Genomic DNA, 72,089 nt, shown 5'->3' on the forward strand with positions numbered 1-72,089 from the left:
TCCAATAAACAGTGAAAAGAACTTTCTGAAACCAAACTAACAATTCTTTTACCAACTTTGTTTTTAACTGGATCATAAATTAATGTAACATGGACATTTTTCTTTCCCTGGAGCGTCGGAGGCTGAGGAGTGACCTTACAAAAGTGTGACCTTATAAAATCATGAGAGGCATAGATAAGGCGAATAGCCAAGGTCTTTTCCCAAGAGTAGGGGAATCCAAAATTAGACGGCATTGGTTAAGGTGGGAGGGGAAAGATTTAAAAGGGACCCGTGGGGCAACTTTTTCCACAAACAGGGCGGTACATATATGGAACAAACTGTGAAAGGAAATGGTAGAGGCGAATGCAATTACAACATTTAAGAGGCATTTGGACAGGTACATGAATAGGAAAGGTTTAGAGGGATATGGGTCCAAATGCAGGCAAATGGGATTAGTCATCATGGTCAAGTTGGACTGAAGGGTCTTTTTCTGTGCTGTGTGACTCTATGACTCTATGAGTCCCATGTCAATTCGGCAGTACCTACAGTGTTTAGACAAGATGCTTTTCATTTTACAATTGGAATGAGTACAGATCTTCATTCCCTATTCCATATTATGTGTCTCACTGCTGTACTTGTTCATGCAATTAAGGGCATCATTGGCTGGGCTGGCATTTATTGAGGAGCTCTAACTGCTTAGACGGCTGTTACAAGGAGAGGCTGGCTAAGGATGGTAGATTTCCTTCTCTAAAAGACATTAATGAACCAGATCTTTTGCAACAATCAACCATGGTTAACATTTGGCTAGGTTTTTATTCCAAATATTATATTGAATTCAGTTTCACCACTTGCTGCAGTGGGGTTCAGCCCGTGACCCCAGAACATTAGCTTGAGCTTCTGGATTACTGTTCTCGTGAAATTATTATCACCACTACCTCCCTGTACTGCAAGTGTGATCTACAAAAGTCAACATCAGTACATTGAGAATATAACACGTAAAAAATATTCTAAGGTTCCTTTGCTGGTGACCTCTATGACTTATGCTCACTGCCATCTAAAATGATAAGGACAGGAGGTGCATTCGAACATGTTACCTCGAAATTTCCCTCCCAGTCATCCACCATCTTGACTCAGATGCCCATCACCATTCCTTCATTTTCACTGAGTTCAAATCTTGAAGCTGCCAAGCAGAAAGTACTGTGGAAGCACCTTCAGAAGACAAACTGATTCAGAAATGCAGCACACCTTCAGGGAAATTGGGCTTGAACAATAAATACTGTTGAGGTTGGTTGGCTTGCCAAGCTGTTCCGCAGACGTTTCGTTACCGTACTTGGTAACATCATCAGTGCAGCCTCTGATGAAGCGTCAGTGTGTTTTCCCGCCTGGTTTTTAAACTCTGGGGTCCGTTGCGATGGATTGCCTCACTTCCGGCTTTCCTCCGTAGTGGAATGTATATGGGGTTGAGTTCAATGTGTTTATTAATAGCCTGCTTCGTGGCGTGCCATGCTTCCAGGAATTCTCGTGCTTGTCTCTGCCTAGCCTGTCCCAGGATCTTGGTGTTGTCCCAGTCAAAATCGTGGTTCTCTTTGTCCATGTGGATTGAGATGAGTGAGTATTGGTCGTGTCTTTTTGTAGCCAGTTGGTGTTCATGTACTCTTGTTGTTAGTTTCCTACCTGTTTGTCCGATGTAGTGTTTCTCGCAGTCTCTGCAGGGGATCTTGTAGATGACATTGGTCCTGTCCATGGCGGGGAGTGGGTCTTTAGTTTGGGTGAGCACTTGTCATAGGGTTGATGTGGGTTTGTGTGCCACTCTGATTCCCAGCGGTTTTAGAAGTCTTGTGGTGAGTTCTGACGTGTTCCTGATGTAGGGTAGTGTGATGAGTGTGTCGGGGCGTGTAGAATCTTTCTGATGCTGTTCCTGTAGGCATCTCCTGACCCAGTTCTTTGGATATCCATTATCCTTGAACACTTGGAACAGGTATTCCTCCTCCTCTTGGCATAGTTCCGTGTTGCTGCAGTGTATTGTTGCCCTTTTAAATAATGTTCGCACGCAGCTTCATTTGTGTGTGCTAGGGTGGTTACTATTGAAGTTCAATACCTGGTCTGTGTATGTGGCTTTTCGGTGTACTTTCATTTGCAGTTCCCCATTTGTCTTGCGCTCTACCATGACGTCCGGGAATGGGAGATGTTTGTTCTTCTCCTCCTGTCTGGTGAATTTTATTCCGGTGAGGGTGTTGTTTATGAGTTTGTGTGTCTCTTCTAATTTGGTCCGTTTAATGATGACAAAGGTGTTGTCTACATAGCGTATCCATAGTTTAAGTTGGATTTGCGGAAGGGCAGTCCTTTCTAGTCTTTGCATCACTGCTTCTGCTATGAGTCCAGAGATAGGCGATCCCATGGGTGTCCCGTTGATTTGCTCGTATGTTTGGCCGTTGAAGGTGAAGTGGGTGGTCAGGCATAGGTCCAATAGTTTAAGCATGTTGTCCTTGGAGATGGTTTCACTGGGGTCTTGTTCTTGTTCCAGTAGTGTTGTCATTGTTTCCCTTGCTAGTGGTATGTCTATTGACGTGAATAGGGCGGTGACATCAAACGATACCATGGTCTCTTTGTCCTCTATCTTTATGTCTTTGACGGAGTTGAGGAATTCTTGGGTTGAGTGGATGGAGTTGGGTGATTTGTTGACTAGGTGCTTGAGTCTTCTTTGTAGTTCTCTGGCTAATCTGTGCGATGGAGTGCCTGGTAGGGAGACTAACACTTTATGGAGGCCATAGAATCGGGGTGTGTTGTTTCCTTCGGGTTTCATTCTTAAGAAGTCTGCTTTGTTGATCTGTCCTGTTTGTTTAAGTCTTTGTAGCGTGTAGAGGATTTTGTTGCCTAGTTGCGGTGTCGGGTCAGTTTGTACTGTCCGGTATGTGTTCTCGTTGGTGAGCAGTCCCTGTGCCTTGGAGATGTAGTCCTTTTTATTCATTATCACTGTCATGCGCCCTTTGTCTGCAGGTATTATAGTGATGTCCTTGTCCTTCTTTAATCTGTCCAGGGCTTGTCTTTCCCGTGTGTTGAGGGTGTTGAGTTCCCTCTTTGTGGTTAGTGTCGGGACTACCGTCTGTCTTATAGTTTGTTGTGTTTCTTCGTTGATATTGTTAGTCTTGAGTGTGGTTTCCAGTGTAGCTAGCAATTCCATTTTGTTGGCGTCCCTGTAGTTGTAGTTCAGTCCCCGGGTGAGAACGACTTTTTCCGCGTCTGCCAGTTTCCTGTCGGAGAGGTTCCTTATCCATGTCTCAGTTCTGTTGTTGTCGTTTTTGTGGGTAAGTGTGGTTAGCTTGTCTTGCAGGGTCTGTCTTTTCTTGGCGCTTGTGGTCTGTCAGCTGATGTTAATGGCTCGTTCCATGTCGGTTGTCCAGTCTTGATTGGTAGCTTCCTGGAATAACGTTTTTTGGCGCGTAATTTCTCTGTTGTATTTGTGGAGCCGGTTGTGTGCGTTGTTTATCATTACCCTTACCGTCTTGTGGCCGTTTTGTTCTGCTGTTTTCCGAGCCTGTGGGTTGTTGATGGGTGGTTTGTACTTCACACTGCGTAGTAATACCTGGTTCCTGAGGCATCCATGTAGGAAGTAGAGTTGTTCGCGGGTTGCGCTCTCTCGTTTGGCGTAGTTTTCCCATTTCCTTGCCAGTTTGAGTGTGTTGTGCCCGTAGGTCTCTAAGATTTTGGAGTAGATTTGTAGCTCGGGTTGTGGGTGTTGAGGTTGATTGGCACACCGAGCTGGTTTGTTGTTCCGCAGACATTTCGTTACCATGCTTGGTAACATCCTCAGTGCAGCCTCTGATGAAGCGTCGGTGTGTTTTCCCACCTGGTTTTTAAACTCTGGGGTCCGTTGTGATGGATTGCCTTACTTCCGGATTTCCTCTGTAGTGGAATGTATATGGGGTCGAGTTCAATGTGTTTATTAATAGCATGCTTCGTGGAGTGTCATGCTTCCAGGAATTCTCGTGCTTGTCTCTGCCTAGCCTGTCCCAGGATCTTGGTTTTGTCCCAGTCGAAGTCGTGGTTCTCCTTGTCCATGTGGATTGAGATGAGATTCTACGGCCTCCCTAAAGTGCACAAACCGGAAGTCCCCCTCAGACCCAAAGTCTCTCTACCAGGCACTCCATCACACAGATTAGCCAGAGAACTACAAAGAAGACTCAAGCACGTAGTCAACAAATCACCCCACTCCATCCACTCAGCCCAAGAGTTCCTCAATTCCATCAAAGACATAAAGATAGAGGACGAAGAGACCATGATATCGTTTGATGTCACTGCCCTATTCACGTCAATAGACATATCACTAGCAAGGGAAACAATGACAACACTACTTGAATAAGAACACGACCCCAGTGAAACCATCTCCAAGGACAACATGCTTAAACTACTGGACCTATGCCTGACCACCCACTTCACCTTCAACGGCCAAACATACGAGCAAATCAACGGGACACCCACGGGATCGCCTATCTCCGGACTCATAGCAGAAGCAGTGATGCAAAGACTGGAAAGACCCGAAACGTTAACTTTGTGTCCTCCTTCACAGATGCTGCCAGACCTGCTGAGCTTTTCCAGCAACTTTGTTTTTGTTCCTGATTTACATTATCCACAGTTCTTTTGTTTTTTTTTTAAAAATGTAGGTTGTTTGGCTGTATTCAACAGGATTACGGCTAATCTGACACTCAACTTGCCCACTGTCTTGTACCTTCACCATAGCCCTTGATTCCTCGACTGATCAGGAATCTATCTCAGCCTTAAATATACACAAGGACTCTGCCCCTTGTATGGCAAGGAGTTCCAAAGGCTGACAACCGTCTGAGAGAAGAAATTCCTCCTCATCTCAGTCTTAAATTGACACCAATTTATACTAAGACTATGCCCCCGGTCCTAGACTTTCCCTTGAGGGGAAACATCCTCTCAGCATTCTTCCTATCAAGCCCCTTAAAAATCCTAAATGTTGCAAACATTTTCAAACAATTCTTACTGTAATAAACAAATTAAATTTAATTTTCTGCCTCTAAATTAATATAATGCCCTTTAAAGTTCCACTCCCTGGAGTGAATTACAATACACTGACTTTTTTAAATAAAATATTTCACAGTTCTTTTAAACATCCACAAGATGGCACTTGTTCCTGGTCTAGGATGCTGACTGCAAGTACATTTTATTTGTTCAGAATTTATTTTGAATGAGTAACACTGCACTCAGGAATGCACAAACTCAAATTTCATTCAAAATATTTGGCCTTGTCAGCCAAAGTAATCAGATCTGTATTTTACACTGCAGAACTAAAATTGATCCAAAAATCCAAAACACATTCTTGTATCAATGTACGGGTAGGTGCAATTTCTGACTTCGAACACATTAATACACTTTACAGAAGCATGGAATAATAAAATTAATGTTGGACTGTTTTCTGCCATGATCGTAAAAACAAAATACTGCAGATGCAAGATTTCTGAGCTACAAGCAGAGTAGAAACTCAGCAGGCCTCAAGAATCTGTCGAGAGAGACAGAAATGGAGTTAAAGTTTTGAGTCCAATGATTCTTCTTTGGTATTTTCTGCTTGTTGGTTAGCACACTTGGCTGGACCACTAGGTAATGATGCTAACAGCATGGGTTGTTCCTCTGAGGGAGGGTTGCTCGACCCGAAACATTAACTCTGATTTCTCTCTACAGATGCTGCCAGACCCGCTGAGCTTTTCCAGCAATTTCTGTTTTTGTTTCTGATTTACAGCACCCGCAGTTCTTTCAGTTTTTATTTACCATGAAGGACTCTCCTTTTCAACCCTTCCCCTTGCCTGAGGTGTGGTGATCCTCAAGCATCTCTCTCTGTCTCTCTCTCTCTCTCTAAAACGTGAGTAGAAGTATGGAAACTTCCTTTATGCCCATTACTTTGCATTCTATTTCTTAACATTTGTAATTTTTGATTGTCACAAACTTCAAAAATAAATAAACATCAAAAATTTTGTGGGGTAGTATAGGGCAGGGTCGCCAGTATGGACACTCTGTGTACAGTGGGTGCAGCTTTCCTGAAAGGTGAGTACAATGGGGAGTAAGTGTTGTACCAATAAAACAGGTTGAAAATTTGAGCGCTGCCACGTGGACACCCTAAATGGTATAAATCTTGTTGAGAAGGTTTGCCTGGGTTTCAAGATCCCTACCTGAATTGTTGATGTTGACCTGCCTTCAGAAGCCCACAGAAGCTGTGGGCTGGCAGGTATCTGATAGTGCAAGGTCATAGGTCATAGATCATAGAATCCCTACAGTGTGGAAACAGGCCATTTGGCCCAACAAGTCCATATCGCCCCTCCGAAGAGCATCCCACCCAGGCCTAATCCCCTACCCCTGCATTTCTCATGTCTAACCCAAACATCCTTGGACGCTATGGGTAATTTAGCATGGCCAATCCACCTAACCTGCATGTCTTTGGACTGTGGGAGGAAACCGGAGCACCCGGAGGAAACCCACACAGACACGGGGGGAATGTGCAAACTCCACACAGAAAGTCACCCAAGGCTAGAATTGCACCCGGGTCCCTGGCGCTGTGAGGCAGCAGTGCTAACCACTGAGCCACCGTGCCGCCCCCAAGGTATTTGTGGACATCTCAGATTTGGCACATCCTTCTGGTGAATTTCTATCAAAAGATTCAGGAGAGGCTGTTTATTCTTGTTTGAACTGTTCTGGTAAGTGAGGCTTCCCAAGGCACCTCAGGAGCAAACAACTGGGGGAGGGGAAGCATTGTTGTGTCCACTGCCAATCGTATCTTCTAAGTGTGTGGGCTCTTCAAGTGCTGACATAGTCTAATGGATGTGAGGGTAGCAACTTCTGGTGTAATGGGAACAGTCTTGTGGAGTCAATAAGATGTGGGGCTAAACATCCCCAGTTTCTGAACAATGTGGGCAATGGTGAGTCAGTGGGGAAAACATGGCAAGTTTGGAAAAATGGGATTCTCGACAATGAGGACGAAAAGTCAGAATCTCCAACCAGGCTTTGAACGACAAGACAAAGATCTCAGTAGTAAATGGTAATGGGCTTATTTGCATGTGTTTATGTCACAAGCTCATTAACTTGCAGACTCCTATTCCCCATATGCTGAAGCGAAACAAGATAAAAGCAATTCCTGATGTGAAAGACTGAGCACCTCTGAGCCTGTACCATGGACTGTAGTCTCCAATATCTCAGGGTACACTCCATGGCCGCACTGCCAATCAATGTCGGTTGGCATAGGACATGCACCAGTCTCTCCACAATCATTATTGTACATCCATGACCCACATAAAACACTGTCCTCTGCTTCAATGCTGCACTTTGGAAAGCGCCAGCATCTTTCTTTGTAATGCTACTGCCAGGGCACTTTACACATAGGGACGGGAACGCACAACAGGAATTGGACAACAATCATGTCAGGGCTTATTGTTTGCTCTCTTAGCAGGCACTTCCTTGTATGCTCACAGTGTCCCTGCCTTGCTTTGCCTTGTCTTTTGGCACTTTCTCACCTCATTTCAGATTGTAAAGGATGTCTTAAAAAATCTTAAATACACCTGCTTTGTCTTCCCTTTCAGCGCAAATGCAGAGCCAAGCAGCATGTGATCAGTCAAGAGGTGGAACTACAGATGTATGGCATCATACTATATCTGTAACATGTGCCAGCAGCTCCTTTATTCTTTATTCATTGGATGACGGTATCACCGTCCAAGCAGTATTTATTGCCCATCCCTAATTGCCCAGAGGGCAGTTCAGAGTCAACCACATTGCTGTGGGTCTGGAGTCACATGTAGGCCAGACCAGGTAAGGATAGCAGGTTCCTTCCCTAGAGGACATTAGTGAACCAGATGGGTTTTTCCGACAATCAACAATGGATTCATGGTCATCATTGGATTCTTAATTCTAGATATTTTATTGAATCCAAATTCCACCATCTGCCATGGCGGGATTTGAACCCAGATCCACAGAACATTATCTGGGCCTCTGGGCAAAAAGTGCTGCCTGATCAGTGATGCCCTCAACCCGTGAATGAATAAAGGAAAAGAAGTTTTGACCTAGTCAGTGGCAAGGAAGGAATAATCACAGAGGTTCAGGAGAGACCCTAGATAATCAAGCTGAACCTGTGACTTACATTTCCAACGTAACTTTCCAACATGCCTTCCATACTCATGTGAACTGTGATGTGCAATGGAAATTTTAAAAGTGACTATGACTGGACTCACAGTGGAAGAGGTAAGCTTTTCTTTCTAAACACGTGAGCTCTACCTGTTTGCTATGTGAGGCAGTTAACAAGGGGCAATTGCATTAATCAGGCACTTACACAGTACCGGCATCTGTAATCCTAGTATCCTGCATTGGAAATACATGCAGTGTCTGACTGAACAGGGTATAAATCCTGGCCACAAGCAATCTTTACCATATCATCACAGATTTATCATCGTCATCTCTGTGAAGCAGAACTAATCACAGGCCATCTTAAAAGTGTCACCTCGGGATCACAATCCACAGGCAATCCCTAGTCTCACAGACAACAGAAGGACATTGAGATGATTTCCTCTCACCTTGAACGGTAGGTATTCACCAAAATGCTCTTGTATGCAAAGATACTCTGCTTGAGTGTTGGGTAGTGTTGGATGGGGTGGGGGGAGTCAAGTTTCAGTGATTATACAACATTTACAAAGGTCTACTATATTTATACAGCATGGCTTGCACTGTGCAGTATAAGGTCCACTCTGTCCAAGGTCCAGCTCAAGGTATTCTATGATAGAAAAGGACTCCATTCCATCAATGTACAAATCACCTGTGATCATCAGTATCACAGTTTAGGAGGCTACACCAAGGTACCTTGATGCTTAGATCTTTGATAACTCATGTTCTTGTTCCAGTTCAAGGGCTGGTGTTTTAAAACTGCAGGCACAAACCTTCTCAAGCACAAACTCTCTGTTTGAATATAAGTGTAAGTTAAGGCCTACCTCAATGAAAATACAAAATAACCAGTTTATTTTTAATGCTATGTAAATCTAGAACAAAATATATATGATTATTCATTTTGTTCATTACGCACCATGTCTCAGTGTGATACTAAGACTGCTTGTTATCTGCCAGTATCTTGAAGTCTGGGTTATAGTTTGAGCCTGTTCCTTGTAAGTAGTCCATCAAGTGGCTGTTTGTGAGAAGGGTGTGATACTAGGACTTGATTATCTTCAAATGGGAGAATACTATCTCACAGAGGTATGTGGAGTCAAAGTAAATTTGCACAGGATGCAAGCACACAGTGTGATAGCTAACACGGGGCACCAGAATTAACTGTCCCTAGATCTGACTTTCTATTCAATATCATTTTACATAATAATTATTTATTAACTCCTCTGCTTCATATAACAAATGGAATTTGGTAGCCAACCCACCAACGTATACTTGATGGAATGGATTTGAGATAAATATGATGATTTATTCCATCATATCTAATTCCTGAAAGTTCCTGTTGAATTGCTGTGCTAACTTCTGCAGGTGTACACAGACGTTTTCTGGGTGGAACCCTTTCTGTTTGTCTTCGATTTTGTTTTGAGTTTTTTCTTCAAACTGTCTAAGTTTTGCAGTATTTTATTTTGTAACTGAGAGGACAACAGCTCCAGGTTCAGTTTGAATGTATTCACAGCATTGATTTTACATTGCTAAGTCTCTGTCCTCTTGCGCTCATTCTGTTTTGGCATTCTGTCTGTAAGGAACACAGAACCAAGTAACCGCATGTTGACTGCCAGCTCACTGCACATTTCATTCCTTCATTCAAGAAAAGTGGCAAGTTCAGGTGTCAGATTGAAAAATCTTTGCATAGCCTTCCCTTATATTAAACACCTCATATCAACATGGAGCATAAATTCACCACAGTCTGCATCAAAATGGTGAAGCAGGGATTGATCGAATCGAGTTTAGAATCTTAACAACAATTTTTGTTGCATAAGACTTGTTCATGCTTACCAGGGAATTATCGAGTGGTAATTGACAAAAAGAGGGGAAATCAGGATCATTTCTGCAAATGGAACAAAGGCTGTACTTATTGCTGATGCACTATCAGTCGTGATGGAAACCAATTTCTTGATTAGGTACCTTCTGAATTTGTTCTGATATCCTCACTCCTTGTTGTGCACTGGAACAGCCTGGCTATTGGTACATCTTGTTCAGGAGCACCAGTCTTCAGTTCTATTGCCTGAATATCATCAGGGCTCATTAACCTTCGTGCTCAGTGCCTTCAGCCATTTCTTGATATCATGTTGAGTGAATCTAAGTGGCTGAAAATTGACATTTGTGATACTGAGTACCCTCAGGAGAAGGTCAAGATGGAACATCCTCTTGCCAATTCTGGCCGAAGATGCTTGCAAAAGTTTAAGTCTTTTCTTTTTCACTGATGTGTGCCTGCTTCTACATATAAAAATTAACTTTTCAATATGTTTTAATTTTCTTGTGATAGTGTTGGCTGGAAATGTTCAATGCATTTCACTTTCAACCTCCACTTTAAAAACATAAGATGGCAGGAGTGTGTATTTTTCTTTGGTCACAAGTGCCCAAGAATTACTATCCTTTGTTTTGATTTACAGCTCAATATCATTTTTAATAGAAATTAGACCCGATCAAATCCATTGCTTTGTAAATCAAATACCTAATGTAATTTGGTAGCCAGCCCAGCAATGTATATTTGAAGGAAAAGATTTGAGACAAACATGACAATTTGTTCCATCACATTGAATTTCTGAAATACATGATCCATACAATTATTTTAATGCATAATAAATTCATGAGGTTAACATCAACTTTTCCATTTAACCTATTATCGCGGTCCTCAGGAAATAAGGATTTTCTTCATATATTGTTGTCCTTTATGTTATGAAGGAGAAAGAGGAGAATAATCAGAACATTTACTATAAACAAGGTAATCTGAAGAGGCACTGTTCAGCCTGTGGCCCCTTTCCACTAGGACCTGTGTTTGGGATTTTTTATCGTCCCCAAATGTGTGGAGTTTGCACTTTCTCCCCTGCATGTCTGTATGGATTTCCTCCAGGTGCTCTGGTTTTCTCTCACAGTCCAAAGATGTGCAGGTTAGGGTGGATTGGTCGTGCTAAACTGCCCATAGTGTCCAGGGATGTGCAGGCTAGGTGGGTTAGCCATGGGAAATGCAGAGGATAGGTTGAAGGGAGGGTAGTGAGCATGGGTGGGATGCTCTTTGGTGGGTCAGTGAAAACTCAACAGGCCAAATGTCCTCTATCTGTACTGTAATGTTTCTGTGATTCTTAGATTCAAATGTTGGGCTAAGAGGTTAGGTGGGGCACTGAGAATAAGCCAGTTCATACTTCCTCAGTCGCGGATCCCAGTGGAAAATTTTACATTGACCACTCAGCAATGTGCAAGAACTTTGCACTTCCCATGCAAAGCAATAATTGACTCATTCCAGCTGTCAGCATCCTGCAGGCACCGTTCATAAAAGAGGATCTTAATCTGCCTCAAACTCACTGCTCAAGTAAGCCCACACCTCTAAACTCAATTTAGTTCCCAGCAGGAAATGAGTTCTTCACCATCATTTCCGTTGGAAGGGGTTCACAAATCTCCTTCCTGCAGGTGTTCTCTTAAGTTTCTGTGAATTATTCTGCATAAATTCCATCAGCAATAAATTGTTGCAGTGGCAAGCCTTCCATAGTTCAAATTAACCATGGTTCTCCCAGGTTTCTACTCTGGAGCACTTTCAATCTTAGCATCTTGTTTCTGTTATAGTGGCTGATTTGCTATCGAATCCCTAGAGAATTGAGATGATATATCCTTGGCTTTAGGTCCGGGCTCTTTCCTTTTGGAGTAAAGACCCTGAAGGCATTCTGTGCATTAATGTGTGGAACGGAATTCTGTCATCATTGCTTCAGTTTGAAATGGTATTCACTGCGAAGGTCATCTGATTCCAGAGCCTGAGTCACCTTCCTCCGGGATCATGAAACTGGGTTCAAGGTTTCCAAACCCCTACTAAAGAGTCCTCAAATTTGTAGGTTTAGTTTGTTAAGAAGTAGTTTAAGACATAAGTTGTAAAGCATATTGTTACAGACATAAAATGGTTACCTTGATCATTTCAGGTGGGGTCAGAAGATGCTATTGCATCATGTCGACTAATTATCCAAACATCTAAACTGAGGTTTTTGCAACTTGAGTTCAAATCCCACCACAGCAGATGGTGTAATATGAATGCAATAAAATTTAGTTCAAAACTAGTCTAATGATGACCGTGGGGCTATTTTTGATTGTTACGAAAGAGAAACATGTTTTTCACCCCTGTCCCTTGGAACAGAAAATATGTCATCCTGACCTGGTCTTCTGTACATGTAACTCCAGACCCGCTGCAAAGTAATTGATTCTTAACTGCCTCATGAAGCGTCAAGTTCAATTGCAATTAATGATGGACAGAAAATGCTAATCCTTGCCCACAAATCCCACACCTCACGTACGAATTAGAAAAACAATTAGAGTTAACTGCCCTCCTGAAGGAAGCAGGCAGCCCAAGGAGGACACAATTAGTGCCAGGACCTCACTATGTGTCTGTAAGAAAATAGAGTGAGCAAAATTGGTGCATTTTCAGTGTTTCATACTGCCAGGTTTAGGAACAGTTCTAGAACACTTATAATGATATATTTATGGGGAAACAGTGTTGTAATGGTAATTCTACTAGCCTAGCGGCTCAGTTCTAATCTCTGGGGAAATGGTTTCAAATCACATTGTCGTAAAATTTAAATTCAATTTCCAATATGTGGAACAGAACATAAGGGTGCAGTAATGGTGAGCATGAAAATTATCATCAGTTGATCTGGCAACATCTGTGAGAGAGAAAAAAAAAGTGAAACATTTTGTCTCTCAACAGATGCTGCTAAATCTGCTGAGTTTCTCCAACATTTTCTGTTTGTTGCAGATTTTCAGCATCCACAGTACTTTGATTTTACTGTCATTAATTAAAGCTTTCACATTCTTGCGAGACCACAGGCTCTTCTCTTATTAGAAGGAGATGACTGACAGTGAGTTCAATCTGAGGTCATCACACCTCAGGTGCGGGGAAAGGTTGAAAAGGGAGAGCTTTTTATGCTAACTTTAGCCAGTGCAGGAACTGAACCCACACTGTTGGCATTGTTCTGCGTCACAAACAACCAATTTCAATGATCCCATCTGGTTCACTAATTTCCATTTAGGGAAAGCAATCTGCCATTCTTACCCGGTCTGGACTACATGTGAATCCAGAGCCGTAACAATATGATTGAATCATTATTGCCCTCTGATATGGGCCAGCAGGGCAATTAGGAGGTGGGTGGCAAATGCTGCCCTTGGCAATGACTCCCATGTCCCTTGAAAGAAAAATAAATAAATAAAAGACAATATCTTACAGTATTTTTCCCTTCAAATGTTCTGTTTTGTAATGCTCTATGTGTGGTTGACACAGATGGCCTGGCTAAAGCCGTTGAAGATTGTTCCCATATGAAAAAATATCAGATCCATTTCTTTCTTCAGTTACAATGCTTAGCTTCCAGTCCCTGTTGATTGAAATAATCTGATTGGAATTTCCATGGGGTCTTCCCTCCCCTTCTGCCATCACTGCAATGAAATCCCCAGAGGAATAATATGTTTACACTTTCTCTGTGAATTCTACCACTGTCCTGCTGAAATTACTGTGGGAGATCATAACATCCTTTTGAAAATTCCATCCCATGACCTTTTCTACAATAAATCTAATTCCGCAACGTGGCCAGGGTGAACAATAAACTTTTACATTGCTTATACATTCACTGGAAATAATAACTTTCAGTCTCTTTGACTGATAATCCTATAAAATTCAGACAGGCTATTTGTCCCAGGCTGCAAATTATGAAGACATTAAGTTTACAGAAGATTGGATAATAATGTGCAGTGGATAAATCACAATGGTTTATTTAACTTACAAACTCTGAAATAACTTGGGACCGCAACAAATTTCATATGGGAGAAATGCCCAAGTGAAAATCCAATGTATGGAATTAAACGTTCTGGAGCTCAACTTTAAGCCGTGTCGACATTAGGATTGGAGGTGAGCGGGCAGTAAGAAATTGCACCATGTGCCAGTTTCCGGACTCTCTCCCCACCTTATACTGTTTTCCTGAAGTTGGGAGGATCATGCAGGAAATGGAGTCCAGTTTGACAGCCTGGGTGAAACCTCTCGGCTACAGACACAGTGCTTTAGTCTCTATCTCTGTGCTCTAGGTCCCATCTCTCTCTGTGCTCCAGTCTGCATCCTGCTCCAGGTTTGAGATGTGTGCGCGCAGGCGAATGCTGGAAGTGGGGCTGTGTGAATGTCAAAGTCAGGTTTTTAATTGAATTGACTTGAAAACATTTGAAAATAAATTACTCCTGTTCTTTGACACAAGGAGTGATGCCATAGGGTCTATATGTGGCAGGTGAGTGCACCTCCTGCAGTTGTATTAACAGGAAACACAGCCTAAATTAAATCATAAAACGCGAAAGAACTGCAGATGCTGGAAAAGCTCAGCAGGTCTGGCAGCATCTGTGAAGAGAAATCAGAGTTAACGTTTTGGGTGTGGGGCAGGGGATTAGGACATGTCCACACAATAGGCCTTGTTATCACATAGCCTGTCATTACACAGTCACTAACAGTCTTCATTAACAGCTATTCACCCTTGGAGCCAGATCGTTAAATACTCCTTTGTCCATTCAACTAATCTTCTCTCTCTTTGGGCTTTATCCCCATCTATTGTTTACTGCTTCCCACACACAGCGCCCCCTACCCCCAACCTCCCACCCCCATCTTCTGCATACATACTGACATTTTCCTAGCACCATCGGTTCTGAGGAAGGGTCACCAGATTTGAAACGTTAACTCTGATTTCTTTTCACAGATGCTGCCAGACCTGTTGAGCATTTCCAGCAATTTCTGTTCTTGTTTCTAAATTAAATCATGTTGCTGTGAATGATGTATCTTTTTTAACGTTTTAAAAAAATATTTGTTGACTTCAGCTATTGAGAGATAAAATGGCCTATGAAGAAAAAGCATAGACTGATTTGTAAGAATCCAATGATTAGATTGTGCAGACTCTGTAAATGTGGTTCTACATCTATACAGGAGTAACTGTTAATGTATCAAACAGCATGGTACCTTTTAGCATTAAAAATATCTATTGCAATGCTACCTATAAGATGAACACATACCTGTCATGTGACAGACCTGCTCTATGTACTGAATTTAAGACATTACATCTTGATACCTCTAACTAGCAGCAAAGCAAAAATCTAATATATCTTTAACGAGTGGCAAGCTGACTAAAATCTGAAGGTTGATAATTTTGGACTTCTCTTACCCCAAGTTCTCAGGCAAGCCGGTGGTTGGTTTTCTCTCTGCTTGTTCAACTCAATTTTCCAGTGTGCCTTGAAAATAAACATCTCTGCCCGAAACAGAAATCAATTTGTTGAATTGTTTAAATTGGGATCCTACTCCTACTCTGGGAGACCACCTAAATTTTCTGTCAACAGATGGGCGAGAATGACAGGTACCTCCTGCTTTAGACCTTGGCGCGGAGGATTTGAATCAGCTGTCCTTCAAAGAGAAGCTTAATATTGCTCCAAAACCAGGCAGACTGCTTCACCCGCATGTCTGACACAAGACTCCCAAATAAACACTCCACTCCAAACTTTGTCTTGGCAAGAGATCACCAGGACATCAGTGGAATGCTTCAAGGATATCCTAAATATCACACTGAAAAAAAAAATGCAACATCCCCAATGACTCATGGGAACCTCTTGCTTATGATCAGCCAAACTGCAGAAGAAGCATTTTCCAAGTTGCCAACCATCTTGAGCAACTCCATAAATCCTTGGAGAAGGCAAAGTGCAAATATCAGAAGAAGTGTGTGAAAACCCGAGCACGCCATCTTCAAACACCCCACCAGAGGCAGCATCTGTGGAATCAGCATTGGACTGTTTAGTCAACTCAAGAGCCACGACTTCAGACTAGATAAAATTCAAGCTGACGGACTATCTAAGAATTGAGATTGTTTCTGGGTTGGAGTGCAGGTAAGCCATAATGTAAGTAAATGGTGAGGCAGCTTTGCTGGGCTGAATGGCTTTCTCCTGTTAATATGTCTTTAAATTAAAAGCTGAAGGATCCAAGTTGCAAAATGAGCTCCTAACATTGGAACTGAGGAATGTCGATGTATGTTAACATTTATGAAGGGAATAGAGAAGATGGAAGCAGGAAGGTTGTTTCCACTGGTGGGTGAAGCTAGGTCTGGGGGGCACACATTTAAAGTAAGGGGAGCAGATTTTGGACTGAGTTGGCGAGGAACTTCTTCACCCAAAGGGTTGTGAATCTGTGGAATTTCCTGCCCAGTGAAGCAGTTGAGGCTTCCTCATTGAACATTTTTGAGGCAAAGATGGATAGATTTTTGAACAGTGAAGGAATTGTGGGCTATGGTGAGCGGGCAGGTAAGTGGATCTGAGGCCGCAAAAAGATCAGCCATGATCTTATTGAATGACAGAGCAAGCTTAAGGGGCTGGATGGTCAACTCCTGCTCCTACTGCTTATGTTCTTATGTTTACAATACGACACTGCCTCCACTACATAGTGACACAATTTGAATATGTCTGAGGTAGGTTTTGTTTTTGAGTTCACATTCTTTCATAAACATGTGGATTTACCATGATGCTCCAGAGTTTTCCGCATGAATTTTACTGAATTCCACTTCATAATGAACAATATTGATTGTGCGTTTATTTAAATTGCAAATGTCACGAGCAGAATTGGTTTATTCATTGCCTTACTTGTCACTACTTGTCACGATGTAAAATGGTGCATTCACCACACCATCTGTATTGAATATATTTAGTTGGTTATCAGTACAAACACTGTGCCACATGGCCAGTTTTGATTATATTTTCATGTGCTTTTTTAATATAGATGAATAGATAACCTGCTTATGAAGCAGGTGTCTGACAATTTTACGTGACAAGCATTCACTAAACTACAAATATGCTTGGAGACTCTCAAAGATACAGGTGCAATCATTCTCACGTTACATAATATCATGGAGAAAAATCAGCTATGATTAGAATACTATGAAGCCTCAAGTGCCTCCTTAATAAAGCATCTGGAATATGTATCTGAATATGTTAGAAGAATTGTAATAATTGCATTCAATAGTATGCCTTTCTTTATTCTTTTGATGACATCACAGCATCACTAGCTCGGGCAACACTTACTGCCCATCCCTAATTTCCTTTGAAAAGATGGTCAAGAGCTGCTTTCTTGAGTTATTGCACTGCGTTTGTAGCAGTGCCATTAAGGAGGGAATTCCAGGATTTTGATGCAATAACAGTGAAGGAATAGCAATATATTTCCGAGTCGGGATGGTGAGTGGCTTGGAGGGGAACTTGCAGATGGTGGTGTTCCCATGTATCTGCTGCAATTGTCTATCTCGATGGTATCTAGGGATCACAGGTTTGCAACATGTTGTTGCAGGAGCTTTTGTGAGTTGGTGCTGCCCATCTTCTAGATCTTACACTCTGCTGTGCTTTATACTTGGAGGGAGTCACTGTTTAAGTGGTTGGATGTGATGCTGATCAAGTGGGCTATTTTGTCCTGGATGGAGTCAATCTTCTTGAGTGTTGTTGGAGCTGCACCCATCCAGGCAAGTGGGGAGTATTCCATCACGCTCCTGACTTTCAGATGGTGGAAATATTTTGGAGAGTCAGGAGGTGAGTTACTAACCTTAGAATCCCCAGTGTCTGACCTGTTCCTTTTTAATCATGAATTCAGAAGATTTGTGTTTCACTGAATGAGCCAGTATTTATTGCCCATTCAACTGAATGGCTGTGTTAGACATTGCTGTGAGAGTCATACATAGGTTATATTTCCTTCCCTAAAGGCGAATTTCCCCTCAAAGGCATGAGTGAACATGTCAGATATGTCCTGACGACGATCAAAACCACTTTTCCAGGTTTTAATGCCAAACGTTTCCTTAAACTGCAGTTGAATTTGAATCATGTTCCAGATCATTGGCCTGGTTCTCTGGATTACAAACCTAGTGACATTGCCACAATGCCATTCCCTCAATCTTGTTTCTATAGCGTTTAGAGGGTAGTCCAGTTCAGTTTCTGGTGAATGGTGACCGCCAGACGCTGAAACTGAGGAATTCAGTGATGGTAATACCTCTGAATACCAAAGAAAGTTGTTTGAATTCTCCCTTTTCTGAAATGGCCTAAAATGCCTGGCATTTGTGAGGCACAAATTTTACTTGTCTCTTAGCAGCTGACGACTGGATGTTGTCCAAATCTTGTTCCATCTAGAAATAGACTGCTTCAGTTTCTAAAGAGCCATGAATGGTGCTGAGCATTGTGCAATCATCAATGAACATCCCCATCCTTAACCATAAGATGGAAGGAAAGTCATTGGTTAAGCAATAATCAATTTTTGGACCAGGGATCCTACGCTGAGAACCTCCTGCAGTGATGTGCTTGGATGATCAATGATTATTTGCAGCTGCTGGTATAAACTCAGAATACTTGTTTAATGAACGCTCTTAATAATGGACAAGTCGGAAGTCACACAACACCAGGTTATAGCCCAAAAAGTTTATTTCCCCAGGGGGAAAATGGATGAATTGACAAGTAAGATATAAAGATAAAGGGTGGTGGTTGAGGGCATAGGCAGGCAGAAGTTGGCACTAAATTGGCCGCAGGCTGTGCAGAGACACAAGGATGGGGGTAGGGGCATTGGTTGGCATTGATGGTATGGGGCATCATGCAGAGGCCAGGGGAGCATGAGCTGGCATGGAAAGGGCAAAGGAAGTATGTGCTGGGAGGTGAGGAGCTGTGAGGGATGAGGAATAAAGGGCTTTCCGTGTTTTATTCTTTGCCTTGCAAATACTGGTGTATAGAGCTATTGCCTCCACACAGCCCATCTTCACACCTGACAAGCTCCTGTGGATGTATCTGCACTGTTTCAGGGGGACAGGGCTGCAGGTTTGACTCCCACTAACACCCAATGCCCACTCGTTCACAAAGATTTAGAAGAGTCAGGGAACGTTCTCCTGAGTCAGTTTTGCAAAACTGGAAAATAATTCAAGGCCGAAAAATTCAGTCTAATGCTCTGTTTCTGCCATACAAAATCACCATAGAATCAACTCAGGGATTCTGCTATTAAAGGAAACATGGGGATGGTCACTAATAATCTACTGGAAACTGAGATACATATGTTGGTAATTACCGTCAGTGTTGGTAATAAATAGCTTCCAGTTAGTGTTCCTGATAGCAGGTTCAGTATTGGACAGTCCTGGGGATATGCCTTGTACAGCATGGTTCAAGTCAACTTCTACAATACTTCAACGATGTAACACCACTGGAAATGAATTCTTTCATACTTTTCCAATGTGATTTTAAAAATTATTTATTTCAGTCTGGGGTCACTGTGACTGGCAATCATAATTCACTCAGTTTTGATTCCAGCTTATGTTACTATGGAAAATGTCAAGTCCCAGTATGAAGTCTGGCTCGATAGATCTTGTTTAAATTAACATTATGTTCATTCTCCGAAACAGAGGTGCACAAGGCTTCAGTATTTTTTAAACAGTAAAAGAGAAATACAGAAGAAACAAATGGACCAAGCTACCTAAATATAGAACTTAGTTTGAAACAGACAGCAAAGCAGCATCTCATCTATATTCTAACACCATCACTTTACAAAGTTTCAAATCCCAAGAAATCATCTATCTATATAAAATCTTTAGCTTTGACTTAACTGCTTCTCTCCAGTCTGCGAGCTGTGAAGTCTTCTTACATGAAAACATACAAAGCTGAAAGCTGAGACTTTTGCAGTTTTTGATCATCAGCCAATTTCTCATGAAAATTTCACAAGCTAAGCTTTCACATCAGCGTAACTGAGCTTTCCCTGAGCTGTCTTATACTCCCTTCTAGGTAAGGAATTATTAACTCCTGACAAAAGTAACCAACACCCATATGCCACTGGTTTTAAATCCAAATACCTAAAAAAATAGTTAATATATGTATAGTTTTGACATACTTTTCATTACATCACATGGATTAAAAACAAAAAAAAAGCTGGAGAAACTGGCCTGACAGCATTCCTGGAGAGAGAAACAGAGTTAATGTTTTGAGTCCAACAATGTCTTCTCCAGCAATCAGAGATAGTAGAAACTGCAGATGCTGGAGAATCCGAGACAACAAGGTGCAGGGCTGGATGAACACAGCAGGCCAAGCAGCATCATAGGAGCAGAGAGGCTGACGTTTCGGGCCTAGACCCTTCATCAGAAAAGGGGGAGGGGAAGGGGGTTTTGAAATAAATAGGGAGAGAGTGGGAGGCGGATAGAAGAGGGATAGAGGAGAGGATAGGTGGAGAGGAAACAAACAGGTCGAAGAGGCGGGGATGGAGCCAGTAAAGGTGAGTGTAGGTAGGGAGTTAGGAAGGGGATAGGTCAGTCCAGGGAGGACGGACAGGTCAAGGGGGCGGGATGAGGTTGGTCGGTAGGAGATGGAGGTGCGGCTTGAGGTGGGAGGAGGGGATAGGTGGGAGGAAGAACAGGTTAGGGAGGCAGGGACGAGCTGGACTGGTTTTGGGATGCGGTAGGGGGAGGGGAGATTTTGAAACTTGTGAAATCCACATTGATACCATTGGGCTGCAGGGTTCCCAAGCGGAATATGAGTTGCTGTTCCTGCAACCTTCGGGTGGCATCGTTGTGGCACTGCAGGAGGCCCAGGATGGACATGTCGTCTGAGGAATGGGAGGGGGAGTAGAAATGGTTCGCGACTGGGAGGTGCAGTAGTTTTTCCAGCTTTACCAGTGATGGTCTACAAAATGTTGCAAGTGCACTGGTTCTGCTCCCCAATATCAGGGTCCTCTCTCAGACTGCATCCCAAGCTCGGAAATATTGGTTACAGTCAATCAGTTGTGTTGGGTGGACTCCATGATCAGCACACCTGACGCAAGGAAACCAGGACAAGTCCAGTGGGATCATCAGTGAAAAGGAGCTTGTGCACCACAACCATTTCAAAATCACGGATACAAGAGCAGAACAGACGCTGTATACATTTGCTCGTGCAACTAGTATTAATGTTGCAAGGTGAGACAAAGATCCAAAACTCTAACAGTAATGAAAAAAGTGAAAGGGACTCTAGCTCAACCTTTCAACATCCTCAGCCCTTTACTGGGGTGGGGCCATTCACTTCAGATGATTTTCTTGACACTATGGGTGCACCCACATCACAAGTAGGTGCAGCGCTTCAAGATGGCAGCTCACCATCACTTTCTCCAGGGCAATTGCTGGGGTTTACATCTTATTGAGTGAATAAAACAAAACAAAGGAGGAAGAGATTCAGTGTCGTGTGTCTCCACTTTCCTTTCCTGTTGCATGGGAAAATGATGTCTATGCCTTTCTTTTTAGCCAGAATAATTTGTTCCATGCTTAATTTGTTCCATTCAAAGTTACTCACAGGAATGGACCACTGAAAGATCATCTGTGGATCAAATTATAACCAGGAAATATTCAAATGTGGAGTTTTCTTTGTTAAAAAATGAACCAAATCAATGTAATCTGCTTGGTGTGTTCAAACAACCTCTTGCATCTCTGAAAGCCATTTATTTAATTTAAGTCAGTTTGAGGAACAATCTCCTTTTTGATAATTCCATTTCTCAGCACAATGAGTATTAACTCGGGAATTGTTTTCTGAAATTGTTAATGGATTTATTTGGCTGTAATCTCTACATTGCCAGGATAAAATCCCATATAAAGGTATTTAAACTCATCCATTGGCAATTTGGAAAATTTGATAAGAAGAAGTTTCCTGTTGAGACCATCTAATCCTGCCTGAATAATAGAACAAATTCTGATTTACTGTGGTTAATGTTCTATTCTATTAGGAAAGTAAATGCTGCACTGAGACCTAATTAAACTGAAATTAGAAAATAATTGTAACAAATAGATGATTATCAGAATATGATGGGTCCTTTTCCAGGGCACAAATTAAGCAATACTATTTATTCCAAATCTAAATCTCAACATTTCTGCAAAATGAAGCATATCTTTTGAGGCCAAATTTAAGCAAAACACAGCGGATGCTGGAAATCTGAAACTACAACAGAGAATGCAGGAGAAGCTCAGCAGATCAGACAGCATCTGTGCAATACAGGTAAGGTTGGCCTGTTTGAAAGTGTGGTGTTCGGCACTCATATGGGGATTACATGCCATTTTTATGGAGTTGTATATTTCACATCTATTTCCACTAAGTACTCCAACAGGCACATGTCGCATTAAGGCTCAGGAATGATGAGGCCAATTGCAGCCAAAGGAAAGGCTGCTTCTGTGATAATGTCATTGTGCTGGAAATGAGAAAACTCATGCCAATACCCCAGGACCATGAGTTCAAATCCCAGCTCAATTAATCATAAAAAAGAATTGAAATTTAGCCGCCCCGAGTTTCATCCCCAGGACAGAGGTGGGAGAAACCTGCCAGTTAAAAATGGCTGCCCACACTCCCTATTTCTGGTTTGGAGTTGGTGGAAGGAGAGGGCTGAATTGGAAGCAAGACCAAGTTACCTGGGAATAGCTGAGGTGGCTGCAGATTACTGAGGGTGGACGGGGAGGGTAGCCTGCCTCAGGGCCCCAGCACTGTGCTCAAACATTAAAGCAAAAAGGATAAGATGTGAGATGTCACTCAGGACTTCTCTCCATGCCCCATCCAAGTGACTGAATTCCCTTCAGCCATCCTTATGACCCCCCATACCCCATCACAGGTGGCTGTGCTTTTCGGTGTTTGGAATTTACTCCAGAAAGCTCTCTGCTTCTCATTTCTAAGGAAGGGTCTCGGCCCGAAATGTCAACATTCCTGATCCTGTGATGCTGTCTGTCCTGCTGTGTTCCTCCAGCTCCATGCTGTGTTATCTCTGCTACTCATTCCTCCTTTAAAAACCTGTGACTAAGTCTTTTGGGTATTTACACCAATATTTTTGCAGCTTTATAACAGTTTTTTGAAATCACTTGGGGAGTTAGAGTCATAGAGTCATACAACACAGAAACAAGCCCTTCAGTCCAACTTGTCCATTCCGACCAGATTTCCTAAATGGAATTAGCCCCATTTGCCTGCATTTGGACCATATCCCTCTAAACCTCTCCCACTATGTAGCTGCCCAAATGTCTTTTAAATGTTTTAATTGTGCCCGCCTTTACCACTTCCTCTGGCATCTCAATCCATACACACACGCCCTCTGTGTGAAAAAAATGCCCCTCAGGTTCCTTTTAAATCTTTCCTCTGTAGTTTTGGTCTCCCCTATCCTGGGGAAAAGACCTGAGCTATTCACCTTATCTTTGCCTCTCATGATTTTATAAAATTCTGTAAGGTCACCCCTCAGCCTCCTCTGCTCTGGGGAAAAAAGTCCCAGCCACTCCTTATAACTCAAACCTTCCAGTCTCGGTAACATCCTTCTAAATCTTTTTTGCACCCTTTCCAGGTTAATAACATCCCTTCTGTAGCAGGACAGCCAGAATTGCATGCCATACTCCAAATGTGGCCCTACTAATGTCTTGTACAGCTTTATATTATTATAAAGTTTCATTACATTGAGGTCACTATATAAATGCAAGTTGTTGAAGTCAAGTCTTAATTTTCAGGTCGTAAAAATAGAGGGCAGAGCATGTTGGTCTGGCATTAATAGGAACAACAAAGCAAACTTTGTAGAACCAAAAAGGACGCAATAATGAGAAGGTAGTTGGAGCCCCCAAAAAAAGAGAATTATACTGCCGGCCAAGCAGCATCGGAGGAGCAGGAAAGCTGACGTTTCGGGCCTAGACCCGAAACATCAGCTTTCCTGCTCCTCTGATGCTGCTTGGCCTGCTGTGTTCATCCAGCTCTACTCCTTGTTATCTCAGATTCTCCAGCACTGCAGTTCCTACTATCTCAGAATTATACTGCCTGTCAGATTTCAGGACTTTTATCGCCTCTGATGAGGCATGTATGAGGACGAGGGTTCAAAGGGTCTCCAAATGATTAACATTTAATCTTGGATTGATTTGGGTTTTGAGTGGAGTTAAAACCTGTCTGGAGAAAAAAGAAAGCCTGAGATGAAAGATGAAATTGGAAACTAAGCTTCTTTGAAATGACATTCCTGATATTTTCAGCTTATCAGTATGAAAAAAAATTGCAGTAATTTTATTTGAATCAGCTCAAAGCCACAGGAAGAAAAATAAAATTAACTTTCTCTTTGGCATGATGTAGTTGATCAATGTGAGCTGTGAAAATATGACTGCAGAAGAAAATCAACATTAATCAATGTAAGTGAGAAGTTATTGATGAACAGGATTGTCATGCAAAGGGGATTTCAATACTTGAGAGTGACCAGCATGGGATTTCAGAAAGGAATAGTTGGAGGAAATTATGTTGGGAAAACTCCAGACTAAAATGAGTTTAAAAGCAAGCAAATTCGAGACATCATGTCCTAAATAAACAACTTTACTTTCGAAATACCAAGAACACTCAGTCTCTTCATCCAGTTTACAAAATGGAGACCATTTCCAACCGTAGCAATGTTCCTGGTTCCAGCAGTTGACATAACCATAATTCACCAGGTCTGCTTGGATCAGATCAAGCTCAATATGCCCCACTTGTTCCTGAGAAATAACCCACTTCTGGATGATGGTCTGAGCAAACAGGAGCCTGACTTCTTTCCCCACTGCTCCCATCCATCTCCCTAAATCCCTAACCTGTCTTTTCCATCCTAATCTTTCGAGATGACGTGAGACGTCCACGAATTTCATTGGTACCAAGATTGTGTTGATCTCTTTAATGACTCCAGCTTCTTTGTCCTTTCCTCTTGCTCAACAAGCTGACCTCTCCATGGCATCTACCTGTGCTAGATCTGATCCCTTTCCTTTAGCTTTTCTTCTTACAATCTCACCCCAAACTCCTTCTGCCCCATGAGAAGCAACTCCTACTTCTTCAACTGTAAGTAGAAGCTAGTATTAGTAATGGTCATGAAAATAGTCATGGAAACTCATCTTGTTCACTATGCCCTTTAGGAAGGGAAATACACCAGGTCTAACCTATATGTGACTCCAGAATCACACAGATATGTGGGTCGAGATGAGACCGAAAGGAAGAACAAATCAAAGTTCAGGATAATATGGCCACATAACTACTCTCTGATGAAGCCATTCAGTTTCTTTTTTTCGGGCCACCCAGCACCTTCCCAAGGACAATGGTGAATGAGCAATAAATGCCAATAGCTTTGTCAGTGTCACACAGATTCAGTAAATAAATTAAAAAAAATACAACTGGACTGTTGACTTTCCCAATCTGGTCCCATTGGCAAGGTCCCTTTCCTCAGCTCTTGTTCTCAAATTCACTAATATTAGTTTCTATTTATCTTATGCTTTAATCAATACTGGTACCTGAACATTCAGATCCCAGTCTGAAGTATCTCTGAGCTGTAAGAGATTCAGTGGCTGCTTGTCTCTTATCTTTTGAGTAAGGCTCTTTACAAATTAGGTACTGCAACTCTCCTTTATTTACATCTGTATGTAGGAGGTTCTTAAATGCAGCTCTCTAGTGTAATGCTTAAGACCTCTTTCTACACATGCTCATTCCAAACCTGTGTCTTTTCTCTTACTGATGTCAAGGTCTTGTCATCAGTTACAACATCATGATTTACATGCATCACATTATGCCAAAAATCCCTCAAATAAAACACTCCCAGTTGATTTATCCTCACCAATACCCACTCTGATTCCAATCTGGATTCAATCTCTGAACTCAGTAAGCATAAACCTCAGTGGCTCCTGAAGGCTCATCAGAACCCGGAAATGCCAGACGCATGGATTTCAAGGTGGACAACAGTGATCAGAGCAAGGGGAGGGACAAGGTTATGACTCCTCCTCCAATTCTATCTGATTGAGGCCTCAAAAAGCTCAATTAGAAATTGCCCAATGAAGACAGGGGCTGCAGGTTAAAGTATCTCCTCGTGGGTCTGCTCCTGGCCCTGATCAAAATGGTTCTTGAGAGATTCAGATGGTAAACTGTAGATGGGTCATTGCACCCTGCTGCCCTGTTGTATGCTTATGTGTGTGCCCAGGCTCCCTTAGAAGGGGAGCTTTCAGCATTCATTAGTATACTTCATGCATTTCATGATCAGTGGCACAACAGGGGCTAGGGGCCCTATGAAATGACACTTTAATTTAAATTCATGTAGCTTTGATTTTTGTGTAGGTGTCCTTTAATGGTTGTCTATCCCAGTTATGTTTGATCTGTTTATTTTACAATCTGTAGAACTTGTTGGCCTCCCAGAATGTGGAGAGGGCCAGGTAGATTGAAGGAACACATCATGGGTTTGTTCCTGGACCTAACCAAGGTGGCCATTAACAGGTTGAAACAGGGGGCTGAAGATTGGTTGTTGCACTTAATAGCTTGCCCCTCCTCTGTTGTTACATCCATAGCAGCTTACCCTGGAGAGGGAATATGTGCTGCTACCTAACACACATCAAGCCTTCCACACCCTGTGGGCACCGCTGGGGCTGTGGGGCATCATTACGACCTTTGTGATTTTGACTATAGGGATCTCAATTAGAGTCATAGAGTCACAGAGTCCTACAGCATGGAGACAGGCCCTTTGGCCCAAACTGGTCCATGCCGACCAAAATATCCATCCACGCTAAACCCCATTTCCCTGCGCTTGGCCCAAATGCTTCTATATGTTTCCTATTCATGTATTCGTCCAAATGCTTTTTTAAATGTTGTCAATGTACCCACCTCAACCACTTTCACTGGCAGCTCATTCCATATACATGCCACCCTCTGTGCAAAAAAATTGCCTCTCAGGTTCCCATGTATTCATTCCCCTCTTACCTTAAACTGATGCCCTCTAGTTCTCAATTCCCCAACCCTGTGGAAAAAGTCAGAGTGCATTTACCCTGTCCATGTCTCTCATGATATTATACACTTCCAGAAGACTTCCCCCTTAGTCTCCTATGCTCTAAAGAAAGAAATCTTAGCTTGTCTAACCTCTCCCTGTAACTCAGTCCCTTGAGGCTTGGCAACATTCTTGTAAATTTCTTCTGCACTCTTTCCAGTTTAATAACAGCCTTTCATTGGCAAAGTGACCAAAACTGAACACAATATCCCAAGTGCAGCCTCATCAACGTCCTGTACAACTGTAACATAACTTCCCAACTTCTATACTCAATGCCCTGACTGATGAAGGCCTGTGTGCCAACAGCCTTCTTCACTGCCCTGTCTATCTGTGACTCTACTTTCGGAGAACCATGCACCTGAACTCCAAGGTCCGTCTATTCCACAACATTCATTAAGGCCCTACCATTTTCTCAAAATAAGAGCCTCTTCTTAATACTCACTGGTGGTTATTCCTCTATCACTGTATTTACTTTAATCAAAGTGTTCAGGCATGTTCTGATACCATGGAAAAAGTCAAACTTGAACCTAGACTTTTTGGAACAGAGGCAGAAATAGTACCACTGTACCACAAGACCCCTCCCAAAGTTAAACACCTTCCCAATCTACTTGTTCAGTGATATTATTACACATCTCTGGAGGAGGTAGGACTTGAATGCAGACCTACTAGCTCAGAGGTAGGGATACCACCACTGCACCACCAGAGATTACAAGACTAGGCATTCTAAAACTGGGTTAATTTGTTTTTCTTTTATTGAACAGAGTGGAATTTGAAGGTGTAGGGTGGAGTATTTAAAGTTTACAGTTTGGTTTTAGAAGCTGTCAGTTTCAGAACAGCGAGTTCTTTATTCATTCACGGGATAAGGCAGCATTTATTGCCCATCCCTAATTGCCCAGAGGGCAGTTAAGAGTCAACAACATTGTCATGGGTCTGGAGTCACATGTAGGCCAGACCAGATAAGGATGGCAGTTTCCTTCCCTAAAGAGCATTAGTGAACCAGATGGGTTTTTCCAACTTTTGACAATGGATTCACGATCATCATTAGATTCTTAATTCCAGATAGTTTATTGAATTCAAATTCCACCCCATGCCATGGCATGGCAGGATTCGAACCCGGGTCCCCAGAATGTTATCTGAGTCTCTGGATTAACAGTCCAACAATAATACCACTAGGCCATTGCCTCCCCACTTGGTGACGCAGTGGAGGTGGGTTAATGGTTGGGAATAGGTGCTGGCAGAGGGCATCACTTCCAAGTCTATTAGAGGATGAGAAGGGCAAAGGGGGACTTGGCACTTGGTACACGAGGTGTGTAAGATTTTAGGAAGAGTGAAACCTCATTGCCCATTCTTTCCATGGAGTTCCCACTCCCCCACCTCAAACCAAGGGTCAGAAGAGCAGGGGCCAAGGCTTCCAAAACACAACTGGGCAGCCACTTGCCCAGGAGGGATACTCCAGCTGGCAATGGGGGCATGACAGCCATTAAGCCTAGTGGCATAGAGGGGTATCATCTTTTGTAGGATGGGCAGAACATTGTGCTTCAGGAGAGTGAAGATGGGCAAGAAGGCAATGAAGGATCTAGCTGGAAGTGACCACGAACCAACACCTCAGGAGACTTGATCTCTCCAGGCAAATGGTCACAGACAGCTGTGTCCTCATTGTCAAATGTTTTGCCCCTTGAAGCAAGAGTCACCATGACCTGCCAGTGCCCGTAAGAGCTATTATGACCTTGACCTTCTTATTTGCTTCTGGCACTTCTAAGGATCAGTTGCAAATCTTAGTGATATCTCAAATATGGCTGCACAATACTTGATCTTCTTTATTCATTCATGGGATGAGGGCATCACTGGCTAGACAGCATTTATTGCCCATCCCTAATTGCCCAGAGGGCAGTTAAGAGTCAACTACGTTGCTGTGGGTCTGGAGTCACATGTAGGCCAGACCAGGTGAGGATGGCAGTTTCCTTCCCTAAAGGACATTAGTGAACTGACTGGTCACTGATGCTGTCTTTGCCAGAACTGAACTGCACATTCATTATGCCAGATACAGCCTCACAGGGAGGGAGTGCATTGTGTTCTGTTTCCAATGCTGATCGAATACTTCAATGTCTTTAACCACTCAATCCCCATAATCCTGCACACCACTGGTAATCAGAAATCTATCAGTCTGTACCTTAAACATACTCCAAGACTGAGCTCTGTAGCAAAGAATTACAAAAGTTCAAAGTTTAAAATAATTTGCATCATCTCAAATCTGTTAATTGTTGGAAAGAAATAAGCAGAGTGTGTCAACAGGGATAGTAAGAACTTTTTCTGAAGAAGGGTCCCGATCCGAACGTCAACTTTCCTGCTCTTCTGATGCTGCCTGGCCTGCTGTGTTCCTCCAGCTCTACACTGTGTTATCAGTGTTTCAACAGAAACATTTTTAACAGAAGTTGAAAACAAATCGATACCCGTTGTGTGAAAATTAATTGTCAGGAGCCAGTTTGAAAGCTATTAATATCGAGCTGCCGCAACAAAAAGCAAAGGTAACTTTGAAGTCTGTGAGAAGTAGCAACTCAGCTGGTGGATAAATCATTGGGTTGGTATCCTTATGAAGAGAAATGTAATGCTCTCTTATCCAGTGTGAAATTTCAAACTTCATATATCAATCTTAAAACTGACACAAAAGCATAATCAAGATTATTACAGTTTCTCTGTCGCATCTCCAGTGTGGAAACATATAGCTGGGAAATAACAGCTGTCTCAAAATATTGATTTTGTGAAGAATGATCCATTCCCTCAATGTCATTGGCACCATTTTGAGGTGAGATGGAGTTGGGGGGTGGGTGGGGGGCAACATCGAAGACACAATATTTGGACAGGCAAAAAAAATTTATTTTTGCTTGATATCATTTTCTCACTGTTTTACTTTTCAATAAATACCTATATTTACAGCGTTTCACAGTCCACACGTGCATTCAGGCAGCCAGATGTTACTGAACATTCCAGAATGTTCTGGCATTCAGAAATGAGTTGCTCCTGAGGATAGTGGACTGAAGAGTTCACACATTTCCTTTTGCAATTGGCAACTATGATGCTATTCTCCCTGGAGAGAAGAAGGCCAAGCGGAGATTCGATAGAAGTTTTCAAAATCATGAGCAGGCTGGATGGGGAGAATCTGCTCCCCCTCATTAAAAAAAAGTATCAAGTATCAGAGGGCACAGATTAAGGCGTTCTGCAAAAAGAAATAAACACGAGGTGGAAAAATTACTTTAACACATAGTGTGGAGTTCGGGTCTGGAACGCACTGCCTGGAAATGTGGTGGAGGCAGATTCAGTCGAGATGTTCAAGAGGGCTTAGTCATGGAGGTCTACAGCATGGAAACAGGCCCTTTGGCCCAACTTGTCCATGTACCGCCCAACCCAGTTAATTTCATCCCATTTACCTGCATTTGGTCCATATCCCTCCATTTCTATCCTATACGTGTATGTGTCTAAATGTTTGTTAAATGACAAAATTGTACTCATTTCCTCCATTACATCTGCAGCTCATTCGAGATACTCACAACCCTCTATGTGAAAAAATTGCCCCACTGGACCCTTTTGTTTCTCTCCCCTCTCACCTTAAACTATGTCCTCTAGCGTTTAGACTCCCTGATCATGGGGAAAAGCTGTTGGCTAAATGTCTTATCTATGATTAGAATCACAGAATCAAAGAACTACTACAAGGCAGAAGGAAGCCATTCAGCCCATTGTGCCTGTACCAGCTCATTAAATGAGGACTACATCCTGGTGCCAATCTCCAGTTTTTATCTTCATACCTATGCACGTCATTTCAGCCAAAATAATTATCCAATTTCCTCTTGCATACCTCTGGTCGAAGCTCCCCTATTGCTGCAGTAATGGTTTCCTTTACCAATAATGTAATAGCCACTCCCACCCTGCCTGGAATATTGAACTTCCAGTTTTTCCCTTTCTTCAACCATGTCTCAGGAATTGCAATAATACCATATTCCGCGGGCTGATCAATGCTGTAAGTTCATCCACATCATCAGTCAAGCTTGTAGGTGGTTACTTAAATGAAAGCAATATAAGAACTTTGGCAAAATGCAGGAGTTTGGCAGCAAGGCATATGCTGATTCAGAAAACCCATGCAGACCACAATGTACTCAATCATCTCCTTCCTCACTATAATGATTAGAGAGTCATAGAGCTGGACAGCACAGAAACAAATCCTTTGGTCCAACTCATCCATACCGACCAGATATTCTAAATTAATCTGGTCCCACTTGCTAGCTTTTGGCCCCTATCCCTCTAAATCATTCCTATTCATGTATCCATCCAGATGCCTTTTAAATGTTGTAATCATACCAGCCTCCACCACTTCCTCTGGCAGCTCATTCCATACACGCACCACGCTCTGTGTGAAAAAGTTGCCCCTTAGTTCTGTTTTAAATGTTTCCCCTCTTACCTCAAACCTGTGCCCTCCAGTTTTGGACTCCTCTACACTGGGAGAAAGATCTTGGCTATTCACTCATGTCCCTCATGATTTTACAAACTTTTATAAGGTCACTCCTCAGCCTCCAATGCTGTAGGGAAAATAGCCCCAACCTCTCCCTATAGCTCATAACCCCCAACCCTGCCAACATCCTTGTAAATCATTTCTGAACCCTTTCAAGTTTCACAGCATCTTTGTCTAACAACAAGTTTAACAACAACAATTCTACAATTCTGTGACAGTGACATTTCATTCAGCCAACCAAAATATAGGATGACAACCAAGCCTAAAAATCTATTTATAGAAACAAAAATCTCAATGGCCTACTGGAGTTCTTCCCTGTCACAAAATCAAATGTGGTTCACATTTAAATAGAAAATGCAGCCATTAGAGAATCGAATTTGCTTTCCAAGCAGCCCAATTTTGGGAGGAAACATAGATGGAATCATCTGAAAATATAATTTCTGTTTTAAATATACGTCACCACAGTGAAGATTCCTGGCAAACAAGGAAGGTAAGAAGTGTTAATTTATTTTTAACTAGGCAGCAGGTTTAAATTATCACAGTACGCAGGATCTTTGAGTGGTGATGAGTTAAGTGTCACTGGCACTGATGCAGTGTTCATTGAGAAGTTTATACTTCATCGGAGAACCTTCTGAAATTGAAGTTTCAAACTAGGTATCAGCCGCTTTATACAAAGCAGCAGGGAGAACATTAATGTCAGGAATCAAGCTCCTGCAGTAAGTGAGCTGTGACATATTCGATCACCGTTATCCCTCTCTTTCTGCCAATAAAGTACCACAGCCATCTTTCTCTGAGACTCCAGGAGGATGTATTTTTGAGAATAGATGATCATTTTGTTTCAGAAGTTACATCCTGAATAAAATATGCTTCTGAACTGCAGTTTGAGACTCTTTGGACAATCTCTATTAATGAGATAGTAGGAACTGCAGATGCTGGAGAATCTGAGATAACAAGGTGTAGAGCTGGATGAACACAGCAGGCCAAACAGCATCAGAGGAGCAGGAAGGCTGACGTTTCGGGCCTAGACCCTTCTTCAGAAATGCCTATTAATGACTTTGTTTCCATTCTTTCTACCATCTTTACCTCCTCTGAGTCAAAAGGTCATGGATTCCTAGCATTTGAAAATAGAAATAAAATTTCTGAACTGTTAGTTTCAATGTACACATAGCTAGAATTTTCACTGAGCATAGCGATAGTTTCTGCCCCCAACCACCTTAATTAATTTTCAGGGTGTGGGCATCACTGGTTACTGCCTATCACTAATTGCTCACAGGGCGCTTGAGGATCAACCACGTTGCTATGGCTCTGGAGTCACATGTAGGCCAGATCAGGTAAGGACAGCAATTAACTTCCCTAAAGGACCTTAGAGAACCAGGTGGGTTTTTCCCAACAATCAACTGTGGTGTGATGGTCATCATTAGACTCTTGGCCTATGGCCATACTAGTCTGAAAACATCCAATCTTGTCTGATTTCAGAAGCTAAGCAGACTCAGGTCTTGGATGGGGGACCACCTGCAACTACTAGGGGCAGTACAGTGGCTCAGCAGTTAGCACTGCTGCCTTATAGCACCAGGGACCCGGGTTCAAATCCACCCTCAGGCAACTGTCTGTGTAGAGTTTGCACATTCTCCCCGTGTCTGTGTGCATTTCCTCTAGGTGCTCCAGTTTCCTCCCACAGTCCAAAGATGTGCAGGTTAGATGGTTTGGCCATGAGAAATTGCCTGTAGTGTTCAGGGATGTGTAGATTAGGAGGATGGGTCTGGGTGGGATGTTCCAAGGTCAGTGTGGACTTGTTGGGCCAAAGGGCCTGTTTCCACACTGTTGGGATTCTATGATTCCAGATATTTATTTAATTCAAACTCTATCATCTGCTAAGGTGTAATTTGAGCCCAGGTGCCCAGAATGTTAGCTGGCTCTCTGGATTATTGGTCTAGTGATAATACCATGAGGCCACCACCTGCCCTCGATGACATATGCTAGGCCTCTGTGGTCTCAGACAATTCTTTGCAACTCTCTTCCATGACTGGTGCTGGAGACAGAATCTTTGGATATTTTTAAGGCAGAGGCAGGTAGACTCTTGATAGTCAAGGGGGTCAAAGCTTAACTGGGAGTTGATGGGAACGTGAAGTAACCTACTCAGCCATGAATGGTGGAACTGATGGGGTGGTGGGGATCTGAATTGTCTACACCTGCTCTTTAACCATAAGGTTATTTGTAAGTAAATGTGCCATCAATCGACAGGGCGAGGTTACCAACTCAGGAGATCCCAGTGTGTGCTCATTCTATTGGCTAACACTCATTGCTAAGCCAATGATGTCTGCTCTGGCCCAGCCACATTCATCCATCTGATGACACACAGACCTTCCTGCCACTGGGTTATGACTAACTGCGCTATACTGGAATGGATAAAAATCCCGAACCTCCACTAAAAGGACACCTGCAGGCGAGATGTGATGATTGTGGCTGTTAACACTGACGCTGGGGAGACAGCCCCCAACAGGAATGGCCCCCAATGCTGACCATTTGGAAAGGCAATGGTGTAGAAGGGCGAGTCAAAACGAAGAGCTATCTGGGTGAGAAAAGGACCTAGAAGAAACAGAGACCTGCAAACCATGCAGCTTCTCAGTCCAGTATCTAATGCTGCAGTGAGTGTGGAAGAGGCTATGGCAGAGTGGGCGTGAGCTGTCTACAAGTCTTTGCAGTAAAAGGCAAATAATTGCTACTGTAATGGGTATATTAGTATTTAATAGCTATAGTAAGATTGTTCTTTTACATTTATAAATTAGCAAATTGCTAGCTGAAATCTCACAGTAAGCAGAGAACATGGGTTTCAATATATAATTTACGTAAGGGAATAATTCCTCTGTTATCCATTAGATGGCATTGTCCTCTATTTTAAGAATTCTGCTCAACAACAGATAACCAAAAGAATTGTCACTTGTTCTGCTATAAGTTTAACAAAACATATTTGCTTTATTGTTCCAGAGTAATGCTCTTTCAGCTAATTTTCACCAGGGTGAGGACCTGTAGCATTTTTGTATATCCATCCAATTTGTAGAAATGCATGACATTCATTCTATTCATAAGTTTGGTTGAAGAAAATTGATGAGCTGAAGGTTTTCATACAATAAACACTAGCTTAGCCACAAGCATTCATTTTAATAGAAAATTCTTGGATACATTCACATGTCAATGTAACATGCATTTTACTGAATAAACATCTGTCATCATTTTCATCATTAACTCACTGCTGAACTCCCCAGAGCTTATCCATACAGGCAAAGATGTCAGGAGTGTGATGGAACACTCTGCCTGGTTGTGTGCAGCTCCAATGACACACTAGTGTCTCAAAACATCCAGGGCACAGTAAAACCTCCTAGTTAGCAGCTCAGTGGTTTGAACATCCACGTTCTACCTCATGGTGACAGCAGTGTGTACCACCTACAAGAGACTCTTCAGCAATGCACCAATGTTCTTTAACACCACAGTCTTAACCACCTCTTTACCACCTTAAAGGGCAATTATGATCAATAGGAACTTGGGGATACCATTATCTGCAAGCTCCACTCACCATCTTATGTTGAAACAAAGGGTGGAACCTTACAGTGGTCTGGATGACATGGCTATGATGAGATATGTGACAGAATTGGGTTTTATGTGCAATGAGACCACCTTAACTTTGAGAGCAACTCACAACTTCATTTATCATTTTCACAAATGGCCTGAAGAGATTTTGACTAAGTCGCAGCAAGATGCCAATTAATGGGGATTACAGCTTGTTGACACCTTGTTAATGGTACAACACTCTTCATTAATATTCAAATGCCCAGCTGGGCTAATTTGCTGAACAAAGTAGACAAGTGAAAAACTCAATCAGGAAGCCAGAAGAAGTAGAACCAGATTGTCACCTGTTCTGAACAACCTCCATGTTGGAAAATGAGTACAAAACATCTCAGGGCATGCTCCATGGGCACTGCCGCATACATCCTATGTCCATGGATATTGGCATCTGATATGTGCCAGCCTAGAAATGCCCTCATGCCACACCTCCAAACTACTTACAGGGTGCTTCAGTGTTGCACCTGAGTCTGCACCAGACAATCTCATTGCAATGATGCAGCAAGGACACTGTGCGTTCAGGGACATGCACCCAGCTCATGGACTAGACCAGCCTGTATCTCTAGGTTCTTCACTCACTGTCATAGCACTCACTCACTCACTCTGAGACGACCTGGATGCTCACAGTATCCCTGTCTTGCCTTGCCTTTTTGTGCTTTGATCCCTCAGCCAGAGATACCAAGCTCAGATTACTGCTGCAGAAATAGAAATTGCTAGGAAAACTTGGCAGGTCCGGCAGCAAATGAGGAGAAAAAGTTCTGAAGAAGGATCACTGGACCCAAAATGCTGACTCTGCTTTCTCTCCACAGATGCTGTCAGGCCTACTGAGTTTCTCCAGCAATTTCTGTTTTTGTTTCTGATTTTCAGCATCTACAGTTGTTTTGTTTTTCATATTACTGCTGTACTACCATACCATTTTCCACTGGCATAAAACCAAGAAGTTTGCCATATCTGTTGACAGGTTACAGTTAAGTCAAGGAGGATAGTCTTAACTCAGGGGATCCTGGCACAATAAGTCATGGGCACCATCTAATACCTGTCCAGGTCCTGCTCAGGGCTGGTCAGAGTCAGGATGCTCTCATGATAAAGGGTTGAAGAATCTAAAGACAGGCAATCCAGTACCTGTCCTAACTCTTTCTGACCTATTGTTGACTGTTTTCCTGATGGAATGAAAGAAATGCGGGTCTTATGGAACGTGGGCGGCACAGCTGTTAATGTTGGTGCAGATGTGGAGGTGCCCCAAGTGAGTGGGCAGCACAGAGGGTGAGCAGGGCGAGTGGTGACAGGGTTTGGGGTTGGTGACAGTGAGTGGGGGAAGCTGTTAAGAAAGAGATCCAAGGTGTCTGGCCAGGTTTGAGTGGTTGGGTGACCAATATAATTCCTACATCCTGGAGCACACTCAGGGACCTAGTGTATTCGAGGGTCCAGGTGCCTTACAAGGCTGGTGACTGGGGCACAAGGGATACCCATTGTGACCATGGCTCATGACACCATTGCATAACCGCCTGACTGACATACTTAATAACTGGGCTATTCAAACGATAGTGAGATTAAGTTGATCTTCAAAGGTTTTGTTGCACTAAAAGGTATAAAAAATTCCCAAACAGATTGTGGAAGTATTACCTGTTGCTGAAAATTCCTGCATTACTTACGTGACAATGTCTTGCTCACGAGCAGCAAGTAGTTACATGGAGATTGTGCTCCCAACCAGGACATTAACATACATCAATCTTAATTACACCAAGTAAACTGTAACATGTATCAGCAGTAATGATTATCACTTCAAGTCATTTCAGAAGTTGAGAATGAAGGGGTTCAAGGGTTCATTCCCTCTGTTACCCTGAATTCCAACATGATGTTTAATTCATTGGTCAAAAATGCAATTAGTCTCATCTGTGTTCTCAATTAGTCACATGCGAGTAACAAATACAGTCCAGATTCAGAAGGTGATATGCTTCATTAAAACTGCCTCATTGTAAATCAGTCACGGTCAGTATAATGAGTGAGTAGAGTGTCATATTAGGATCCTGAAGCAGTTATAGATGTAGAATTCATCTTCCCACCTGACAAGGATCAGATCTTTAGGCTTGCTGCGCATCTAAAGTAGTTGATGATGAGGCTCTGGAATGCCAAAAAGATTTTAAAATAACTTTGTTGTAATCTAAGGGATAGAACATTTGGGAAAAAAAACGAGAGTTCAAGTTTACTCCCAACTTTTGAAACACCTGGAAATCATAGTCAATTCATATCAATAGCACTTCCTTAAGTTATTATATTCTGGCAACATCTCAACTTGCTAAAACATTGGAAATATTTTTCCTATTTCTGCCTTGTCCACCTGAAGGTACTGACTGACACTGGGTACAGTTTAACCAATTTCAGCTGGTCAGTGCTATCATTTTCCTTAACCTATTGAGTATTTTAATTTAATTTTTCATAGAATCCTTACAGTGTGGAATCAGGCCATTCAACCCAACAAGTCCACAACAACTCTCCAAAGATCAACCCATCCAGACTCACCCCTGTGCATTTTCCCTGTGATATTGCATTCCCCATGGCTCACCCATCAAAGCTACACATCCCTGAACACTACGGGCAATTTAGCACGGCCAATTCACCTAGCCTGCACATCTTTGGACTGTGGGAGGAAACTGGAGCACCCAGAGCAAACCCACGCAGACACAGGGAGAATGTGCATACTCCACACAGACAGTTGCCCGAGGGTGGGATTGAACTTGGATCCCTGGCGCTGTTAGACAGCAATGCATTTGACTAAATATTGTAAATTCGCCCTATAAAATCAAAAGAATCTTTGGTTTGTAAAAGATATAAGCATAACACAAAGGCAAACTCTCGAATTGTAAATTAAAGGAGACAGTTCTTTTTAGAACTTTTTAGATGCAAAACAGTCTTTGACAGTTTCAGTCAGGTGATCAGGCTGATAAAAGGTTGAAAGTTCCTCAAGTTGTGGTCATGATATTAATCATTTCAGATACTACCTCTGAAGCATCCAGAATATGACCAGTTTGCAAAGGTGTCACTCACAGGCTTTATTTTATTCCTTTCATGATCAATAGCGCATCTTAGCTTATTTGTGTAATTTTATTATTGGTCAATTTATTTACAAGCTTGTTTCAATTGGAATTTGGTGTATGTCATTCAAAGGAAAGCTGTTACCTGTATGACGTCTCCAGTTATCTGACATTGTGTAATTTTTCTGTTGTTTGGTTTTATCGTTAAGGTATTTGTTGTAAGAATAAAGTGAGTTTTCAGTGTTTCATCTGACATGTTGATCCTCCAGCAGAACAGAATCTTACTGAAACAGATAAACATTTTCAAACTACAAACTTCTAAAATAAATATCCTGACCTCAAGATCATAACTGATTATTTTTATCATTTTTTGAATTAAAACATAATTGATGAAACATTACTTGGTCAATCATATATTTCTGACTGGTTGCTAATTACGTAATAAACCTAATTAACACATTCAAGTAAAAGAATACAAAATGGCTTCAAATTGACACAACACAAAATGGAGTCTTTCCCTTCTTACCTTTTGACAGTGAGCATCAAATAACATCAAAGTAATCCAAATATAGTCTCATTAACACAAAATTTTATGACCTAGACTGAGTTGTATTGACTCTGCATCTTTATACCTCAAAATTGTGCTGCTAAGGTACTCAGCCAGCACAACAAAACTCTATCATGCTAATATCCACAATCATATTCTACCCTTTTCTAAAAATAAGCGAATTGAAATCATGGATGAAAATTATTTGCTAATTTGTTTCTTCTCAACTCATCAGAAGCACTGTGAAAAGGTGCAGTGCCCTTTCTGACTAAAGTTGTCTAACTCAGCAAAGACCAAAACATCGCCTTAACAGAATTAATGTAATACAAGTAATGTACACACTGTAATTAGATAGCTTACATGATATCGGAAGTTAATTTATAATACGCACATCAGACCAAGAGCAGGAGTAAACCATTTGGCCCTTTTAATATTTGAAAAAATCATGGCTGATGGTTGTGATCTCAATTCAAATTACTTACCTTAAGCCTTGATTCCCCACATCTGTCAAAATATCTGTCTAACTCTACCTTGAATAAACTTAATGACCCAGGCTCTATCGTTTCTTTTTAACAAAAAATAATTCCCCACATAATTCACCCTTAGGGAAAAAAAAAAATCTGCTCTTCTTCACCTTTAAAGAGGGCTCAATTACACTTCAACTAGGTCCCCTCATTCTACTCGCAAACAAGAACAGAAGTCATTGGGAAAGGTCAGCAGGTCTGGCAGCATCTGTGAGGAGAAATCAGAGTTAACGTTTCGTGTCCGGTGACCCTTTGGCCCAACAAGTCCACACTGACTCTCAGAGCAGCCCACCCAGACCCAACCCCCTATAACCCACCTAATCTGCACATCCCTGAATACTATGGGCAATTTAACATGGCTAATCCACCTAGACTGCACATTTTTGGACTGTGGGAGGAAACCGGAGCACCTGGAAGAAGCCCAAGCAAACATAGGGAGAATATGCAAGCTCCACGCAGACAGTTGCCCAAAGGTGGCATTGAACCTGGGTCCCTGGCACTGTGAGGCAGTACTGTTAACCACTGAGCCACCGTGCCACCCCAAATTTTTTTACACATCAGTGAGTATGGGCCCTACCTGGTCAACCTTTCTTCATGAGGTAAGATGGTGAGCTGCCTTATTGAATACGAGAGGGGTCTCAAAGGGCCAAATGACCTATTCCTGTTCCTCGATCTGACGTGTATTATATATGGAATATTATTAATTGCTTTTTTGTAATTGGTCCCTTTAGTTCTGATGAACAATGTGTGCCCCTATGTCCTCTTGAAGACCCTAACATGAACAAGGGAGAAAATAGACACCATTGCAATGAGAAAACATATTTCATTAGCACCCAAGTATTGACTTGTAACCTGAATACAAGCACAGAAAGTAGGCTTTTTATTGAAATTAAATCTTTCGTATAACCTCATCATGCAGTGTTGAATTCCATATAAAATTGTCGATATAGTGCACTATTAAATATTACATCGCAAAATAATTAAATAATTTAGTTTATAAACATTCAATTGTGCAGCAGTTTTCAATAACATATAGGAATGAAACTGCTTCATTAGAAAGTACACAGACAACAGACTGAATCTTATGGATTTTTTTGGTTCAGTGTGAGTCGTGTTGAGTATTTTGGAGGAATTGATGCTGTGAAGCTATGTGAGATTTCTTGCTATACCAAATGGTCCTGTCTGGCTGAGTTACCCAAAGTAACTCAGCTCTGCCATAGACAGGGAGAGATTCTTCCACCCCATTGTCCTTGTCCTCCTCTCTGCAAGATGATTCCTCTTCTCCCGGGTCCTCAGAATCCAGCACATCACCCCAATACTTGTTACAACTCTGCAGAGTGCAACTCACCAGGTTGGTGCGGCACACTCTGTCCAGGTTATTCTAAGAGGGACTTCACCATCCCACACTGGTCCTAGCAGTGGAACCACGGTCTTAGCTTCCCCATTGTGTGCTCCATTGGGACCCCGGTTACAGTATGAGCAGCAAGTATCACTGGTTTGCATCAGTCAGGGGGTCGAAATATGGAGCCGTGATTGCAGTGGGTAGCCCTTGTCTTTTTTTTTCCTCTTTATTCATTCATGGGATGAGGGCATCGCTGAGTAGGCAGTATTTATTGCCCATCCCTAATTGCCCAGAAGGCGGTTACGAGTAAACCACATTGCTGTGGGCCTGGAGTCACATGTAGGCCAGACCAGTAAGGATCCTTCCCTAAAGGGCATTAGTGAACCAATGGGTTTTTCCAACAATTTACAACGGATTCATAGTCAACATTAGACTAGTCTAATGATGACTCTTGGTTCCAGATATTTATTGAATTCAAATTCCACCATCTGCCATGGCGGGATTCAAACCCAGGTCCCCAGAACAATCTGAGCCTCTGGATTAACAGTCCAGCGATGATACCACTAGGCCATTACCTCCCCATCTGCCAGTAACCAGTCTTGTAAAGATTTTTATTATTTCAATAATGTACTTTATTCAAGAATAGATATCTTCTTTATATTTAATAAACACATAGTCACATATAGATTTTATTTACATGTATTTGAGGCATCAGGAGGAGCCAATAATTGAACAAAGCCCCATTTACTTTCAGACGGTGGTCTTTCCCCACTGTGCCTTGGCAACAGCTGCCCTAAGCTTTAGTGAGTCCCTCAGCATGTAGTGCTGGACCTTGGAATGTGCCAGTCTATAACACTCGGTCGGGGTCAGCTCCTTATTCTAGAAGACCAACACTGTTCAGGCTGCCCAAAGAGCATCTTTCACTGAGCTGATGGTCCTCCAGGCACAGTTGATGGTTCGTCTCAGATTGTGTCCCAGGGAATAGCCCAGAGAGCACAGAGTCCTTTGTCACAGAGCTGCTTGGTAAACCTCGACAAAATCACTGGATCGTTCTCCAAACTTCCTTTGAAAAAGGCACATTCCAGAGGGGGATGTGTGACAGTCTCAGTCCCCCCACAGCTGCTTTGAGCGCAGAATGTAATGGGGCAGACGGGCTGGGCATACAAGAAGGATCTCACAGGAAGTGTGCGTCTCACCTCCAGTCAAGCGATGTCTTGGTGCTTGTTAGAAAGTTCTGGTCGTGAGGTATTCTTCTGAATGACTTAGACAGTCCACTCAGGGAATCATGCAATTGGATCCACCCTCTCCTTTTCCCTTAGGATCTCGAGGACACTACATGCTGACCACCTCCTGATGGACTTGTGGTCAGAGGTGCTTTTCTTTGCAAATTTATCCACAAATGTCAGGTGATATAGAACAGTGTAACTACTTGGAGCATTCCACAGCAACGAGGCCAGTCCAATCCTTTGTAACACCCGGGAACAGGTAGAACCTCAGTACTGAATGACACTTGGTGTTTGTGTACTGAGGATCTACGCACAGCTTGATGCAGCCGCACACAAAGATGGCCATCAGGATGAGGGTGACATAGGACACATTCATCCCCCCCTTATCCAGAGTTCTGTACATGGAGTCCCTGCACACATGGTCCATCTTAGACCTGCAGCTGAAATTGAAGATGGCTCGGGTGACTAAAACAGCACAGTTTTGGGGAATAGGCCAAACCTGCACCACCTATAACAAAGAGACAGTGCCTTACACCTGATGACCAGGTTTTTACCCTCAATGGAAAGAGAGCGGCACTCCCAAAACCCCAGTTTCTGCCTCATCTTGGTAATGTGCTCCTCCCAAGATTTTGTGCAAGCCCAGCCCCTCTGAACCATATTCCCAGCACCTTCAGGTAATCTGCCCTGATAGTGAAGAAGATAAAGGATCAGTCGACCCAATTCCCAAAGAACATGACCTCACTCTTGCCTCGATTTACCTTGGTTCCCAAGGCTGGTCACAGATACTCATGGGTCTGCCCACTGACAGCGTATCTCAGTAGAAAACGACAATGTTGTCCATGTAAAGGGAGGCTTTGACCTGCAAGCCCCTGCTGTCTGGAATATTCACTCCCCCTCAGGCTTGTATCCTTCATGATGGACTCAGCAAAAAAGCTCCATAGAACACACAAGCAAGGCAGGAGAGCGTGGGCAGCCCTGCCTGACTCTTGATCGGGAAGATTTCTGATTCCCATCCTTTGATTGAGACTGTGCTAATGGTGCTGGTGTAGAGCAGTCGGATCCAGTTGTGAATTCCCTCCCCAAAGCCCATATGGTTTGTAAATCTGTAATGAATCTTGTAAGGTATCCTGGTACACAACAGTAATCCAGGAGTTGTAGGAGTTGTAGCAATTATCACGCTAGAGGGCACACACTTCCAGGAGTGATCACATAGATCACACAGATCACTACTGTTGAAGACCACGGCAGCATTGTGAAATCGCCCTGCTACAGCTACATCATTCAGCAACAAAATGAACTGATGTGACCTTCCACTGATGACATCAATTGTCACTACCATATGAAATAGCCCGTAAATAACACATAGACTAAAAATGGGAAAAATTCAACCCATTTTCTGTGAATCTACATTTTTTATTAAATTGTAGATTGAATAGAAGCACATGCCAAACACAGGGAACACCTCTTTACAATATAACTCCACTTTGGCTGGAGCAAACTTTTACTTTAATTCATTCATGGAATGAAGGCATCGCTGGCCAGGCAGCATTTCCTGTCCATCCTTAATTGCCCAGAGGGAAGTTAAGAATCAACCACATTGCTGTGGGTCTGGAGTCACGTGCAGGCCAGAGCAGGTAAGGATGGCAGTTTCCTTCCCGAAAGGGCATTAGTGAACCAGATGGGTTTTTCTGGCATTCGACAAAGAATTCATGGTCACCATTAGACACTTAATTCCAGATTTTTATTGAATTCAAATTCCACTGTCTGTTTCGGCAGGATTCAAATCCAGGTTCCCAGAATATTCGTTGGGTCTCTTCATTCACAGTCCATTGATAATACCCCTTAGCCATCACCTTCCCTCATATTTACATATTATCCCATCTACTTTTTTGGTTTACTTTTTGCTTTCCCAGTGAGTTTGACTTATCTTTGTGTTAATATTTTCCTTCACAAGCAGCCTTGTCTCGGAAAACAAAAAATGCTGGAGATCACAGCATTTTTTTTTGTTTTCAGTACAGATTCCAGCATCTGCAGTAATTTGCTCCTCCAGCCTTGGTCTCTGTCAGCTTCTTGTTTCCTTTCCCGATTTCTACACCGACTGACACCCCTCCCAAACAGATATGCTTTATTTTTAATCATATAGATCTGCTTTTAGTTCCTTGTTTTGTAAACTCATTCAGGGGATATGGGCATCATTGGCTAGGTCAGCATTGATTACCAGTCCTTGGTTGCTCTTGAGAAGGTGGTGGTGAGCTGCCTTCTTGAATGTTTGCAGTCCTTCCACATCTTTCGACAGCTCACAGTGTCAGTGTGAGTATTTGTGAGCACTCATCACTGAAACAAATTGGTCCATCTCTGAGGACTGAAAGGACTGAGAGGAGAATAAGTAAGCACTTACGTTTGAAGAGGATTTGGAAATTAAACAGGGAGAATTGTCAACCCAGGAGACAGCAGAAAACAAAACAATCCAATTTGACGTCAGCAAACAGGGAAGGACGAACAAGTGAGGTATAATTCTGATTCTAAGACAGGGTAAAGGTGATGATGGTATATATAAGATGCTAAGGGTATGTAAAGGCAATAATATTCTAATCACGGGAGACTTGAATTAATCTGTTAACAATTGGGAATACCTTAATAGAAGTTTGCCAAGTGGATGAGAACCAGTGAAATTGTGTTACGAGAGATAACAAGGTGTAGATCTGGATGAACACAGCAGGCCAAGCAGCATCAGAGGAGCAGGAAAGCTGATGTTTCGGGTCTGGACTCTTCCTCAGAAAATCTCTCCAGCATCGGCAGTTCCCACTATCTCCGAAATTGTGTTACAATGTTGTTTTATGACTCAATTTGTCAAGTGCCCAAGTAAGAGTAACTTTCATTTGGGCCTGGTTAGATAGCATCAATTACAGAGAAATAGTGGCATCTCTAGTGGCCTGTGACCGTAATGTGATTACATTTAAAATTATCTGGCATCAGCACTGATAGGTTTCAGGGCAAAAATTATATTCTTTAAAAAGACAAATGTCGAAAGTATGAGTGGTGAATTCAGAGAAAGTCACTGGAAAGTCATCTCTATGGAGAAAAAATAGAACAACATTCGATATGTAATGTTTGAACAGACAAGATAAATAACAACCTTGTGCAGCTATAACATGGAAGAAGCTCAGTCAAAAGAGCTTGTGTTATAAAGGCAGAAGAAAATTGCTGTATTGGAATCGAGTCAGGTTTAGGACTTGAATCTTGCTTTCATGGCTTTGACCTTGTCGGCTTGAAGCGCCCTAACAGGTGAGCTGCCTCTGGAGTCATGAAGAGAATCTCCAGCTCTCTAATGCACTAATAATGAGGCCAGTGGATTGATTCCGTATGATTCGTCTGCTGGCTTCATCAGACAAATGACAGGGATCGTGGCCTCATCTGAATTACAGTCTCAATTCTAAGCTGTTGCAACCTGTGGTCGATGGTATTGCAAAAACAATCTCTGAACATTATGTATCAATGGCTCATCCTATTTATGAATACTCGACACTATAAATTGGCCAATGCCAAATATTCAAAATTCATATTTATTTGCCATTAAGATGCTTTCCATAATTATTTGATTCTGGGTTTCTTTGAACTGCATTTGAATCAGATACTTCTCACTCATAACGCCACACAAAGTTAAAAAAAAATTAATTTCGAAAATGAAAAGTTCAGCTGTAGGTGGAAAACTGTTTCAATCTTTTCTGTTTCAATCTTTAACTGTGTAGGAAATGGACATTTTTTAAGCCTGCAAACACTCTTTAATTCCGAGCAAAACTATTTTTAAATAACCTAATTTGAAACAATTCACTATTTATACAACTCATACATATGACCACGAAATTTGATCTCAGGATTGTGACTTTACAAGTTATATCATTTCTTCCAACTCAATGAAAAATGCCAGAAGTTGAAAATGTGGAATTGTGCTCAAAGTTCCATTTTTGTGAATCCACGAAGTTAGGTTAGAATTTCGCAGAAACTGATAACTGGGAAATGTGGGTTTAAGGTCTTTGACAAAAGAGCTAGATGTGAATAAAAGAGAATTACACAAGTTGTAGTGAGTTATCTGGATGAAAGGATGATGCAGGCACAATCAATGCTTATTTCAAAAAAGGAACTCGATGAATTTAAAAGAAAAAGAAATGCAGGGTTATGGGAATGCTCAGGGAAAGTGAAACAAGTTGACAGCTCCTTCAAAGATCCAGCACTGCTATGATAGTTGAATGGCCTCCTTCTGTGCTGTATCAATTTGTGACTCTTTAATGATTTAAAAACCTGTCAAATAATACAGCAGTCTATTGTTAATTATAAAAACGTTCTTCCACACTTGCACTGACAAAACAATAGAATGCACTGATCCTTCAAATGTTGTGATGAATTCAGGCATTGAAGCTCACATACCACCCCACCAACCTCCGGATCCAACACATCATCCTCCGACACTTCCGCCATCTGCAATCCGACCCCACCACTAAAGACATTTTTCCCTCCCCACCCTTATCTGCTTTCCGGAGGGACCACTCTCTCCGTGACTCCCTTGTCCGCTCCACACTCCCCTCCAGCCCCACCACACCCGGCACTTTTCCCTGCAACTGCAGGAAGTGCTACACCTGCCCCTACACCTCCCCCCTCACCCACATCCCAGGCCCCAAGAAAACCTTCCACATTAAACAGATGTTCACCTGCACATCTGCTAATGTGGTATACTGTATCTGCTGTTCCCGTTGTGGCCTCCTCTACATCGGGGAAACCAAGCGGAGGCTTGGGGACCGCTTTGCAGAACACCTACGCTCGGTTCGCACTAAACAAGTGCACTTCCCAGTCGCGAACCATTTCAACTCCTCCTCCCATTCCACAGAAGACATGTCCATCCTGGGCCTCCTGCAGTGCCACAACGATGCTACCCGAAGGTTGCAGGAACAGCAACTCATATTCCGCTTGGGAACCCTGCAGCCCAATGGTATCAATGTGGCTTTCACAAGTTTCAAAATCTCCCCTCCCCCTACCGCATCCCAAAACCAGCCCAGCTCGTCCCTGCCTCCCTAACCTGTTCTTCCTCCCACCTATCCCCTCCTCCCACCTCAAGCTCCACCCCCATCTCCTACCTACTAACCTCATCCCACCCCCTTGACCTGTCCGTCCTCCCTGGACTGACCTATCTCCTCCCTACCTCCCCACCTACACTCACTTTTACTGGCTGCATCCCCGCCTCTTTGACCTGTCTGTTTCCTCTCCACTTATCTTCTCCTCTATCCATCTTCTATCCACCTCCCCCTCTCTCCCTATTTATTTCAGAACCCCCTTCCCCTTCCCCATTTCTGATGAAGGGTCTAGGCCCGAAACATCAGTCTTCCTGCTCCTCTGATGCTGCTTGGCCTGCTGTGCTCATCCAGCTCTACACCTTATTATCTCAGATTCGCCAGCATCTGCAGTTCCTACTATCTCTGATACAAGCTACCACACTGTTCATTTTACTCCCTTCAAATGTGGCATGTTCTTCAAACTTTCTCCCCTTCTTTGGCTGTCAATGAATTAAACTTTGCTGAAATAAATGGCCCTTTACTCATCCGGCAGACTCAATAATAGATATTAAGTACTTACCAAGCTCTTTTATTGTCAAAATAGCATTCACAAGAAGAAATGCTCGACAATTATATCCTGATGCAATTATTTAATTAAGTCTCTTGGATGAATCCAAGCAACAAATTTGTCACTGCAAACAAGTCACATTAATACTTTTACGTAAAATGCAATGAGTAATTGTCATTTCTCTTCTACTCATTGGTTTCAGCAGAATTTAAAAAAAAATTATATTACTATTGATTCATGTTCCACTTGTCCTTTCAGACATGATGAATATGTATGTGGCAACAAATGATATTTCGAAACGTGCATAGACAAGTTGACAATTGAGACTGAGAACTCCCCTACTTAATATACAACCAACACTGACACCCACATGTTTATCTTCTGTATTGCTCAATGTTTTGACCCCTTTGATTTGAGTTATCTCAGTAGTGTCAGATCCCCACATATTAGTTTAATTGCTGCTTGCTGGTTTAGTTAAATGTTTATATTTGCTTCATATTCATTTGACAATCATGTCAATGACATTTTGTGGCAGCAATTGTAAACATTGTCTTTCAGGTGAAATAAAAACAAAGAACAGTGGATGCTGAAGACCTGAAACAAAAACAGGAATTGTTGGAGAAGCTCTGAAGAAGGATCACTCGACTCAAAATATTAACTCTGCTTGGAGACAGTAAGGACCGCAGATGCTGGAAGACAGAATCAATAGATGTGAAGCTGGAAAAGCACAGCAGGTCAGACAGGATCTGAGGAGCTGGAAAGTCAACGTTTTGGGCCAAAACCTTTTGCCAGGACTGGGGATGGGTGGGGTGGGAGTAGCTCAGAAATAAATAGAGGGACGTTGGTGGGGCTGGGGAATGATGATAGGTGGATGCAAATAGGACGTTGTTATAATTGGTCAGTGGGAAGGGTGGAGCTGCCAGATGAGTAGGAAGATGGACAGTTACGTCAGGTCAATGAGGCAAGGAAGATGGGGAGATCTGGATTTGGGATAAGGCTGGGGTTGGAGGGATTTTGAAGCTGGTGAAGTCAATATTTGAGGTCATTGGGCTGTAAGCTCCCAAGGTGAAATATCAGGTGTTGTTCCTCCAGTTTATGTTTTGCCTCACTCTGACAGTGGAGGAGGCCAAGGATGGACATGTCGCAGGGGAGTGGGAGGGGGAATTAAAATGGATGGCAACTGGAAGGTCAGGTTGGTGCATGTAGACCACAGATGCTTTGCAAACCAGTCCCTGAGTCTGCGTTTGTTCTCCCCAATATGGAGGAGACCCATCGGGAGCAACGGATACAATAATTCAGGTTGGATGAAGTGCAGTTGAATCTCTGCCGGATCTGGGAGGATTGTTTGGGGCCTTGGACTTAGATGAGAGGGGAGGTGTAGGGGCAGGTGTAGCACCTCCTGCAGTTGCAGGGAAAGGTACCGGGTGTGTTGGGGAAGTTAGTGAGGAGTGTAGAGCTGACGCGGGAGTTGTGGAATGAATGCTCCCTTTGGAAAGCGGACAAGGGTGGGGAAGGAAATATCTTTTTGGCGGTGGGGGCTGATTGTAGATGGTGGAAATGTTGGAGGATGATGAGTTGGTCTCGGAGTTGATGGGGAGGTACATGAGGTCAAAAGGGACTCTATCCTTATTGTTGTTTGTGGGGAGGGGATGTAAGGGCAGAAGTGCAGGAAATGTGGTTGAGGGCATCCTGAATTACAGAGGAGGGGAAATTCTGGTCCCTAAAGTAGGAGGATATCTGGGATGTCCCGGATTTGAATGTCTCAAACTGGGAGCGGATGCGGCAGAGGCAGAGTAATTGAGAGTATGGGATAGCATTTTGGCAGGAGAGTGAGTGAGAGGAGGTGTAGTCGAGGTAGTTGTGGGAGTCAGTGGGTTTGAAATGGATGTCAGTGGTGAGTTGGTTTCTGGAGATGGAATCAGAGAGGTCCAGGAAGGGAAGGGAGCTGTCAAAAATGTTCCAGATGAATTTGAGGGCAAGATGGAAGGTGTTGGCGAAGTTGATGAACTGCTCGAGCTCCTCGTGGGAGCACGAGGCAGCGCTGATACAGTCATTAATATAACGGAGAAAGGGGAGGTGGGGGATGGTGCTGGTGTAGTTGTGGAAGAGGGACTGCAAAGAACCAGGTATAGCTTGTTCCCATGCGAGTGCCCAGGCCACCCCTTTGGTTTGTAGGAAGTGGGAGGAAACAAAGGAAATATTGTTCAGGGTGAGGACCAGTTCTGCCAAGTGAATAAGAGTGTCTGTGGAGGGGCACTGGTTGGGCCTAAAGGAGTGGAAGGAGCAGAGGGCTTGTAGGCCCTCCGTATGGGGGGTTACAGGTGTAAAAGGATTGCATATCCATGGTGAAGATAAGGTGTTGGTGGCCGGGGAATTGAAAGTTTAGGAAAAGGTGGAAAATGCAGACTCGGGGATAGTTTCACAGAGCATCTGCACTCGGCATGCACCAACAAACTTGACCTTCTATTTGCCATCTATTTTAATTCCCCTTCCCCCGCCCTTGTCCATCCTTGGTCTCCTTCACTGTCAGCGTGAGGCCAAATGAAAACTGGAGGAACAATACCTGATATTTCGCCTCCAAAGCTTACACCCCAATGGCCTCAATATTGACTTCACCATCTTCAACATCCCTCCACTCCCACCCTTATCCCATGTCTGCCCCTGACCCTCCTGACCTGACCTAACCTGTCCATTTCCCTAATCACCTATCCGCTCCACCCTTCGCACTGACCAATCACAATAACGCCCTACCTGCATCCACCTAATACCAATGCAACTACCCTTCCCCCAGCCCCACCACCCTCCCTCTATTTATTTTTGTGCTTCCTTCCCCCTCCCCAGTCCTGACAAAGGGTTTCAGCCCGAAATGTTGATTTTCCTCCTCCTCAATGTTGTCTGACCTGCTGTGCTTTTCCAGCCTCACATCTATTCACATTAAGTCTGTTTGCTGTCCACAGATGCTGCCAGACCTGCTGAGATTTTCCAGCAACTTCTGTTTTTGTGACACTGACAAGTAATTTGTTTAACGGTTTACTTCTGTGGCCTGCTACACTGGCTCATTAAAATAGAGCCATCAATTGGTACATGTAAATATATTCATACAAAATAAATGCTGCCATTGGACATGGCGCTTGGCGTTACCGAGCACAGCAATAATTAAACAAGATCTTCCAGTACTGCAGAAGATGCAATGTGCCCTGTCAACTTTGCATGGATCTAAGAAAGAGGACCAGCTGGCTGATTTAGTCAGAATAGAGGCATTTCAAGTTCCATGCTACATAGCCCCAAAATATTGCTGCTGTTCCGCAGAAGCTATACAGCTCAAAATTAATGCCATTTGAGATAATCAGCTGAATTTGCCCCAAAAACAGCTGAGTGTCAATTTCAGGGAGTCTCACAGAAGGTCGTTCTCCATGAGCTCTAATGATCTATCTCAGTTCTCCGTAGCCCACCTCTTTATGTATGAACCACTCTCTGATTTGCACCTATCCTGCGATATCGAGCAGCAGAAATGTTCACTGATGCCACAACCTCCTAGATCTCCTGTCACTGTTACCATATTCAGGTCCCAGCTCTGCACCAGGTCAAACACTGGCAGCCTAGCATAGCCCTTTGCGTTCGACGTAATAGGATGGACATGAAAAGCAAATGTCACTCAGGGTTCCTGGTGACATGGGTAACAGATCATTTGCAAATGGAAGATCTGATTTGGAAATGCATTGGCATTTTAAATCCTCACCTGTCTGACTGACTGTCTCTGTAGCTGCAGCTAAAAGAATGTAGTCACAGAAGATATCCAACCATTGGGACAGTGCTCTTTCCTTACTGCCCAATGTAGCATAACATCTTGTGCTTGATCACTGAGAGGTCTTTGCATAAGGACCTCAAAACATTATCTCATTAAACAGGAGGAAATACAAAGAAAGAACAAATAAAAACAGAAGTTGAACTTGTTTCTGGAACTAACAGGGGCAGCAACTCATTTATGGATGATGCATGGTGACTTTACCTGACTTAGATCTATGGAAAGCGGCTATCAATTAAGCCATGTCTGGCCTGTCGTGCCTAACACTCCAATACTTGTGGCAGAAATGTTCCTCCAGCTCAGTGTCCTCAGAAGACTGCTGCACTCTCCTAGCTCCTCACTGTCCATCACATCCTCTCCTTGTCTATGTCCGTTGTGCAGAGCATACCATACAAAGATTAGGAGGCACACACTGCCTGGGGTGTGCTGCAAGGCCACTCCCCATTCCCTGAGACCAAATTGAGCCCTGGAACCTCATCCTCAGGGACCTATCAACTGCTTCACCATGAACCAGGTGGAAGAATGTGTTGCCCTGGGTCTCCATTCATCCTGAACCAAGGGTTGTGTACCACAGTCTTCAGCCATAGCTGCAGAGGCTAGCCTTGTCTTTCAGCAGCCATACATGTGAGGCATTTATCCTTTTAAATGAAGCAGGATTCTGAGAGTTATTAAGGATAGAGGTATCATGGCAGTACCCTCAGTGCAGACCTTTAAGTTGTGGTACTGATGATCACAGATGACTTCTGGAGTGGACTTTCATTGATGGAATTGGAAGCCATTTCTACTAAAGAAGTCAGCCGCATTGTGATACACTGCTCTCAATCCAACATTTGCACAGTTAGTATTGCCCTTCGTCTGTTGCAAAGTCTACTTCCAGACTATGGCACTGAACTTGTCACAGGGAGATGAGATAAATGGTGTGATCTTATACAAATCACATCCGGAACAGCCTTGATGCATTTGTGGGTTGAGGATCGAGAGATTCCACTCTTGTTCCCAGTGGATCCATGGACGCAACCGATTGCATAAACACATCTCGTTCCTGTCACCCTCAAGGTCACAGTGATTGGTTAGCCATCCAGCCCTTCTGACTGCAGTAGATGACCCGGTTCTGTAAAAGGACATCCTCATTCAGAGGTGCTACTGTGCCTCACTCGGCTGGGTGAAATGGCATCAAGGACAAGAGACTCTGGGCCTCCTGTACCCCCTTCACATTCTGAAGGGTTCATGAAATGACTTGAGCCACTATAATGCCTGCTTGTGGCTGGATCACAATGTAGTCACAGTTCCAATGAACCTACATGGGGAATATCAGAAACAAAACAGGTTCTTACTCATGTGAGCAGTCAGCACTGAGAGTTTTCCATCGTTCTCGATACAGTGAGACATGGAGAGCAATGGGATGCCTATACACAAAAGCCTTGATATAGTGGAGTTATTCCACTGTGAGCAGCCCAAGCCATGCCATGCAGTTGCAGTAGGAGATTGTAAGTGCGTTATGTGCATTGAAAGTTGGTTCCCTACAACCCTATCCCCCATATCACCCAAGAAAAACAACCTTGCATTTTACAGCCAATGTGAGAGGAAAGCACCTCTGTGTCCTTGTGCAGCCTGTGAGAGTTTGAATTGTCTTTGTGAACTGTGGCCTGCAGCTGAGGCTTTTGAGATCAGCTGCAATTATTTCTGCTTCACAGAAATGGCTGAGATTAATTTGTAATGATCAACAAGATGGGAAGATTGTTTTGTGTCTAAGATTTGTATTCCATCCAGTTGGTTCACTCCATGTGTTCCACATGCAGAGTTCTATGTTCACAGAATCAGACACTGTACTGCATATGTACCAAATCAATATAATTGCCCCCTGAAGGACCTTACATTGTTTACAACCAGGGCATGTTCCCTCAAACTGAAAAAAAAATTCTACCCACTCCAGGTGCTTTCACAACCACTTTTAATTCCATTGTTCACGTTTGCGACTCAGATGAAAATGGTGATGCTTCACAGAGTGTGTCACAGGCTCAACCTGTCAGTCTGCATTCTCCCCGTCCCCCAAACATTCATGTTCTCTTCTGCCCTGCCCTTCTTTGTTCAACTCCATCAGGTTTGGACCTCCACATGTTTCCATCCAACTTTATCCGACATCTCTCCAGTCCATCCCTGTGAGTCTGGGGCACATTTATATAAAATATTGTTATCCACTGTCACCTCCATTGAAGTCAGGATGGTCGTGACTATTGATGACCCCTCTCCTTTGGTAATTCATGCCTTCCAATGCTCTTTTTTTTCCCAAGCTGATTTTTTCTTCCCTTCGCAATTATTGCCCTATTACACCCCACCATACTGCCTCCATTTCCCACACTGACAGCACAGCACCGCACAGTACAGCACAGCAGTGGGCCCTGATAACCCCCAGCTTGATTTCCTTGGACAGACCAGAAGATGTCTCAGTGGGCTAACTCCCTGACAGGTTTGGAATGACTACCCTGACTGATAAATGACCATATCCCTGATTGATCCCTCTGTAGCTCTCCAGCTGACCTACCAAAACTCACCAGACTGATAGCACGAGACCCTCAGAACTGACCTTGGATCCATTCCAAACTGCATTGATATGGAACCCTGAACTTGGATACCCCAAGTGACCAACTGACCCTGTCCAAGCCCCTGGACTGATATTGGATAATACTCATGCATGACTGTTACAAGACCTCTGACTGATCACAGTTCCCCTGGACATGACTGAGAAGTATTCTCCTAAGACATTGAGACATGGCCATTTGTTTGAAACACATTCAGTGTGTTTGTCATATGAGCTGTAGCCAGGCATAACCTCGACATCACACAGAGTTGTGTAATAACATGGGGAAGCGTTAGCTTAGTAGAACTGTGACGAGACTGATAATCCAGAAGACCTAAATAATGCTCTGGGGAGCTGGGTTTGAATGCCATGGCAGATGGTGAAATTTAAATTCAGCACGAAATCTGTAATCAAACCTAAGATTGTAAAAACTCATCTGGTTCACTAACGTTATTTAGAGGAAAGAAACTGCTCTTCTTACCTGATCAGGCCCACATGTGACTCTTAGCTGCCCTCAGAAATGTCCTTGAAAGCCATTCAGTTATATCCAAGTGCAGCTAGGGCTGGGCAATAAAACAGGCCAGTGATGTCCACATCCCGCGAGTGAAGAAATGAAAATGCTTTGAATGTCAAAAGTGTTGGGATGACTACTATTCACATTATACATTAACCAACTGGATAAAGGAACTGAAGGCATCATTGCTAAGTTTGCAGATGATGTACAGATACTTGGAGGGACAGTTAGTGTTGAGGAAGTGAGATCACTGCAGAATGACTTGGACAGGGTGATGGGGAGGTGCCACTGTTGGACTGGGGTGGGCAAAGTCAGAAGTTACACAACATCAGGTTATAGTCCAACAGGCTATAGACCAACAAACTCTGAAAGCTTGTGTGATTCCAAATCTGTTGGACTATAACTTGGTGTCGTATGACTTCTGACTTTGGACAGGCTGGAAGAGTGGCCAAAGAAATGGCAAATGGAATACAATGTGGGAAAGTGTGAAGTTATACATTTTGGTAGGAAGAATGGAGGCATAGACTATTTTCTAAATTGGAAAAGGCTTTGGACATCTGAAGCACAAAGAGACTTGGGAGTCCTGGGTCAGGATCCTCTTAAGGTGAAGAGAAGGTTAAAGTTAAGGCCAGGCAGGTTCAGTTGGCAATTATGAAGGCAAATGCAGTTTTGGCATACATTTCAAGAGGGATGGTAAACAAGAGCAGGGCTGTACTACTGAGTCTGTATAAGGCTCTGGTCATCCGAATTTGGAATATTATGAGCAATTTTGGGCCCTATATCTAAGGACAGATGTGCTGACATTGGTGGGGGTCAAAGAGGAGGTCTACATGAATGATTCCGGGAATGGAGGGCTTGTCATATGAGGAGCAGATGAGAACTGCACTGAATAGAGTTTAGGAGGATGGGAGGATCTCATTGTAACTGCAGGATACAGAGAGGCCTGGATAGAGTGGATATGGAGAAGATATTTCCTGTAGTATGAGAGACCAGGACCGGTGGGCACAGCCTCAGGGTGAAAGGATAGCTCTTTAGAACTGAAATGAAGAGGAATTTCTTCAGTCAGAGAGTGATGAATAAGTGGAACTCATTGCTGCAAAGGGCAGTGGAGGCCAAGTTATTGTATGTAGTTGAGACAGAGATAGATAGGTTCTAGATTGGTAAGGGGATCAAGGATTACAGGGAGAAGGCAGCAGAATGGTGTGAGAAACATATCTGCCATGATCAAATGGCTGAGCAGACTCAATGGGCTGAATGGCCTAATTCTGCTTCTATACCTTATAGTCTAAATGTCTGTCCCCTTGACTGATCATTGCTGGCAAACATAACAGGCTACCTGACTTTTTGTGTGCGCTAAAAGGTGAGGCAAGACAGAAATGTAGTCAACCTGAAAGTTCTGAATAAGCTGACAATGCACAAAATGACAATGTAAGACGACAATGCTGTGAACATCCAAGCAGGTGCAAAAAGAGGGAGCTCTAAGAAAGCAAACTAAAATCCTAGAAATACACTCATCCTACATGCTTGAGAGAGATGTCTGTCCTTGAGCGCAAAGCAGCCTGGCAACAGCATTGTGGTATAACCTCTTGGTGAGTTGCAAAGGGCTGTCTTGAAGTGCTGAACTGTACTGTAGGTGAGTCAGTGATGGACCATGATGACGTAAGTGAGGCTGATGCTTATTCAATACCATCTCCATCGACGAAGAAAACAGCCAGTCACTGCCCATGGATACGGGGACCCAGAAAAGATGCCAGTGAGCTGGAGCCTCTCAGACATTTATCTCAGGAATTGTCACTGTCCAGTTTCTCCACACTCCACTAAATGAAGCAACTTGATGCATGCAAATAGGCCACCAACTGCTCAGCACTCACAATGACAGTCTCAGCTGCCTGTTAAAAGCTTTGGTGGCATCTTGGACTTTTTTCCTCGATAGTGAAAAATCTAATTTTTCCAACCTTGACATATTTTCCCAACAGATTCATTATTGCCCACATCATTCATAGCCTGGAAAAGTTCAAAATGTACAGAGAAATCAGGGAACTACAGAGCCATTAGCCTGATATCAGGAAGGAGAACACTGGAATCAATCATTAAGGATGTGATTACTGGATATTTGGAAAATAAGTGTCTGAATGGACTGAATTAAATTTTTTTTCCTTTATTCATTCATGGGATGAGAGCATCGCTGGCTAGGCGGCATTCATTGCCCAGAGGGCAGTTACAAGTCAACCACATTGCCGTGGGTCTGGAGTCACATGTAGGCCTGACCAAGTAAGGATGGCAGTTTCCTTCCCTAAAGGGCATTAGTGAACCAGATGGGTTTTTTCAACAATCAACAATGGAGACATGGTTATCATTAGATTTTTAGTTCCAGATATTTATTGAATTCAAACTCCACCATCTGCCGTGGCAGGATTCAAACCCAGGTCCCCAGAACATTAACTGAGTCTCTGGATTAACAGTCCAGCGATAATACTACCAGGCCATCACCTCATGTGGGTTTACGAAGGGAAACCATGTTTGAGAAGATATTGCTGAGGATGTTACGAATAGAGTCAATAAGGGGAACCCGTGGATGTTGTGCATTTGTATTTTCAGAGACTTTCTGATAAAGTCTCACACAGGAGGCTAGAAAACAATATTAAAGCACATGGAATTAGGGTTAACATAACATCATGGAATGATAGTTGGTGAATAGGCAGAAATCAGAGAATTAAAATAAATATGTCACTCTCAGATTGGCATGCTCTGGCCTGTGGGGTATCACAAGGTTCAGTGCTTGGGCCCCCCGCAGTTCACGCTCTGTATCAATGAGGTGGATGTGGGCATCAGTTGCAATACTTTTGAGTGTGTGGATGATTAAAAATCTTGGTGGCAATGTGAGTTTTAAGGAGGAGACAAAGACTCTTCAGGGAAACTTTGACAGTCTGAGTGAATGGGCAGGAGCACGGCAGATGGAATATAACGTGGATAAGTAAAAGGTTATCCTGTTTGACAGGAGGAACAGAGGTGGAGGGTGTTTCTTAAATGGGCAGTGGCTGAGGAGTGTAGATATCTAAATGGACTAGTTTCTGAGCATCAGTCTCTGGAACTTTGCACGTGAGAGCAAACAATATGGAAAGCAAATTGTATATCATCACAAGAGGACTTTAGGATAGGAGCAAAAACATTTTGCTTCAGCTGTATAGCACATTAGTTAGATTGTGTGTAGTTCTGGCCTCATGCCCAAGAATGGATTTAAGTACATTGAGGTGTGACGGTTCTATGGCTTTAACAGATGTATTTTGTCCTTTTTTATGAAGAAAGATTGAGACAGAGATGATGAGCAGTCTGCTCAAAGCTAATAAAGTTTTTTTTTTGCAAGTTAGAACAATAGAAGCAGCCTGAATGGGTGGGGTCAAGCTCTCACAGAACCAGGATTTTTAGTTTTAGCTTTCTGCAGTTTCTTGGGCCTCAAGCCGATGGACGCTGTAATGCATCTCCCCTATTACTCTCTCTCCCTCTCGGATTTATCTCTTAATTTGTTCTTCCTCCTGGCCTGGAGAATTGCATTTGAAACAATTTATTTTACTGAGTTTGCCTTTGCCTCGTGTGTGTTTATGGTATGTAACTAAATTGGAATAATTGCTGTTTGGTAGTTAAATTATCTATTATTCTGTGAAGTTTTCCAATAAAGTGAAGTTATTCCAATTTCTTCTTTCTTTTCTTGTATTTTAATGATAGTGTATGAACAAAGTGCACTTTGCTTCAAGACAGGAGGTTGACCAATTGAACTGCATCCAAAATGTAATGCCTGGCACTTGCCTTTAAAATAAGAAAAAGTTAGGGTCTTGGCTATCTTCTTAATATATTTTGAAGCGGGGGGGTTTGCTCTGATGCATAACAGTGTAAATTCAATGGGTGTTCACTGCATGGATCTCGAGACCATAGGACTGCCTTCTGAAGAGAGACTGAGGAGACTATGCCTGTATTCTCCAGAACTAAAAAGAATACGAGGCAAGCTCGTGACATGCTTTCACTCAGAAGGTAATGAACCCTTGGAATTCTCTCCCCAGTGAGCTGTAGAATCTCGGTCGTTAAGTAAGATTCGAATCAGAGATTGGTAGATTTCCAGTTATTAATGACATCAAGGGACATGGGATAGTGCAGTAATATGGCATTGAGGCAAATGTTCAGATATCATGTGGAATGGTGGAACAGACCTGAGGGGCTGAATGGACTGCTCACGTTCTTTTGATACTATGTTCCTAACATGGGGTAAAGTTAACATCTGTGTGAAAGCCTTGAAGCATGCTTGAAAACCTCCCCATGAAAGAATATTGTTACAAGTGATAGTACAGCTAGGTACAACAGTATATTAGAGGATGTAGGTTCAAATCCATGATCTTTTATGCAATGAATGATTGAATTTTGTCTGGCCATTAGTTCAAACATTGGGTCAAGCCACGTACAATCCCACAGGAAGAAAGAGCAAGAAGGAGAACTGTTCGGTGGTAGCATGCATCTGATCAACTCATCATTCATCGGTATTAATACAGTCAGAGGCAATGTAACAGATTCTCTGTCTTGCACAGTGATGGTGCAGGGAAACCTGAGGAAAATGTTAACTAACATCGCGAGAATTAAGGCCAGAATTAATAAACAGTAACATACATAAAAAAAATTTCACAATTAGGATTGCATTTTTTTATGGTGTATTTTCTGAAAAACTAATTACTATCACGCCTGATAAATTCTACCTAATTATGTTCCGTGTTACTGGTTTGCTTTTACTTTTGTCTGCTCATTAAATGGAGGAATTAAAATGTGAGACAAGGGAGTGTTTTGCATCTCACTGAGTGACTGTCAAGACTTGATAATTTTCTCATGTGTCCAGTTCTAGTGAATTTAAATATCAAATTGAACTCCACAAACGAAAACTCCAGCATTTATTTTCCCCTGGGGTTTCCCACCGCCTCGCGGCACATTGATAGATTGCTTTTGGAGGAAGGGAATTGTAACTTGTCTTCACCTTACATACTTCCTACAATGTATAATTGACCCGAGGCTGAGATCATGAGTGAGAGCGTATGCTGAGGTAGGGATAAGGGCAGCTTGTCATTCTCAGACTGCAAGATGTGCGATTGGGTAAGGAGGCAGAAGATTTGGACGACAAATCATAATCTTGTATACTTGATTGTTTCCATCCCTAAAGCTAGCAGGTGCAAACCATCAAGGTTCCTAGCTGGGAAAAAGTAATGACAGTATTTAACTCTGTTGTTTGAAGTGTGAATTAAAGCTACCATTAACTGAAACATGCAATATTTCTGATCAGTTGTAGCAGGATCTCAAAACTATAAGTTCTTCATGTTCTTTAATTTTGTTGACTTGATGAGGACACATTGGAAAATTAATTTTTCATACTACTGTGAAATCTATCCACTCCCCCTGAAGCACAGCTAGAGTTAATAATTAATGACAGGGATATAATTAATTTTTAATCATTCACATGATGTGGGCATCACTGGTAGATCCAGCATTTATTGCCCATCCCTAATTGCCTTGGGAAAGTAATGGTGGGCTGCCTTCATGAATATAACAGAGAGGTTTCCTAAAGCACCAGGACAAAAACATTTTGATGATGGTCTGGAATTGCATGTAGGCAGATTTTCTTGACAATGGACATCAGTTAATCAGTTGGGCCTTTTCAACAATCTAATAGTTTTATGGTCATCGTTACTGATACTAGCATTTTAATTCACAATTTATTTAATTAACCAAAGTTAAATTGTTCAATTTAAATTGCTACAATGGACTTTGAACCTGTGACTCTGGATTATTAGTCCAAGGCTGTCAAGTAGAATCACAGAAGCATGTTCTCTAACCTATTAGACCTACCAGTTAGTGGAACTTTGCTATTTATTCTGAACATTTACATATATGTATATGCTTATATTTAGCTACAGCATGGATGTTGCATATTTCTGCAATATCCTACTTCAAATCCAAGCTGTTAACAATTTTGTCTAATTTTCTTTACAAACCTCTCGCAGAATTTCCATTTTAAACGTTATGCCTGAAGAGTGGGTTCCTGTAACATTACAGTAAGGTATTTAGAATGTAAAAAAAGCAGGAAAAACAGCTCTCTACAAAATGATGTGACAATTGATTAATTAAAATAAATATTTATGCCCTTGAGTATTGCTGAAGTAGATACATTTTCTTGAAGAATGTCATCATGTGCTCATCAGGACAATTCACAAGAAATACCAATGTTAAGGCAAAACATTATTCATACAACAGGCAGTCCCTGATTTGTGAATGTCTAAATAGGGTGTTGCCACTCAGCCAAAAAAAAAACATAGTGCTTATCGCACAAATAAGTAATGAGGCATATGAATTTCAGTGGCATGCTGCTGTTAGGTATATATCCCAAAGAGTATATATCCCAAATACTGGGGGATTATATCAAACAGCTTGTCTGTTTGGCTGTTTGCAACATATTGACCGTGCCTGATCAGCCCGTACTTACAAAGCTCAAAACACATTATCCAACTTCAGATGTTATTCCACAATTGGTTAGCATTTGCTAAATATTCCCAAGTGTGCTAAGAATTACCCTGGCAGTTAGGATTGTTTAGTAGGCTTGCAGTTTGGTGTTCTTTTGTGTATTGGAAGCTGCATATATTGAGACGCAGGGTTCTGTGTGCTTTGCAAATAGAATGAACATACACACAAGTAGCACCTGTTTTAACTCAGCAAAACTGGTGACAGTTATTCGCTGGTTTGTGTCTCATGCTAATACCTTGACCAATCCAAGTAATCCCATTTGTCTTAAATTTAAATAAAGCTTGGCAGTTAACTATCAACCATCATCTAACTGATACATTTTCCTGACAATGCCTCTTGAAACCAGAGCCCTCTTGACAACATTCCTTCTCGTATAATATAAAAGGGTAGCTTTCCATTTATATGGATCTGTTTTGTGAATTGGCCTAATGACTACTTGATAAAAAGCTCAATGAGGTGTGTTTCTTTTCAACAATACTCAAGTACAGTACTACTAAATATCCATATTTACATAACATTTCTTGACCTTATCCTGTGAATCAATAAAAATGAAAGATGCAGGTGCTACTGGCTAAGCCAGCATTTATTGTCCATCCCTAATTGCCCAAAGGGCAGTTAAGAGTCAATCACATTGCTGTGGGTCTGGAGTCACATGTCAGCCAAACCAGCAGTTTCCTTCCCTAAAGGATATTTGTCAACCAGATGTGTTTTCCCTGACAATCAGCAACTGTTTCATGGTCATCCTTAGACTCTTAATTCCAAAATTTTTATTTAATTCAAATTCCGCTATGTGCTATAGTGGGTTTTGAGCCTGGGATTAACAGGCTATGTCATGAGGCCATCACCTTCTGTTTACTATTCTGGTTATGGATATCAGCTTAACAGCTAACTAATAATCAAGTCTAAACTATTGACCAATTTATGGATTGAAGTTCTATCTAGTAATGGTATTTTTAATGAATTCATTTATCAGTTAATTTACATCAACCCTAATTAATGTCATTAATGGAGGTTGTTGGCATGTAGAAATGAAAGTGTGTTGACAGTGAAGCCACATTTACATATTATGTAATTTGACAGTGAATTCAATCAATGCTGTGGTGTCTTCTGAGGCAATTACACTTTCCATTATTTAACAAATATTGTCAGACGTCTGAAAATTTTACCTCCCTGATCTTACTGCCATCCAGTTCCACCAACTACAAGCCATTTGTCAATAAGCTGGGACGTTCTCATTGTTTCAGCTCTTATCACATTCTGCAGTCAATCTTAAAGTTTAAATCAAATGAATGTTTGCAGAGGAGGCAATTATTCAAAGACCAAATGCTCTATTGAACATTATTAATTTGGAAAAAGGCAGCTGTTCATACTTTTTAAGCTGGTGCCAATCAACTCTTTAATATCAAAACATTACTAAATGACAAAGGAAAGTCTTAGAATTAGTTTGATCTTATCAGATGCAAGGAGTGATTTTATTAACTCTTATTTGATTTTTTTAATGTGTCCTTTATGCATGTCTAATATTATACATTTATACAAGAATTGTATAAGAATTACACAACAGGCAGCAGCGGCATGTTAGAGAGTATTAAGTCTCCCGAGCACGTATGCTCCAGGCCAACCATATCTTTCTCTCTCTCTCTCTTCCTCCCTTTCCGTCTTTCTCATTCAGTTTTCTTTTCTTTCATCTTCTGACATTGGGGAAAGCTGGAGTGGTGTTGGAGAATTGTCGGCAGCAGTGGTGATGGTGGCTGGATTGAGGACTCCTGGTTTCGGTAGGCCTAGAGCCTGACCTTGAGAACTTGGTAGGCACGGTAGATGAGGTCTGTGCCGGCTGGAAGTGAGGCCCAGCATGGTCTGCTTGAAGGACTGCAATGCTGAACTTTTTCTTCATTATTTTTCGAATTTAGTCCTAAAGTCCTGTACCTCGGAATCTTCGTACCTAAGATGGCACTATAAGTGGCGACTTTGTAAACTTTTCACTGCACTCATGAGAGTACATGTGACTACAAACATAATTCCAAGTCTAATATTCTCTAAACTTTATCTGTTCTTTAGAAACTAATAAATAAACAGGACCTTAATCCTCTATTCTTACTAGTCAGGCATTTTGTTCCCTTTCACTTAAATTGTTTTCCCAATATCTTCATTAACAGAAAACATTTCCTAAGCATGGAAATTTGTATACTTTATTTTCTGTTTTCCCTCACCCAGGGCTGGAAATTAATCCCAATATGCAGTAAATTACTGGAATTTAATTAGAATTTATGATATAGTGGGCAGTGAAGAAAATTATCTAAGATTATAAAGGAATCTTAATCAATTGGATTATTGGGTGACAGATGATGTTTAATTTGGATAGACGTGATGTATTGCATTTTGGTAAAACAAACAAGGGCAAGACTTATACAATTACAAGTAAGGCCTCAGGTTTTGTTGTAGAACAGCTAGACCTAGGGGTTCAGGTACATAATCCTTTGAAGTTTGCATCACATGTAGATAGGGTGGTTAAGAGGACATTTAACATGCTTGCCTTCATTGCTCAGACCTTTCAATATAGGAGTTGGAATTTATGTTGAGGTTGTACAGGACATTGGTGATGCCTCTTCTGGAGTACTGTGTCCAGTTCTAGTCTCCCATTATAGGAAGAACATTATTGCACTGTAGACTTAGAAACTGCTGTCCTTGACATACGAATAAACATCTTGTGCATCCTTCACAATAAAAGTATTTGAGTTTTGCTGAGATCTTTAGCAATTAACCCACTTTGGCTTACAGCCAGGCAGGTGCCAGCGTGATCCTACTTTATTACCCTACATAAAACGCTACAATCTCAAAATATTGACTTCTTATAAATCAGTTGATATGATCCCAATTTTAACAAACCTCATTTGGAAAGAAAGCTCCTGTTAATATTATAGACTACAAGAACAGCACTCAGCAATCTGAACATTTATCTTACATAGCACATTTGTCTATATTCAGAAAAATTATCTGCCCTGTCTTAGGTTTTATTGAGTTATTGAACAGTGCGGAGCCAGACCAAAATGTTGAACATAATATTGAAGGGTACATTAATTTTACATCACCCCGATCCTTCATGTAGAAAATATGCAGGATTTCCATCTTGTCAGGTTTCCAGTTCCCTTAATTTATTCTTGCCCCTTCTCCTTGAGCTCTGATAAAGGCTTTCATTGGCCTGAAACACTTTTTGAGGTTTTTGAACATTTGTAAAAACATTTTGATCTCCTATTGTATTGTTCTCCTGGAATCGTGCCTCTGTCAATCTCATTACTAATCACAAATTGAAATTGCTGCAGAAACTCAGTTCTGAAGCAGGGACCTGAAATGTGAACTTTGCTTTCTCTCTACAGATGCTGCCAGACCTGCTGAATTTATTCAGCAATTTCTGCTTTTGTTTCAGATTTCCAGTATCCACAGTTCATGAATGTTCTTTTCTGCTCCACCATGAACGCAAATCTTCTGTACAGACGACTAATTGTGTGAAGTTACACTAATGTGAGACCCGGAAGGTCTGGACTAAATAATACACTTCCCCTTCTGCCCTTCAAGGAGTAATAGAAGCTACTTGTGCCTAATGTTTGTCAAAACTGGAACATTTGAGCTCAAATGCTAATTCCAGAAACTGAATTGAGAATAATGCAATGTAGGAGATTGCAATGCAATCTTACTGAAACATATAAGATTCTTAGGGGGCTTGACAGGGTAACTGTGGAGAGTGTATTACCCCTTGAAAAACAGTCTAAGACCAGAGGACATAATCTCAAAATAAGGGTCGCATATTTAAAACTGAGATGAGGAAGAATTTCTTCTCTTAGAGGATTACAAATTTGTGGAATTCTTTGTTGCAGAAAAATGTTGAGGCTGGGCCATTAAGTGTATTCAAGGCTGAGATAAACAGATTTTTAATCACAAAGGGAATCAAGGGATTTATGAAAAAGGCAGGAAAGTGGATTTGAGGATTACCAGGTCAGACATTATCCCATTGAATAGCCCAACTTCAAAGGCTTTGAAATCATTTGGAGATATCAATCAAACTGTGAACAGACAGATATTCCTCTGTGATAATAATAGGCTGTGAAATAAATCAGGGAGCTCAACTTTTAATGATAGCAGTAATATCAATAATATGTCAATAAACAGCATGAAATAACAAGCAAACTATTTTTTAACACATTAGTTTTCTCAAAATTCCAAATGTCAGGAAATTTAAATTGCTTGATAATTTCAATGAGCTTCACAGTTCCGTTGATAGCTTGACAGTTCACTTGGCAGTCAAAAAATGTTTCCATATCCACAATCCCTACCAAATAGAAGGAATGCAGCAACAGAAGAATGGGAGCCCTGCCACATCCAAGTTTACCTCCAAGGAATGCAGTTTTGTGACTTGAAACCATAGCACACTTTGTTTTAACTGGTGCCCTATGAACCAGGAGTATTGATAAACTGGAAGTTATTTTTATCTCAAACACCATGACATTTACTGTATTATTCTTTCCACTTATTATAGTTTTAAAATGTATTTACCTCAATGTGAATATAATTGTTGTTCAATCGAATGGCCACATGAAATATTAACAGTTGATTCAATTTCGAGTTAATTTCTCCTTAAATACCACGATTGACCGTGATGTTCGAGTATTCAGTTGAGGGTGTGGGTGACAAGTTTCTTTGCCGATAAGTTTTATTTAAGGCAAAGTTGCATTATTATTTAATTGGTTTATGCTGTAAATAAAATATAGCAGTGATGTGTATACTCCCTGCATTACACTTCTATTACTTAATGTGTTTTTACATTGATTATGTGGACCTCTTGATTATCCAGAATCCTGGTCCCATAAGTGCTGGTTAATAAAATGTTTGCTGTATATCACTGTCTATCCCTTCACTCTATGTGCGCAAAATCCTGGAACCTCCTTCCTAATAGCACTGTGAATATACCTCGCCTCATGGAATGCAGTGACTCAAGAGGCACCTCACCATCACCTTCTCAAAAGTAATTATGGTTGGGCAATAAATGCTGGCACTGCTAGTGATGTTTACCTTCCATGTACAAATAAAATCAAATCTCTTGATACCACGACTTTTTCTGTAAATGCATGCCTCTTTTTAATAATCTGAAAGGGCAATTGATCTCTTCCAAGGGGCACTTTATCTCTCTTAAAAGGCACCCCACCTCTCTCAAAGGTATCCCTGAACCTATGCAAAAGCATGCCTCACCTTTCCAAATGGTTGTCCAACCTGTCCAAATGAATTCACAAAGTTTACACCATCTCGCGATAACTTTAAAGTGCACAGGTTTTATTGCCCACTCCTTTCGTTTGAAAATCCAGTCTAATGGAAGACCGCTGGAGTTTTACATCCACAGCTGCCTCCATGAAAATGGTCGTTGCCAAGTTTGACCAAGGGGTGAGACTTCTAGATTCAGACTTCCAGCGCCATTTTGGAGAGGTTAAAGAGCCTCTCTCATGAATTCAGAGCGAGTTGTAGAGGACTGTTAAATTCCATGAGTAAACATTTCCAGACCAGGATTTTTTGTTGCTTAGTAACACATATTGTGGATGTCTTCTATGACAAATCCTATTTAGGATTCATATGCACGATCATGCACTTCAACAATTTTCCCACATAACAAGTATGCACACAAATGGCTACAATTCAGAAATAATTAATTTGTTGCGAAATACTTCGGAATGTCCCAAGGATATCATAAGTACAATATAACTGGAAGTTTTTCTTTATTGCTTTGACACTTGTGAGGAATTGAACCAACTTCTATGTTGATAATCAAAAATGAAGTATTTATCATTCTTCAAATGATCTATAATTTGATAAAGAACTTTGGCTTATAATTGTATGTCAGCTGCTCCCTGGCCTCCATTTAAAGTTCTAACATTGAAACACAGCATCTATTTTAACTCAAGTTACAGTATTTTGCAAACACACTTCTCCTGAATATCTAGCACAGCATAAATAAACATAATGCAGTCATCTCCTTAACCATAAAACACAAACTGAAGTGATATGAAACAGCAAACCCTGGTTACCATTCTCCAAAATGCCAAATAAAACAATCATTGACATCTCAAATTTACTCTTAACTTCTAGATATCTGCTTTTGAGGAGATTTCATTTAAAATGTATTCACAGAGTGCAGGTATGACGAACAAACCCAGGATTTGTTCCCTATCCCTAATTGCCTTCGAACTAGACCATTTCAGAGAGCAGATGAGAGTCATTCACGTTGCTGTGTGTCTGGATTCATTGGTACCCTCAAACCAGGTCAGGACAAAAGCCACACTCCCTCCAAATCCTGTGCACCTCCAAGGTTTGTGTGTGGCAGAGAGTTCAAAAACCAGGCACTGACCCTCAGAGTGACTGTACAGTGGCACGGCTGTGCAATGTTGAGGAATAAAGTACAAAGAACAAGAACAAAAGAGAAGTACAGCACAGGAACAGGCCCTTTGGCTCTCCAAGCATGTGCCAACCATCATCCCCTAACTAAACTGAAAGCCAAACGTTCTGCCCTTATTCAGTCCATATCCTTCTATTCCCTCCCTATTCATATAACCATCCAGATGCTTCTTAAATGTCGTGAATGTGCCTGCTTCCACCACCCCTTTGGGCTGCGTGTTCCAGGTTGCTACCATTCTCTGCGTGAAACACTTCCCTCGCACATCTCCCTTAAACTTACCCCTCTCACCTTGAACTAGTGCCCCCTTATAATTGAAACTTCAACCCTGCGGAGAAGAAAACTCTGACTATCCACCCTGTCTATGCCTCTCATAATTTTGTAGGCCTCTATCAGGTCTCCTCTCAGCCGCCATCTTTCCAGTGAAAACAATCCTAGTCTTTTTAACCTTTCCTCATAGCCAATGCCCTCAAGACCGGGCAACATCCTGGTGAACCTTCTCTACACTTTCTTCAAAGTTTCCACATCCTTCTGGTAGTGTGGCAACTAAAACTGCACACAATACTCCAACTACGGCCTAACAAGGGTTTTATACAGCTGCAACATGGTTTGCCAACTCTTGTACTCCGACCAATGAGGGCGTGCATGCCATATGCCTTCTGAATCACTTTGGCCACCTGCGTTGTCATTTTATGGGAGTGTTGATCAGAAGATTTCTCTCTGTTGAGGATGTTAAGTAAACCTGATAGATTTTTTTAAAAGCAATGAAGGTTTCATGGTCACCACCACTGAGATTAGCTTCCAATTCCAGATTTCACTCAATTGAATTTAAATTTTGTCAGTTGCCATGCTAGGATTTATGACATCCTTTTCATATTATTCTGGGTCTTTGGATTGCATTACCATTATGTTATCATCTTCCTTGTATGGGAAGCTATTGTAGAGCAAGAAACACCAGGGCCATGTGGAAATCTGTTACTGATTTCAAAATCAAATACATTCTCAACATTTGGGAATCCATTTCATTTAATATTTTAATTTGATCCTTGGCAGCTGGTGCAATTTGAAATCCAATGAACAAATCTGCTAGTCTATGGGATCCCTATAGTAGTATCCCTACTTCTGAGACAGGAGGCTTGGGTTCAAGTCTCACCTGTTCCAGACTTGTGTCATAACATCTCAGAACAGGTTGAATAGAAAACTCTAGAAAAATGTACAGCTTGTCCGAGTGATCATCACCACAAAAATTATAATTATTGTTATTAAAACCCATCTGGTTCATGAATGTCCTTTAGTGAGGGAAATCTGCTGACCTCACCTGGTCAAAGTTAGAAGCCATACAACGCCAGGTTATAGTCCAACAGGTCTTTCGGAGCGCTGCTCCTTCATCGGGTCACCTGATGCAGAGGCTATGCTCCAAAAGCTTGTGATTTCAAATAAACCTGTTAGCCTATAACCTGGCATCATGTGACTTCTGACTTTGTCCACCCCAGTCCAACACCGGCACCTCCACATCATGGTTTACCTGGTCAGGCTCTCCTGTGACTCCAGACACACAGCAATGGGGCTGGCTGTGAATTGGCCTTAGTAAGTCACTGAGGTCAAGGGCAGTTAGGGGTGGGCAACAAATGCTGCCCTTGCCGGCGACACCCATATCCCATGTAAGAAAGTTAAAGGAATATAAAATAACTTGGAGCATCCCAGTAGCTCTTCTACTCCATTCCTTTGTAACAACGGTACTATAGCAATTGTTTTCTAGGTTGTTTTCTGTATCTATAAGCTGATTTTCTGTGTCCTGTAAATGATGATACCCATGATATCTCTTACCATTTAAAAAGCTTCTGCCTTTCTACTTTTCCCTCCATAATAAATAACTTCACGCTTCCTCACATTTTATGTTCTATGCAATGTTCCTGATCACCATTTATTTCTTACTGAAGCTTCTTTGTGTCCTGAGTACAAATTTATCCAGTTGTGGCTCAAAAATACTGTTGGAATTATTGTGTTTTCCCTTCCTTTGTTTTTATTAATCCACAGGATGTGTGCTGCTGGCTGCGGGTTCCTAGTTGCCCTTGAGCTGAATGATTTGCAAGGGCCATTTCAGAGTTAAGAGTTAACCAGATTGCTGGCGGTCTGGTGTCACACGTAGGCCAACCCATGTCAAAATGGCAAATTTACTTTCTTAAAGGACATTAATGAACCATGTAGATTTTCCCGACAATCGATAATGGTTTTGTGATTTTTAATTCTAATCTTTCCTATTGTTCCAGCCAAATTGCATTATCTGCTGTTTTAGAATTCAAATCCAGGTCCCCAGAATATTAGCAGGTCTCTGGATGCTAATTCAGTGATGATATCATTGCACCACGGCCGCGTCCTGCAGGTACTCCAATGGGAGAGTGGTGAATATTTCAGGAAAATTGAATAAACAGCTGCTAAAATGATTTGGACTGTCTTCATTTATTGGTTTGCTCTGGTGAAAATCTGAATGTTTCTTCAGCCATAGAATGGTGAATCTGTGGAACTCAGTGCCAAAGAGGGCTTTGGACAGCAAGTAATTGAGTGTACATAAGACAGAGATAGATAGGTTCTTCATTAACAAAGGGTCAAGAGTTAGGGGGAGAAAGCAGGGCAATGGGGTTGAGAAACATATCAGCCATGATCAAATGGTGGAGCAGACTTGATGGACTGAATGGCCTAATTCTGCTCCTGTTTCTTATGGTGTTATGGTCTTCTGGTAAAAGCAACATCCTCCACCACAGTTGCTCACCCACACACACAGATCCACAAGTGCCAACACACAAGAGAATTTCCAAGCCTGCATTTTTAATTGCAGAGTTAGAGTCATAGAATCCCTCCAGTCTGGAAACAGGCTATTTGGCCCAACCACTCCTCCCATCCAGACCCAGCCCCCTACCCTTTCCCTGTAACCCTACATTTTCCTTGGTTAATCCACCTAACTTACACACCCCGAACACTACAGGCAATTTAGGATGGCCAATCCACACAACCTGCTCATCTTTGGACTGTGGGAGGAAACTGGAGCACCCAGCTGAAACCCACACAGACACGGAGAGAATGTGCAAACTCCAGACAGACAATGGCCCGAGGGTGGAATCAAATCCAGGTCCCTGGCGCTGTGAGGCAACAGTGTTAACCACCGAGCCACTGTGCTGTCACATTTGTTACTTTAGATTTAAATCCTTTTTGAATGATGTGGTCATTGAATTGGTCCCTGATGGGACCTATCTTTTTTTATTATTTCAGTGTGGAAATTAAAAATGACAATTAATTGAAAAAAAATGTTCAAATAGAAAAGCCAGAAGGCTTATAGGCTTATTAATAATATTATACATATGATTAACACTTGAGGTTAGGTAGAATGTGTTTTAAAAGACACAGACAGAACAGTTAACCATTCTCAGGTTCAGTCTTAGATTTGCTCTCTCTTGTGATAATAATCTCACATAACATATAGGAATGGGAGTAGACCATAGAACATAGAATAGTACAGCAGGGGAACAGACCTTTTGGACCTGAAGAAAGGTCTAGGCCCGAAACGTCAGCCTTCCTGTTCCTCTGATGCTGCTTGGCCTGCTGTGTTCATCCAGCTCTACACCTTGTTATCTCAGATTCTCCAGCATCTGCAGTTCCTACTATCTCTGAAACATGGTTGATCTAATGTGGCCTTAATTCCAGTGCTGTGCTTGCCCCCCATAAACCTTGATTCTTTGAAGAAAAGGATTTAAAAAATATCTCTCTAATTCAGCCTTGACCAAGTCTCATCCACCGCCTGAGGAAGAGAGTTCCAGACAAAAACCACCTTCTGAGAGAAGAAATCTCTTTTTTCCTTTGTCTTAAACGAGAGATTCCTTATTTTGAAACTGTGTATCCAATAATACAAGACTTTCCCCACATGGAGAAAATCCATCAGCATTTATCCCATCAAGCTGCCTCAGAATCCTAAATATTTCAACAAGATTAGTTCTTCTGAACTTCAATGTACAATCTTTCCACATAAAACAACTACTTCACCACATAACTTGTATTGTTGTATTTCTGTGCTAATCTATAGCCTTTTGGCTACCAAGTTTACATATTTTGGGTAGCATCCCATATCAAGAGGTTTGAATCCTGGACATCCTCAGGGTTACACGCAGAGTGCTAACAATTTGAGTTAACCAGACCAAGGAATGGAATTGAGTCTCCAGCAAGGGTAATAATTAAATGAGTGTTAACATTGGAAAGGAGACTTTTATACTAACCCTTAGTCTTTCAAATCTATTTACTACAAAGATAATCTTTTTAAAGTTGGATATATGTAATAGATGTGCATAAATGGTTCCCCCTGTTGTTTCTGAATCAGAATCTCTACGAATATTGCTGCACTGGGATTAATGCGCATTTTCTTTTCCCCGTTAAAGCAAAAAGCAAATCTTAACAACACTTCAGAAATCAGGCGCCATCTGCATATCAGTTAGCAAAGTGTTTTTTATATGCAACATTTTATGCAATGGATTAGACAATAGATGTCAACTTGTCTGCTTAAAATAGAGTCAATATTCCATTGCTGTAAACAGATTCTTGACATCAATGAGTGACTTATGATGATTAAGCTGTGAAGTCCCTTTGTTTGCTTAGATAAGCAATGCCAAATCAAACAGTACTGCAATCAAATAGACAACAGAAACTCATACCATTGTAACATTACAGCCTGGCTCAAAAGAAACAAAACAAACTCAGAACTCTCTGGCATTCTGCACTGCTCTGTGGAGCCATAATTTCAATAAATCAGCTGAATATTACAAAACTAGGTGCATCAATTATATCATTTCTAACATTCTTTGC

Source organism: Rhincodon typus, chromosome 17 (assembly GCF_021869965.1).
Source record: "Rhincodon typus isolate 14 chromosome 17, sRhiTyp1.1, whole genome shotgun sequence".
Taxonomy (NCBI): domain Eukaryota; kingdom Metazoa; phylum Chordata; class Chondrichthyes; order Orectolobiformes; family Rhincodontidae; genus Rhincodon; species Rhincodon typus.